At 43.7% G+C, this 72,089-nt stretch overlaps 1 protein-coding gene across 1 annotated transcript; it reads left to right on the top strand.

Moving 5' to 3' along the window:
• Positions 1 to 20,326: 20,326 nt before the first annotated feature.
• On the top strand, positions 20,327 to 61,863 carry HAPSTR1 (HUWE1 associated protein modifying stress responses). Its single transcript, XM_073632968.1, has 4 exons — positions 20,327 to 20,837; positions 21,398 to 21,478; positions 43,112 to 43,387; positions 59,375 to 61,863. Exons 1-4 carry the CDS (start codon positions 20,642 to 20,644, stop codon positions 59,614 to 59,616), a joined length of 795 nt encoding a protein of 264 aa, XP_073489069.1. The 5' UTR covers positions 20,327 to 20,641; the 3' UTR covers positions 59,617 to 61,863.
• Positions 61,864 to 72,089: the final 10,226 nt, after the last annotated feature.

The raw sequence follows: 72,089 nt of genomic DNA, 5'->3' as shown, positions 1-72,089 counted from the left end.
GGGCCAGCCCCATCCACAGCCTTCCGGGGCTGTGTCAAAGACCCAGTCATCTAAAACACATAGTAATAAAGGACCGGGCCAAGTGAACAAAATATGAATGTGAATATGGAGGTAATAAACGTCTGCCCCCGGAGAAAGAGCCAACCTTAAACGGATGTATTTATGGCAGTAGGGGTGTGTAATGGCTCGCTTAAAGAACTCTGTGAACAGATGAAGGGAGTTAAAGCAGACCTGCTACTGGTCAGGCAAGATCTACAGAAAACTGCAGAGAGAACAACAGCCCTGGAAGAAAGAGTCAGTGGGCTAGAAGACAATATGTCCCCACTAATTAAAGAAATAAAATGGATGAAGGAACAGATTTCCAAGCAAGCCTCCAAATTGGATGAGATGGAGAATAGGAGTCGAAGAGATAATGTAAGGCTGGTGGGACTACCTGAAAAAAGCGAGGGCACCAACCCGATCGAGTTCCTAGAAAAATGGCTGGGGGAGCTATTTGGGAAAGAATCATTCTCAGCCTCATTCGCTATTGTAAGAGCTCACAGGATCCCCTTTAGGGCACCGCCGGAGAGGGCACATCCTAGACCCCTACTTCTGAGGTTTCTTAATTATAAGGATAAAGTGACTTTTCTCCGGAAAGTAAGGGAGGCAGGGGATGTTTTCTTTAAGGGCGTAAAAATATCATTCTACTCTGACTTTTCACCAGATCGGCAGAGGCGCAGAGCGGCGTTTATCCAGGCAAAGCGCAATTTGCAAAAATTTAAGCTGTCATATGCTCTTCTCTATCCGGCAAGGCTGCGGGTCACAGCTCTGGGGGGAACTCTGTTTTTTGACTCTCCAGCTGGGATTGAGAAGTGGCTTTAAGATAATAGAGAAAAAATTTTAAGCTACACGTAGAGAGATAGGGGAGGTGTAATAGGCCTGTGATACAACTGGGTGTTATAATAGGGTATTGGGAGGTATATGGGTTTTATATCTGTTTTCCCTTTTTTTTTTTTGGTTTGTGTTCTTTAATATTTCATTTTCACCTGCCCCCCGCTAGAGTTCTTTGTTTATTGGGGGACGGGGGGGATGGGTGCACACAGATGTTTGTATGAGGGGAGGTGAATGGGAAGAGAATATTGGTGTAAAAGGGTGGTGTTAGTAGATGAGTTAACGGTCATGGTAAACCCCTGGGGGGTTCACCTAGATAGGTGGGAGGGGTTGGGGAAGAGGGGTGGGAGGGGGGTGGGGAAGGGTAGGGGTGGGAGGGGAGGTAGGGTGGGCAAACTACTGTTTGTGAGTATATACACTACTGGAAACTACCCTGGATGGTTCCAGGTTTTCGCTTATAGATTTTTGGCTTTTAAACTTGCACATGTAAGCACACTCTGTGGTAAATTCCTACTCAAGGCTGGGTTGTCATGGCTAAGTTGAGCACATGGTTTAGAGATTATATTGTTTATGCAGGTAAAAGAGGCACAGAATTCACTAGGGAAAAATTAATTTTGAGTGGAGGGGTGCAAAAATTTTATTTTGTAAAGAAATTAGTTTCACATAGTAGCACTAGTCGGGCAATGTATGTTTATCAGTATCCTGATGCAAGCTAAAACTCTGAAAATAGGATCCTGGAATGTCAGGGATCTGGGGGCACCACTCAAAAAGCTGGCAGTGTTCTCTACGTTGGAGAGGAGCGGGGTAGATCTGGTCTGTCTGCAGGAAACCCACTTAACTAAGGATACCATTCAGCATCTACAGATGAAAAAATTTCAACATCAATTTCATGCGATCCACTCCTCTTTTAGCAGGGGGGTGAGCATCTTGGTGAAAGCTGGGGTGAAATTTTCCTGCAGACAGTCCAGTATAGATGAGTTGGGTAGATATATTTTCCTATTCTGCTCCATTGATTGTGTCATGTATGTGGCGGCAAATATATATATTCCTCCACCCTTCAATCTGGATGTTTTGCTCAAATTGAACAAATTTTTGTTAGATAAAAAAGAGGTGCCGATTATAGCAGTAGGGGACTTTAATGAGATCCTAGATAGAAGACTGGATAGATTCCCGCTACGAAACTGCTCAGAGGATACAGAGAAGAGTTGTTTAAGCCTATTTCTGGAGGAAGTGGGGCTAGTGGATTTATGGAGGGTGCGGAACCCGGGTGTGTTACAATATACCTGTCGCTCAACGTCATGCTCTACGCTCTCAAGGATAGATCTAGTCCTGGGAAATGATAGAGCTCTCCAGATACTAGAAAAAATCCTGTATTGGCCAAGAGGCATCTCAGACCACTCCCCTGTGGTGGTCACACTAAATCTAGGAGAGTCTAGATCTCGGAAGGGCTGGAGTATAAGCCCACACTGGTTCGAAGTAATTAAAAAATCAGATGGGATTCTCCCTATCCTGAGGGAGTTTGTCGAGATCAACCAGGGAACGGTAACCTCCCCTGTGCTATGGGATGCACTTAAGGCCTTCCTTAGGGGGGTCCTAATACAACAGATGGCTAAATTCAACAAAGAGGCTAGGAGTGAGGAAGAGAACTCTCTAAGGGAAGCTCTTGAGGCTGAAAATAACTTTATTAGAAATCCAACTCCGGAGAAGGAAATAGCACGGCAAGAGAAACAACAAGCGTATAAAGTAGTTATCACACAGAAGGCAGAGACAGTAAGCCTACGCTTACTTCAGAGACAGGAATCTATGGTGGAGGGCGAGAGAGTGGGAAGGATACTGGCGATGCTAGTGAAATCAAATACAGCTCCATCCACGGTCCTCGCCATTAGATCTCAGAGGGGAGATATACTATCAAGTACCCCAAAAATAGTACAAGCCTTTAGGGACTATTATAAAAAACTGTATACCTCTCAGAAAAAGGGAAAAGAGGCCAAGATGGAGGACTTCCTAGGGGGGTTGTCGATCCCCGCCATATCACAAGAAGAAAGGGACATATTAGAAACTCCAATAACAATTGCAGAATTACATCAAGCGGTAGCGTGCTTGGCAAGCCTTAAGTCACCTGGTCCTGATGGTCTTCCAATTGAGACCTATAAATACTATGGTGAAGTATTAATCCCTGAACTGTTAAAGGCCTTGGGGGGGTGCTCAAGGAGGGCCAGCTGCCTGCATCAATGCTTGAGGCAACAATTATAGTGATACAGAAAGATGGGAAAGATCCCCTAGATGTGGCTGCTTATAGACCAATTTCTCTCTTATGCACTGACGCAAAAATCCTGGCCAAAGTTCTGGGCGGTAAGATTGAATAGAGTTATTCATAAACTGATTCATGAGGACCAGGCGGGATTTATAGCTAATAGAGCTACAAGCTTGAATATCAGAAGGGCGTTCTTGAACTTACAGTCTCCAACGGAGAACGTGGGCTCGAGAGCCTTAATGACCCTTGATGTATCTAAGGCTTTTGACAGCGTGGAATGGGGCTATATGTGGCATGTGCTGGAGAAATACGGATTCGGCCCTTCTTTCATCGGGTGGATTAAAATGCTTTACACCTGTCCTAAGGCAAGATTGAAAATTAACAATGAGCTCTCGGATTGGTTTGAGTTGGAGAGGGGGACGAGGCAGGGGTGTCCACTCTCTCCTTTGCTTTTTGCGCTGGCGATGGAACCCCTGGCCATCTCCATAAGGGAGAGCCAAGAGATAACCGGCTTCCAGAGAAAGTCGGGCGAGGAAAGAATTGCGCTGTATGCGGATGACATCCTGCTTTTTCTGGGGAATTCAAGAAACTCACTGTCGGGGGCGATGAGAATAGTGGAGGATTTTGGTAGTTTCTCCGGCCTGGAGATAAACTGGGAGAAGTCCGAGTTTTTACCGATAGACCCCATAAGTGAGCCAATAACACGTGAAATGCCCCAGCTGGTAATGGTGGAAGCATTGAAGTACTTGGGAATCGTTTTGACGAAGGACCCCACCCTATATATTAGCAAAAACCTTGCTCCACTATTCATAAAATTTAAACAAAAAATAGGAATTTGGAGACGCCTGCCCTTGTCAGCTGCAGGAAGATGTAGCTTAATAAAAATGATCTGGATGCCACAACTGTTGTACGTCCTGCACAACTCTCCAGTGTGGATCTGCAAGAGGTGGTTTAAAAGAATTGAGAGCCTCTTTAGGGAACTGATATGGAAAGGGAAGCAAGCCAGGATTCGACTCCGAGTACTACAGCTTCCCATCCGGGATGGGGGCTTTGCCCTCCCACACCCTGAGCGTTACTTTCTTTCAACACAACTGCAGCAGCTAATGGGATGCGGGACCCCGGAGGGGGGCACCCCAAATGGTAGGCTGATATTGTTAAGTGCCCCACACAATACAATAATTGAAGCTTTAGAGGCGGATATGTTCCATCATGAATTTCCAACAATTAAATTGATAATTAAACTCTGGAAAACAGTTAAGAAACTGATGAGGTATGAAGGCCTAACAGTTTATACACCTATCTGGAACAATCGCAACCTGCAGGAAGTCCTTAAAATTGGTACATTTAGAGAGTGGGAGAATCTTGGTATTAGAAGGCTAAGTCAACTTTACACAGGCACTACGCTAAAGAAATTTCCGGAGTTGGTAAGGGAATTTAAGTTACCACAGAGTTCCCTTTTTCTGTATCTTCAGCTAGAACATGCCCTTAGAGCTCAATTCAAGGATCACATTTTGGGATGGGAAGAGATGCCTCTATTTCAAAGTGTAATCCAGGTAGCCCCCACTAGAGGGCTAATTTCAAGAATTTATGATCAATTAAGTAAACCAGATAACAGCGGGGGGCTACTCCAGGGCGTAAGAGCTAAATGGGAAGAGGATATAGGAGTAGTGACCCAGGAACAATGGGTGAGAATTTTGGAGTTGGGGTCACTGGTCTTGGTCTCCCCTCCACAAAAGTTTTCACACTTGATGCTGCTAAATAGAGCCTATTATACACCTAAACGCCTTTTTAGGTTTGGGAGAAGGCCCAATGACAGCTGCACTAGATGCCGAGGGGACGGGAGATCTCATTCATATGCTGTGGAGATGCCCCAAGCTGTTCAGGTACTGGGAGGGGGTGACTAGGAGCTTGGGAAATATCTTTGGCACTACAGTGGTGAAGGAGGCTATAGTAAGTATTTTGGAGCATAGAAGGGTGAAGGGAGAGAGGCTGAGTATTACACTAGCCATCACGCGAGGCCTGTTTCAAGCCAGGAAATTGTTAGCACTAAGATGGCAATCAAAGGATCCCCCAACTGTGAAAGATTGGATCTCTACACTCAGCCAGTGAAACCCTAGGTAGGGAAAGATTGGAGTACATTAAGAGAGGCAATCTTCAGGAATTTGATAGTATGTGGAAGCCGTGGGTGGAGAAGGTGGGTTGCTCTTAATGGTGTGTTTAATGCGTAGCAGAGCAAGCGATAGTTTCAATACAGGTATATGGGTAATAGGAACCCTCGACGGTAACGAGTGTTTTAGAGAGGTGGTCTTGTCAAGTATATTTCTAGCAAGTAGAAGATTAGCTGGGTACATATTAAAGTAGGGGGGAGGGTGGGAGGGGTGGAATCAGGAACACTTAATTTTCTGTACAACATTGGTTATGTCAGTAGATGATGGGCACGGGGAGCCCATTAGTTTGCTTTTTCATGTCCTTCCTTTTCTTTTTTTTTTTCCCTCTTTCTTTTTTTTGGTTTTCCAAATATGCCCAGTAAAAAATAAGAACCAACTGATACTGGGCCTTAGTCCACTTACAGTTGGGTATATGGGTTCAGGGAAACTAGGGTATGTTGGTAAAGTAATGTAATAAAGTTTCATGCTGTGATTTTATAAAAGGAAATGAGGAAATGCATATACCACAATGATGTGAATTTGAGAAGGCGACAGTTAATGAACATCAAGCTGATTTAGCCCTCTAACATTGTTCGCTGATGTGGAAAGAAAAAAAAAAAAAAACTTACTAACCGACATATCTGTATGGATGTCACACCACTTCCTCAAACTCAACTTGTCCAAAACCGAGCTTATAATATTTCCTCCCCCACGTGCCTCTTCCCCTGACTTGTCTGTTAAGAGCAACACAACCATCCACCCGTCCCCACATGTCAGGGTGCTAGGTGTTATCCTGGATTCTGAACTCTCCTTTTGGCCCCACATCCAATCACTTTCCAAAGCTTGCCGCCTCAACCTCCGCAACATCTCTAATCTACGTCCCTTTCAAACCAATGAAACCACAAAACTCCTGATTCACTCCCTGGTTATCTCTCGTCTCAACTACTGCAACTCCCTTCTCATTGACTTACCTTTAAATAGACTATCCCCCCTTCAGTCCATCGTGAATGCTGCTGCCAGACTCATCCACCTTACAGACCGCTCAGTGTCTACTACCCCTCTCTGCCAATCCCTCTATTGGCTGCCACTCGCCCAATGAATTACATTCAAAATACTAACAATAAGTTACAAAGCCATCCACAACTCTGCCCCTAGCTACATCACTAGCCTAGTCTCAAAATACCAACCTAATCGCCCTCTCCGTTCCTCCCAAGACCTCCTGCTCTCTAGCTCCCTCATCACCTCCTCCCATATCCGCCTCCAAGACTTCTCCGAGCCTTGCCCATCCTCTGGAATTCCCTACCCCAATCTGTCAGACTGTCTCCAAATTTATCCACTTTTAGGCGATCCCTGAAAACTTTCCTCTTCAGAGAAGGCTATCCTACCTCCATCTAACAATTGCACTATTTTCTCCATTAGCTCATCCCCCACAGCTATTACCCTTTTGTATAACTTGACTCTCCCTCCTAGATTGTAAGCTCTAACGAGCAGGGCCCTCTGATTCCTCCTGTATTGAATTGTATTGTACTTGTACTGTCTGCCCTAATGTTGTAAAGCGCTACGTAAACTGTTGGCGCTATATAAATCCTGTATAATAACAATAATGTTTGGAAAGAGGTCTGACGCTGAATGTCAAAGGTGTGGGGACAGGAGGGGTGACTTGATACACATGTTCTGGCGATTTCCCAAGTTGCACAGGTATTGGAAAGGTATAACCGATAAAATAAAGTCTGTGTTTGGGGCATAGCTGGGCATGGAGGCCAGGACTTGTCTCATGGGCCTGATGGAGAAGAATGGCATGCTAAGAGATACATAGACTGCAGTAATTAGATGCTTGTTCCAAGGAAAGAAACTAATTGCACGGAAGTGGCAGGCAAAAGATCCCCCGACGGTAGTAGAATGGATGAAAGAGGTAAAAGATGTGATTGGGAAGGAGAAATGTATCTATGGGAAGAGGGGTAATATTAAGAAATTTGAGAAAATATGGAAGTTATGGCTGGAATTGGAGCACCCCAGCTAAAGAATTTTGGATATGAAGGCAGGAGGGAGTGAAAGAAGGAAGAAAGGCTGGTGTGTGTAGGGTGGTAGTGAGGTGAGAATGGATGGAAAGGATGGGGAGGGGGGAGGGAGGGGGTGGGGTGAAGGGATAAAAAGGAAAAGTGGTTGTTCTTATCTACAGTGGGGCAAAAAAGTATTTAGTCAGCCACCAATTGTGCAAGTTCTCCCACTTAAAAAGATGAGAGAGGCCTGTAATTGTCATCATAGGTATACCTCAACTATGAGAGACAAAATGTGGAAACAGATCCAGACAATCACATTGTCTGATTTTTTTAAAGAATTTATTTGCAAATTATGGTGGAAAATAAGTATTTGGTTACCTACAAACAAGCAAGATTTCTGGCACCCACAGACCTGTATCTTCTTCTTTAAGAGGCTCCTCTGTCCTCCACTCATTACCTGTATTAATGGCACCTGTTTGAACTTGTTATCAGTATAAAAGACACCTGCCCACAACCTCAAACAGTCACACTCTAAACTCCACTATGGTGAAGACCAAAGAGCTGTCGAAGGACACCAGAAACAAAATTGTAGACCTGCACCAGACTGGGAAGACTGAATCTGGAATAGGCAAGCAACTTGGTGTGAAGAAATCAACTGTGGGAGCAATAATTAGAAAATGGAAGACATACAAGACCACTGATAATCTCCCTCCATCTGGGGCTCCACGCATTTTTGATCACAAGAACGGTGAGCAAAAATCACAGAACCACACAGGGGGACCTAGTGAATGACCTGCAGAGAGCTGGGACCAACGTAACAAAGGTTACTATCAGTAACACACTAAGCCGCCAGGGACTCAGATACTGCAGTGCCAAAAGTGTCCCCCTGCTTAAGCCAGTACATGTCCGAGCCCATCTGAGGTTTGCTAGAGAGCATTTGGATGATCCAGAAGAGGATTGGGAGAATGTCATATGGTCAAATGAAACCAAAGTAGAACTGTTTGGTAGAAACACAACTCATCGTGTTTGGAGGAGAGAGAATGCTGAGTTGCAACCAAAGAACACCATACCTACTGTGAAGCATGGGGGTGGCAACATCATGCTTTGGGGCTGTTTCTCTGCAAAGGGAACAGGACGACTGATCCGTGTACATGAAAGAATGAATGGGGCCATGTATTGTGAGATTTTGAGTGCAAACCTCCTCCCATCAGCAAGGGCATTGAAGATGAAACGTGGCTGGGTCTTTCAGCATGACAATGATCCCAAACACACTGCCCGGGCAACGAAGGAGTGGCTTCGTAAGAAGCATTTCAAGGTCCTGGAGTGGCCTAGATAGTCTCCAGATCTCAACCCCATAGAAAACCTTTGGAGGGAGTTGAAAGTCCGTGTTGCCCAGCGACAGCCCCAAAACATCACTGCTCTAGAGGAGATCTGCATGGAGGAATGGGCCAACATACCAGCAACAGTGTGTGACAACCTTGTGAAGACTTATGCCCCTTACACACGGTCGGACTTTGTTCGGACATTCCGACAACAAAATCCTAGGATTTTTTCCGACGGAGGTTGGCTCAAACTTGTTTTGCGTACACACGGTCACACAAAGTTGTCGGAATTTCCGATCGCCAACAACGCGGTGACGTCAAGCACGTACGACGAGACTAGAAAAGGCCAGTTCAGAACCAAGCGCGGCACACTTTGGGCTCCTTTTGCTAATCTCGTGTTAGTAAAAGTTGGTGAGAGACGATTCGCGCTTTTTCAGACTCGTGGCTTTCAGATCGTTTTCTGCGGTTCAATTTGTGCTTGTGGGTTTGTATCTGCTCTTCAGTGCGTGCAAGCAAGCTCCGCGTGACTTTAAGTAGTCATTGTGTTCTTGTTCGTTCGTTACTGTTTTTCAGGTCGCTCTTCACAGGCCTTGCTGTTCTTCAGTGCGTTCTGTTACTTTGTTCTGACCAGCCGACCGTTTTCTAGCCATGTTTCGTATACGTACCCCTCGTAGAGTTCGTGCTGTGCGGGGGCTTGGTGTTGGGGTCCTGACCTTGACACAAGTCCAGTCCATGAACAGGGTGGGGAGGAGTTCATGGACCAAGAATTGGTTGCTTCAGCGTGACCAGTTCTCTCATATGCCTTTGCTCCGTGAGATCCGTGAGAATAATCCTGACGATTTCAGGAACTTTTTCAGGATGACAGACCCCGTATTTCACCGTCTGCTGGCTTCGCTGATCCCCTATATCAGCAGGCAGGATACCTGCACGAGGCAAGCCATCACTCGGAGCAGAGGCTCGTCACTACCCTGCGGTATTTGGCGACAGGGAGAAGCCTGCAGGACCTCAAGTTCTCGACAGGCATCTCCCCCCAGGCTCTGGGGATCATTATCCCAGAGACCTGTTCTGCCATCATCCAGGTCCTGCAGAAGGAGTATATGAAGGTAAGATTTTTATCCTTTAATATCACATTCTATTGCATTGAATGATTGATAATATATTGTATTTCTTTCCTCATTCCCTAATTACCATGATTGTAATATGCTGTGAATGTCCCCTTTGTCCTCATGCAAGCAGGATTTTTATGTAATTATTTTTTTAGTCCTTCATACAGATTGGCCTTCAATAACCTCCCCAGCATGCTCTCTTGCCCTATATTCACCTCATGTAGTCACTTAACAATGTATTTTGTCAGCTCCATAGTAGTGCTTTACCCCAAACACCCCCTAAAATGTTTTTAAATGTGATTTGTGCTTTAAATTCAGGCAGAGTGCAAGAGCCTTTTTTTTGTGGTGTCCCCAAATCATTTTTAGTAACCCTCCCTCCCCCCAACTGCTAAGTCAGCTGATCCCAATTATCTATCTATCCTCAATCATCTATCTGCTGACTTTGCCAAACCCATACACACTATACCCATCTCTTTTGTGCTCAGATGTATGGATGAATTCCCCAAAGCATGTAGAGCAAGGGCCTGCCTGAATTCTTTCAAATGGTACTGTTTAAACTTTTTATATCCTATTATTATCTTGACAGGTAATAGAAGAATGTCCAAATGTCCTCAAATGTGTACAGTGTGTATTTATATCTTTGTATTATGACACTTTTTACCTGTCCAGTGCACTGCCAATAGTGTAACTAAGGAGGGGCTGTTCCAAGTAATACCCATTATTTAGGCATTCATCTCTCAATGAAGTGGAGAGGGTTACCTGTCCAAGATTTCCCTACCCCCATAATGTTAGAAATGGCCCATGAGAGGGGGAGGGGGGAGGGGTAATATGATAGGTGTACCTTATACTTTGGTGTTGTTAAATTCACCTTAATAAATGCTATCTGAAGGTTGGCCAAGAATGTTTGTGTCTAATCTGCTTGCCATGTTTATGTGCAAAAATATTAATTTATTTTTGTTTTCCTCAACAGTTTCCTTCCACGCCACAGGAATGGCAGACTGTGGCCTCCCACTTTGCCGAGCAGGGACTTTCCTAACTGCGGAGGGGCAATTGATGGGAAACACGTCCACATCGTCCCACCACCTAACTCGGGGTCATACTATTTCAACTATAAGGGGTTCAATAGTATTGTGATGTTGGCGGTGGTGTCGGCTAATTACGACTTCTTGTATGTGGACGTGGGGAAGAATGGCCGGATGTCCGATGGTGGAGTCATCGCCCAGACGGAGTTCTACAGGCGTCTCCAGAATGGCAGCTTGGACTTGCCACCTCCAGAGGACAATGTGGAAGGACTCCCATTCGTGTTTGTTGCTGATGAAGCCTTTGCGCTGGGGGACCATCTTATGCGGCCATTCCCTATGAGGACCCTCACCCCGGAACAGAGGGTTTTTAATTACCGGCTGGCCAGAGCCAGAAGAGTGGTGGAGAACACATTTGGAATCCTGGCCAGCCGGTTCCGCCTATTTCTGACACCCATCCATATGGCGGAGTATAAACTTAATCATATAATCCTGGCGTGCTGTATTCTCCATAACTTTTTATGCAAACATTCCGCCAACTATGCTGGCTCAGTTGGGCCTGAGGCCGGAATGATCCATGAAACAACACTGACGGCGCTTGAAAGTGGCCGTCCTGGCTTGCCCTCCCTGAGTGCACGTGATGTCCGGTTACGATACCTGGAGTTCTTTGCGGGTAGGGGGGCCATCAATATGCCAGCAAATTTGTGAAGCCTTTATTAAAATAAAAAAGCAAAAAAAGACAATCTTTGTGGACATTTACTGCTTGTGTTTGTTTTAGCTGACCGTGACAGAAATGTGTTGAGTCCAGAAAATGGCGTGATTGTGTAACCTTATACAAAGCACTGTTGGGTGTTATTTACTAAAGGCACTGAAACTGCACTTGTAGTGCAGAGGATTTGCCCTTAGGAAATAACCCCCATTTTCGCAGAAAACAGCAATGACATCACCAACAAAGTGTTTTAGCGTTGACACAATAATCCACACATTCTTGCTTAACAATCTCTTTAATACCTGCACAATCACATGTGCATTTAGAAAAGTTTTTTCAAACAAAACAACATGTTTGTGGTATAACAATGTTTGGGGTAGCATTATCAAACAGATAAATGTCCATTTAAGCTAAAACAGACATGTGTAAAACCAACAAGAAAGCCACAAATCTTGAACTTACAAAGTTCACATTTGGTAGAACTTGAAGGCAATATCAGACATAAGTATTTAGGAACTGTGTTTGATATTGCGTTCAGATGGGGTGAAGTCACCCCAGGAAAAGCCAAATTTGGAAGATGCACACAAATTTCCCAATGTCAACATGTGGTAGCTGCCATCATGGGGGATCAAGGGACGTGTTTTGGGGGAGCAACCCCTTCCTCTCAGCTATTTTATTATTGAGGAAGGGGTTGCACCCCCAAAACGCTTCCATTGATCTCCTGTGATGGCAGATAGCACATGTTGGCACACTGTGTGCATCCCCCAAATTAAGCTTTTTGACAAATCTTTCAAACATTTTGAACATTGGAGCACACAAAAAAACAAAGGGATTGGGAGGGGTTTTAAACTCGCCCCAAAACACCAATGATGTTTTTATTTTTTTTTAATAACATAATTGATGTTTTTATTGAGGTTTTCCAATTCTAAATTACACCCCATGATCTCCCCGATCAGGATCTGGGCACTTTCTGATGTGAATGGATCTGGATCCACAACATCACGATCACCTAAAAAGAGAGAAACCCAAAAAAAAGGTTTTAAAAATATGTCGGCATCCATCTCTTACCTGAGCCTGTGGTCGCAGACACTCACCTGTTGTGGTGACTAGTTCCACCACGTCTTCTTCCTCCTGCTCTTCTTGGGTTGGTGGGATTTCACCTTCTTCCAGAGGTGGGGGGTCTGTGTTCTCCTCAGATGAGGGGTGTCCTCCAAGTCTTTTCTCCCCTATGTAAAACAAAAAGGGTATACTTAGCACACAGATATTTGATGGCAGAACTATAAATAGGAAACATTGCTTGGAAGTGGGGTACAATTGTCTATTTTGGCAGAGTTCCAACATGTAGCATTTTCATTGTCCTTTGTCAAGCTTCAATACTTTACCTGTTTGGTACAAGCTTCACAGATGTAGCCCCCCCTATAGTATACACTGGAGCACCTGTGAGGCCCCCTAATAAAAAGGGTGTTCTTGTGTCCCACACTAGTGCTCCAGTGTCCAGATGTGAAAACAGCTGCTGAGTGTCCTCTCCTTACACAGAATCTAGTTTGCATTTCATTCTAGTAACAAAGCTATCTACCCAACCAAAATAGTTTCTGACAAGTAGGGCGTAAAAATTGTGGCCAAATGCATATGGCCTAAACAATGGTGTTTTATAGGCCGAAAGAAAAATTTTTGATACGAACAAATAATGTACCCATGAACATGAAATTTGCCATGTAAAAATGTAGACTTGTAAGAAAAGTACATGGAGCAGCACAAACGTAAGAAACATAGAGAATAGGAACACGGGACAACTACTTACTTTTTTGCAGCACTCTCCGGATCTTTCTGTACTGCTCATGTTCTCGTAATTTCAGGTCCGACCACCATTTCCTGAGCTGATCTTTCGATCGTCGTACCCCGAAATGCCGGTGCAGACTCTTGACCACTTTCGCCATGATCTTGGCCTTTCTGACATTGGGGTTGGGGTAAGGTCCATACTTCTCCTCATAGTCGGCCCTCTTCAGGATGTCCACCATCTCCAACATCTCCCCAAAGGACATATTTGATGCCTTAAATCTTCTTCTGGATCGGGACGTTTCAGGCTCCGGGCTTTCCTCCTCCTCCTAGTTGCTATAATTAGCACGCACCTGCTGTGTCTCCGCCATGTGCTCTTCCCCCACTGCGCCGAAAAAAAAGGGGTGGGTAATAGAATAGAAAGAACGTCAGGGGCGGGCGGAGTTACACGCATGCGCAGTGTGTATAAAGCGTAACACGCGTGCGTATTACGTACGATCTGTGAGCGGAGGAAGGAGCATCGAAAGCGCCGATCGTGATAACGAAGGTAAGATCTAAACTTGGGCCTATACTGCTTCGAAATTGAAGCCTATATTGTAACAAGATTATGAGAGTTTGGCCTGACCTTAGGGTTTGTCTTGTGTTGTGTCTTGCAAAGAAAATGGATGGCATCAACGACCACAATTTCCTCCCCCTGTTCATAGACAAATACAGGGAGCTGCCCTGTCTGTGGCAGGTGAGACATCCCCATTATAACAATAAACAAAAGAGGCAGGCAGCGCTGGAGAAACTGCTGGAGTTGGTGAAGCCGGTGGTCCCCACAGCAACCATTCCTTATTTAAAAACCAAAATTGGTGGCCTGAGGAGCACTTATCTTAGGGAGCGCAAGAAGGTCACGGATTCCCAGAGATCTGGAGCTGCAGCAGATGACATTTATGTCCCCAGGCTGTGGTACTATGAGAGACTGCGATTTCTGTCAGACCACACTGAAGTCAGGGAATCCCTCTCCACTCTTCCTTCCACTCTTCCTTCCACCCCAGCTGAGGCTTCCGATGTCCAACCCGGGCCTTCCAGCCAGGAAGAAGTGGAGGAGCCCAGCTGGAGTAAGGTATAGCATTCTTCTCCAGATTTCTGGTCAATAAATAAATGATGTTTATTAGATGATATTATTGATCACTAATTGCTGATTGAAAAAAGTGTTTTACATATCAATAGACAGTAGTGGGCAAAAATAATTGGGACAAGAATGAAAAATCCTGGGCTCAGAAGGATAGTCTGTTATATTTGGTAACAGTCAATTTGCAACAGTCAGGAGGTGAAAATTGTGTGTGATTGATGAATAAAAAAATAAAACTATGTCCCTTTTTCATACACAGGAAGACCTCAGCCAGGAGGAGGTTGTGGAATGTGGCATTCAGGAGGAGGCGGGGATTAATGGCAGCCAGGAGGAGGCGGGGCTAAGTGTCAGCCAAGGGAAGCCTGGGACCAGTCGCAGCCTGACTGAATCGCAGGTTCCTCCCCTCCGCCTTCCATATAAGAGATCGAGGAAGACGACTCCCATGCAGGATTCAGCGCTCAGGCTCATTCAGGAGGCTTCTGCGTCCCTTCGAGCCTTACCCACTCCTGAAGAGGCCTTTGCCTGCATGGCTGCCACCAAACTGCAGGGCATGCAGGAGGGTCAACGCAAGCTGTGTGAGGACCTGCTTCATAAAGTCCTAAGTAAGGGGGTGAGTGGGGAACTAACACCCAAGACCGACGTGATTGAGTTGGACCATCCTCCTCCTCCTCCTGCTGCCACAACTCCACCACCAGAGCCACCACGTGGAAGGAAGTGTGGAAGGAAGACCAGAGAGTGATGACCCTGGGTTCAGTCTGGTCTGACAAAAGCTGCAGTCTCTTGTATGACCACAGCCTGGGGACACAGATGTCATCTGCTGCTTTCCGGATCTCTGGGACTTCTGGACCAGACTGCACTCCCTTAGATAAGGACTCCTCAGGCCACCAATTTTGCTTGAAAATAGTTGATGTGTGCGGTGGGGGTCCAAGGCTTCACCCATTTCTGCAGTTTCTCCAGCGTTGCCTCTCTCTTTGTTTAGTTGTGAGCCCTTAATAAATGTTTTTTTTTGGAAATTTATACTCTCCTATGTGTGTTTTCATCCAAAAAGGACAGTTTGTTGTCGACGATTCAGGTACATTTCTACCATAAAATGTGAAATTAACAAGGGACAACAACACCAAACAATCTCCTACAGATTAAATAGAACAACATATCAATGGTGTTGTGGTAACTTGACACAAAAAACACACACAAAAATTTTCAGGAGTACAAATAAAAATCCCAAAAACAAAAAATAAGCCTTGAAAAAAATACAAACCAAAAACAAAAAAATGGGCCTTAAAAACCAAAAAAAAACAAAAAACAAAATAATGTTGTCAGATGTGACAAATCAAAATATATTGAGGGAATCCCGATAAATAGTAAAGAAATAAGTTTGTGAGAAGTGTGTGTGAATATAAGCAGCAAAACTACTTAATTCTTGTCACATTATAAAGAAGAAGAGAGTGCGCTGTATTAAACCATTTTTAACATTGCAGCGTGACAAAAGTGCTGTATCCATTGCGAACGCTAAGTTTACCAGACCGAGCTGTTCCGAGTCGGAATTTCTTCTGAGCATGCGTGGCACTTTGTGCGTCGGAACAGGCCACACACGGTCGGAATTGACGCGATCGGACTTTGTTGTCGGAAAATGTTATATCCTGCTCTCAAACTTTGTGTGTCGGAAAATCGATGGAAAATGTCCGATGGAGCCCACAAACGGTCGGAATTTCTGACAACACGCTCCGATCGGACATTTTCAATCGGAAAATCCGACCGTGTACGGGGCATTACAGAAAACGTTTGACCTCTGTCATTGCCAACAAAGGCTATATAACAAAGTATTGAGATGAACTCTCTCTCATCTTTTTAAGTGGGAGAATTTGCACAATTGGTGGCTGACTAAATACTTTTTTGCCCCACTCTATTTGTGTTTTTGCCGTTTTTATAAATCTTGTAAACATCATTGTTTTGTGGACAAATATAATTTCCAAATAAAAAGTATTTGAATCAAAAAAGGTCTATAGCAGATGCGGAATTATATGTAAGGCCACTGACACCATTTGAGAAACAGATTATTCAAACTCGCTGGGAAGAGGACCTCCAGATCTTTTTTACAAGATCGCAAATTAACAGGATTATTCTATTAGCTCAAAAAACCTCCATAGCTAGCCGCTTTCAAGAACAGGGTTATAAGCTATACTGATAGGTGGTATAGGGTTCCTGCCTTAATGAACAAATTCTACCCGCAAAGTTATGCTGGCGATGTAATAAAGAGACTGGGACATTACTACACATTTTTTTGGCAGTGCCCTTTAATTACAGCATTCTGGAAGGATGTGAGGGAGATGATTAAAAAATTGACATTTGTTGACCTTGGTTTGGATCCTTTGGGCTATCTCTTGCATTTAAATGAACAACCCCTTCACCACTATAGAAAGACGTTGTTAGCGCAAATGCTGAATGCTGCCTGGGCTTATATTCCAGACATGTGGAAGTCCACGACTACATCTTCTCTGAAACACTGGTTTTCTAGGATAGACGAAATTAGGACAATGGAATTTTTAGCGTCTCTCTATAGTAGAGAGGGGGAGTGTAGGGATACCTGGCAGCCATGGACGACCTTTTCGGGCACCCCTCAATATGTTGATTGCATTTCCGTATAGGTTGGGAGGGTGAATTCATAAGGATGAGCTGGGCCCTGATGGGGGAACTCTGGGAGGGGGAGTGGGGCGAGGGGGGGAGGCAGCAAAGGTTCTGAGTTTGAGTTAGTTATATTTAATCCTTCTTTTTCCTCTTCCTTTTTTTTTCTCTCTCTTTTTCTCAGTTTTTTAGTAGATTTTGTCTCTGGAGCCCCATTGATGGGGTCAGGAGAAAGGTTTCCCATTTTAATGTAGTTAAGTTAAGGTATAAGCATATAGGTTAACAATTGCAGTAATCGATGCATATCGACATATAATTTGGAGGTTATTATTTGATTCAAAGTGAATTTGCATTAAGGTGGCGTATTAATTTATATTCTGTATTAATCTCCTATCTCTAGTTTATATCTTTAGTTTATAAATTTAATAAGTGTCAATGTTGGCCTATTAGATGTATATGCTTAGCGAAGTTGGTTTTGTAATAGGTTTATTTCTTTGTTTGTCTTCTTTTTCTACATGATTGTTTATATTTGGAAAAATCTTTGAATAAAGAGTTATATGTAAAAAAGCCAGCCATAAATAGATAGAATCTCTGCCATTTCAGCAGGGACCGGCCCAGATTCAATCTGTCTATGGGCAGGCTGGGTGTACTAAAGTCGATCCATTGATTGACTTTAATACAAATGGCCTGTAAGATTTTCTGCATGTGATCACTGCTGGCAGATCTAGCTACTAGCAGTTATCATTGTGTTCTGCTGGCAGGGAAGGCTGCCCGCCATCAGAACACAATAGCGCAGCGGGGGGGGGGGGGGGGGTTCCCCCATCAACACTGACTTTTTTGATCGGGGATTTGAGCGATTTTCTTTCCTGCAACCCGTAGTTGCAGGAAAGAAAATCGCATCATCTATGGCTTCCCTTATTGCAGGGAATTACCATTTAGATTATATTGGTAAACAAGGTCACTTTAGTTTAGCATTGGTAAGATACAATACATAGCTCCCAACTGTCCCTTATTTAAAGAGACTGTCTCTCTTGAAATCAATTTCCTCTGTCCCTTTTTCTTCAGTTATCCCTCTTATTATTCGATGTATAGTTCTTTATAAGAATTGTGCCATTTTAAGGATAAATTCACCTTTAGTAACAAGTTATGCCCATATTTGGGGGGTAACATAACATCTTACTAACTGAGCAATCCCTTCATAACCCCCCCCCCCCCCCTCCCCGTTCTGACAGCGGGCTGTGGATCTTCTCCCCGCACGCACTGTCATAATGTAAAAGAAAACCCCAGCTGTATGGATTATACGAATCTTTATATCAATGGGAGAACTACAACTACCGCCCGCCATTGCAGATAATGACTTGTAGTTCTCGATTAATTACATGGGCGCTGATGAGCACTCTGGATAGTTCATTAATGCTTACTGTCATTCAGTAACTGCCTGCCTGTGCGAGCAGACAGCTACACTGACAATCAGCAGGAGCCTAGGTCTGCACCCATGATCTGCTGATCGTGGGTGCATTGCTTTATAGACTCCTAATAAAAAATAATAAATGCACATTTTTTACCTGCAAAAAGATGTGCATTTATTATTATTATTAATATTTTTTAAATAAAAGTGAACTTAGCCTTTAGGCTGGGTGCACAGGGCGGCTCACAGCAGGAGTCCAGTGCATCCCCATTCACTGTTTCAAGTCTGATTTCAGTCTGAATTTGTGGCTGAATTCTGACCTGAAAATGAACAGGACTCCTGTGCAATTCTCACTGGAGCCACGTGAACCGGCTTCTTAGAGAGACTGTCACAATCTTCTGAAATGCGAATTGGATGCGATGAAAGCAGCATCCAATTCACAATAACCGCATCCAATTTGCAATAGTAAGAACCTAGCCTTAAAGTGGATGTAAACCCCATTCATGAAATTTGAGCTAGGCAAATATCTGCAGTGTTTTTTTATCTCTCTTCAGGCCGGGTTCACACTATTGCGAATTACCCACATCCAATTTGCAATAGCAGGATATTGTTACTGGCTCTCTATGGAGCCGGTTCACATATCTCCGATGCGGCTCTGGTGCGAATTTGCACAGGAGCCCGGTGCGTCTTTTGGTCCGTTTCAGGTCCAAATGCAGCCCAAAATTTGGGCTGAAATCAGACCTGAAACAGTAAACAGAACACACAGGACCCCTGCTATGAACCGCATCGGCATTAGTTGTGAACCAAGTCTCAAAGCACTAAGTCCTGTGGCTTTCTCCTGCTCCGTTCTTCTGTTATCAGCATTATAACTTCTGACAAGTTCTCTGTCAACTGTGATAAAGCCAGCCTGAAATTTTGTGTCAGGGAGGGTGTTATAAGTAGATTAGCAGAGAGCTGGTCTTTTCACAGCACAGCTCGGAAAGTATGTGCCTATGTGGATTGGGGGTCTGTGCATTTCTTCCAATCAGCTGTCTCCAAGTGAAAGAAAAGAATCCACACCCACAGGAAGAGAAAATTCTAACAGGACTTGCACATACTAAACAATATATAAAGGTGAAGACAGCAGATATACATGTAAAACGTATGTAGGAGGATTTGTTTCATCTCTGTACATCATCTGATGCTGTTCACTTCACTGGGTATAGGAGAGGGTTTACATCCAGTAAACTTTTTTTTGTGGATAGAGTAAAGAAAGAATAGAACACCTGTCAGGATTATTGTTGTCTGTGTCCCAATATGGCCATTCACCCTCTCTAATTGTCCTGTTTATCGTTATCATTGAAAGTGAAAGCCAAAGAAAATCCAACATTTTGGGTTGTCCCCAGAACAATAATAAATGGGAAATAATCCAATGGAGACTCTACTTCTAGTGACCCTGGTAACAACCAGGGGTTCCTTCACTTTGGAGGGATTTTCTCTTACTTCCTGTTTTAGCTATGTGACAGGAAGTGAAATCTCCCCAAAGAGACACATATGGAAGATAAAAAAAAAAAAAAAAAAAACTGACAGGGGTTATAATCCTCCCTTATTCTATCCACAATGAAAAAGGTTTGCCTTTAATTCTACAGTAACCGATACTGTTAAAAATATTTGTTTTCACAATTTCATCCTCATACTCAGCATAATAATATGCTACTTACTACTCAAAACAGAACCCATATAAAAAATATTATTAATAATCGCCATGTCTTGTACGAATATCTTTGAATATCACTATTGTCAGGAATAATCCCAGTCCCTAACAACACCATACTGGCTCAGTCATCTGCGCACGCGTGTAACATTTGTTCTCCGCGCCTGCCAACCAAACTTGAGCTAAACCCCACAACGCGTGACGTTCTTGAGGTACAGCTCCTTCCGCCAATAGTAATCGAGAACAAAAGTTCGCAGGGTCGTTTGGACGAATCGTAGGAATCCTAGGCGGCGGTGGGCGGTTCCCTCGGAAGCTGTGTGAGGAACAAGACGGTAGTAGGCGGTGCCGGGCAGCTAGCAAGTTGTGCCAAGCTAGCAATACGCGTCAGGGCAGTGGCGTCAAAGATGCAGTTTGTTTAGCTCAGGATGGAGGAGCCATGGGGGTGAAGTAGGTGTCCGGGGTGCACAGAAGGCGGCCTTTTCCCTCAGGCCGGAGCATCGATACGCCGAGCGCAGCTACGGAACTAGGATTTAATCAGGCAGGAGGGGAAGCCTCCAAGAGGACGGGCGGAGGGAGGAAAGAGCCCGAGTGGAGGAGAATGGAGGAGAAAAAAGAAGAGGGTGAGGCCGAGATTCAGGAGCACGGACCCGAACATTGGTTCACTAAATGGGAGCGCCAGTGTCTGGCTGAGGCCGAACAGGAGGAGCCCATAGAGGAGGAGGCCGAGCAGAGTCAGCAGAAGCTCTGGCATCTCTTCCAGAACTCCGCCACGGCCGTGGCTCAGCTTTACAAAGGTCAGAACCGGGTGGGGTGCGGGGAGGAGGCTGGGGAACACCGGGGCCAAAAAAAACAAAATGGCGGAAGACCGTACCGAAGTAGCTGCATTTAGCCCCGCCCTCTGACCCTCGATTTGTATAGGCCGAGTGATGTAACCCATAGCAACCTGTGAGGAGTGTCATTGGCCTTCTTGTGTGTTTTGCGCTCAACCTATGTGTGTGTGCTCGGGGCGTGTTTAGCGCTCCCTATCAGCCCCGGGGGTGTCATTGGCCGCATCGCCCACCAGGGACGCCCTTCTGTCATGACAGCTGTGTTTACTCCCGGCTCCCGATGATGCCCCTAGACGGCCGGAAGGAGCCAGCGACAGTCTGATCCGCGGCGGAAGGACGGGGGATTAGGGCTGTTCAGCCGAAAACAAAATGGCGCTGCAGCCTTTTATTGTGACTAATTGGCAGCCGGTTATTTACGGGATTGGAACGTTGGGTCTGGTCAAAATGGCGAATATGGCCGATGGTGCCGGCAGAGGAGTCCGGACTTCTGTTTGTATTCACACCAGTGCCTTGTGTCTTCTTTACAGATCGCGTCTGTCAGCAACAAGGAATGTCACTGTGGGCTCCTTTCCAGAACGCTGCTACAGCTGTCACCAATCTGTACAAAGGTAGGAAGAGGCCGGAGCAGACTCGGCGCTGGCTGTGTGCACATCGTGTTCTGTCTAATGCGCTTCTTAACCAGCTGCCATTTGTCAGGATTTCATATAGTGTGTGTGAGATTTTCTCATCTCTAGTCTGTGGGGCTGACTTCTAAAATACAACTACTAAACGTTATCTGAAAGCTAGAACATGGAAATGCACATCCTTGTAATAATCCCCCCCCCCTTTTTTTTTTTCTTTCTGTGTGATAGAACTTGAGGCGTGCATGTCTTCATCTTTTGCTGTGTATCAGTGTTGGTGATCGCCTGCAGCCTCTTCACATCTACACAGGGGTGGGTTTATGGAAGGTGAGGACAGCGGACAATGCCTTTTTTAGTTGTATGTCAGCACAGTCACTTGTAGTCTCAGGGTGTTACAGGGTGATAGTGTAGGAAAACAAGTGAGAGGCAGGGACAGAGCGTTGTCATCTTGAAGTTGTGTACCTTTTTTTTTTTTTTTTTTTTTTTTTTTTTTTTTTTTTTTTTTTTTAAATTTAATAATCATGTTATACTTGCATGCTCTGTGCAGTAGTTTTGCACAGAGCAGCACTGATACTCCTGTTTTGGAGTCCCATGCTGGTGCTCCTGTCTCCTCAACCTGCTACACCGAGTGCCCTTCTAGATCACCACTTCCTATGGGCACACCCCCGCAGGCTCACTTCTGAGCCGCTCTGTGGCAATTGCCACAGACAGCGGGGCCCAGCCCACCCCCCCACCCCCCCCCCCACCCCGCTCTCTCGACATAGGATTTGATTGAGAGGAGCGGGAGCCAGTAGCTCTGTTATCAATCTGCCCTGTGCGGAGGGACAGAACTGGGAGAGCCGATGCTCTCGTGCACATTGCTGAGTCAAAATCTGGCTGAGGTAAGTATAAAGGGGAGGGGTCCTCTGCAACAGAAGGGTTTTTCTACCTCAATGCATAGACTGTTTTAAAGTAAAAAAAATCTACCTTTAAAACCACTTTAACCGCTTCAGCCCCGGAAGATTTTACCCCCTTCCTGACCAGAGCACTTTTTGCGATTCGGCACTGCGTCGCTTTAACTGACAATTGCACAGTCGTGCGACGTGGCTCTTAAACAAAATTGACGTCCTTTTTTTCCCACAAATAGAGCTTTCTTTTGGTGGTATTTGATCACCTCTGCAATTTTTATTTTTTCCGCTATAAACAAAATAAGAGGGACAATTTTGAAAAAAACGCATTATTTTTTACATTTTGCTATAATATCCCCCAAAAATATATAAAGAGTTTTTTTTTTTTTTTCCCCTCAGTTTAGGCCGATCGTATTCTTCTACATATTTTTGGTAAAAAAAAATCGCAATAAGCATTTATTGATTGGTTTACGCAAAAGTTATAACGTTTACAAAATAGGGGATAGTTTTATGGCATTTTTATTATTATTTTTATTTTTTTTTTTTTTTACTAGTAATGGCGGCGATCAGCGATTTTTAATTGTGACTGCGACATTATGGCGGATATGTCGGACATTTTTGACACATTTTTGGGACCATTGTCATTTATACAGCGATCAGTGCGATTAAAAATGCACGGATTACTGTGTAAATGACAATGGCAGAGAAGGGGTTAACCACTAGGGGGTGGGGAGGAGTTAAGTCAGTACTAGGGATGTGTTCTAACTGTAGGGGGATGGGCTAGCAGTGACACGTCACTGATGTCTGCTCCCTGTTATCGGGAGCAGAGATACTGACACTTGTCACTAGGCAGAACGGGGAGGTGCTGTTTATATCAGCATCTCCCCATTCGTCCTCTCCGTGAGGCGATCGCGTGTATCCCCGCGGCGATCGAGTCCGCGGGACCCGACTCACGGAGCTCCTGGCGCACGCAACGGCACGGCGGGAAATTCAAATGGACGTGCCTGTACGTCCATTTGCCCAGCAGTGCCATTCTGCCGACGCACATCGGCGTGCGCCAGTCGGGAAGGGGTTAAAGCCTAACTCCGGCATAACAGCTCCTCTTTAATTGGTGATAAGAAGAAAAAAAAATCTAAATGCTATTGCAGGGACCTTGACAGGGGAACTTTAAATAGCAGAAAAATACTACCACTTTAAACTGTTTAGGCATTTTATTTTTCTTATTTGGCAGACTAAACATGCAAAGTCCGCTTTGCCCTCCAAAATCTCTCCTACTCCTAGCAATCTTGTACTGTTTATAGGATGTGCCATGCAGTGTATGTCACTGTTCATTCTTGGCTTGATAAGAAAAGTTGGGTTCTGGATGATGCAGCTCCTGCAGGGTAATTCAGTGGCCTGCCCTGAGGAAGATGCTGGTATACTAGTGGTACTGGAGCCTGAACCTGTCACCTTTGCTTTACTTTGGTCAGCATTTCAGCACAGATCGGTATATTCTGATGACACAGGAGTCCCTGCTGTCAGAATACAGTAGTGCAGTCGGGATGGTTCACTTATCCATCTTGAATATGTGGATGGGGGAATCTGTTCAAAAAAAAAAAAAAAAAAAAACCTGATCAGCTGGCTGGGTGATCAAAATACTGACTTATCTACGGCCTGCTTTAGACTGCACATTTTGTTCAGTATTCTTGTGTTTTTAAAAAGTCACTGTTTTCGTAATGACGTAGTAATGCCCCTTTTGCAATGCGTTTTTTTTTTTTTTTTTTTTTTCTTTTCTTTCCTGTGTGCAAACTTCTGTAAAATGTACAGAACGTTACACAGCTCAGTGTACATACTTGCCATCCCCTTGCTCTGGAATGAATTCAATTGTTGCTGATAGTTGGGGGTCATGTCCTTCCTGGGCAGCCAATAAAAATAGCCAAAGATACCAAACCTGGGAGAAGACCAGTGAAAAAACTGGCATCTGGGAGGGGACTTGTGGCTGTTTCATTGCTACAGGGAAGATGACTTTAGTTCTGCTTTGGTGTAAAGCTATAACATGCTTCGTACTGTAGTAAATGGAAGAGAAGCAGGTGGCATTAAATGGATTTAGTGGATAGATGTTTGATAGCAGAAACGTCCCGCTGTCAGACCAGTAGGGTTTTTTTTTTTTTTTTTTTTTCTTTTTTTAAAGCTTATTCCTGATCTAAAAACTGGTATTCCAAGAGGTAAATTATTTGATGCTGTTGTGCTTCTCGCATTGCATTGTAAACTGGCTCCCAAGGAAATTGCTTAGAAGATGAATTAGCAACTCGAAATAAATCAACTAGAATATATGCCCAGTGCAGGTGTTTTTGTACACGTTACTCTGCCTGATTCATCTCTAATCAGAAAGTGCCATATAAAAAATATATTTATAGGTTGCTTTAATTTGATTCAAGTCTATCTTTCTGTATAAACAAAGAATATACATTTTTTATTTTTTTAACATTCTTAAAGTTGCCACCAATTCCTTTTGAGTGTTTTTTGTTTTATGTTTTTAGTCTTGATTTAAATTCGATCTTAAATGTTCAAATTTAACAAGGTATACAACAGTGGATTGACTTTCAGCATATACAGTATATAATATATATGTTAAGCAATAGGTGCTTTAGTGCATATCTAAAAGTAAATCTTGTCTACGTGTTTTTTTTATTTTTTATTTTTTTTCCTCTGTGGGTTGACTGGATGGACTTGTGTCTTTTTTCAAACAGACTAACTATATAGTTGCACACTCGCTATGAACCATGCGTTTGTACTTGTCTTTGCATTCCAATAAATGCCAATGTAATGGTTTAACTTTACTGAAGTCCTATTTTCAGCAGCATGGCCTGGCACTGTGTTTATATCCTGCTTTGCTGTGGATGAGCTGCTCTTGGGCTTATGGACTATATGATGGCAGGAAACAGACCCGGTAGTTGGAAACCAAGACTTGTTCAGTAAAGTTTACCTATGATATTGGAAGGGTTGTGTTTTTTGTTTTTTTGTTTTTTACAAATATCTAAAGTGCAGTGTGCATTTTGTATTCAGCTGCAAGTCTTTTTGGGTATATCTCTACCAGCTTTGCACATCTAGAGTGACATTTTTGCCCATTCTTTGCAAAAAAAACCTCAAGCTCTGTTAAATTGGATGGGAAGCCTGTGAACAGCAATGTTTTTTAAGTCTTGCCACAGATTCTCAATTGGATTTAGGTCTGGACTTTGACACTGCCATTCTAACACATGAATATGCTTTGCTCTAAATCATTCCACTGTAGCTCTGGCTGTATGTTTAGGGTTGTTCTGCTGGATGATGAACCTCTGCACCAGTCTCGTCTTTTGCAGACTCGAACAGGTTTTCTTCTAAGATTGCCCTGTATTTGGCTCCATCCATCTTGCTATCAATTCTGACCAGCTTTCCTGTCCCTGCTCACAAAAAACATCCCCAAAACATGATGCTGCCACCCCCATGTTTCACGGTTGGGATGGTGTGTTCAGGGTGATGTACACACCGTTTTGCTTTTATGCCAAAAAGTCCAATTTTGGTCTCATCTGACCAGAGAACCACCTTCTTCCTCATGTTTGCTGTGTCCCCCACATTGCTTCACGCAAACTGCAAATGGGACTTCTTATGGTTTTCTTTCAACAATGGCTCTCTTGACACGCTTTCATAAAGGCCAGATTTGTGAAGTGCATGACTAATAGTTGTGCTGTGGACAGGATTCTCCCACTTGAGCTGTGGATCTCTGCAGCCCCTCCAGAGTTGCCATGGGCCTCTTTGCTGCTTCTTTGATTAATGCTCTCCTTGTGCCTGGCAGTTTAGGTGGATAGCAATGTCTTGGTTGGTTTGCAGTTGTGCCATACTCTCCATTTTCAGATGATGGATTGAACAGTGCTCTGTGAGATGTTCAAAGCTTGGGATTTTTTTTTTTTTTTTTTTTTTTTTTTTTTCATATATAAATTTTTTTTTTTATATATATATCATTTCTATCCCCCTCACCTTCCAGGACAGCTACTTGAGAGAGAGATGATTGGCGCCGCCCTCTACAGGAAACACAAATCAGAAACCATTTAAAAGGCCCCTCCCTTTCCTCTGACCCTCAGTTGTTTTGTGTTTCCAGGAGCACCAACACTTTTTTTGTTTTCTTAAGGTCTGGTAACTGTGCTTGGTGGACCCCCCTTCTCTGGTTTCACCCAGGACTAGTTGTGGCCAAGTCCTGGGTGATAGTCTGTACTTTACCAGAAGGGTTCCCTATTTCTAAGGGTTACTTGCCTACCTGTGATGTGAGTAGTGGCAGCTCCCTTCCATTTTTTTTTCCCCAGATCTGCTGTGTGGAACTGTGTTCTAGTGCTTCATTGTGGTGTACCAAGATGCAGCAGCAGATTCAGTGAAATCTGCAGCCAGGGCTTCTGCTCTCATTCAGCTAGGTGAGCTATCTGGCTTAAATCTTGGGAAGGTGATCTTGCATCCAAGAATAAGCTCTGTGGCATTCCCTTCGAAGGCAAGCTCTTGTTCGGTTCCTCCTTAGAGGAGGTCCTAGCTCGTTCCTCTAAAAAGAGTAAACAATTCCCTTCTTCCCAAAGGCATAAACCCCAGATTAAGAGGCCTTTTCGTGGCTTCCAAAACAGGACTAATTTTAAAGGCAACAGACAAAAAAGAAATGGTCTTTTAACAAAGACAAGCAAAAAGCGGGGACTCTCTTTGCTCCTTCAGCCCCTTCCAAGTGACGCCAGGGTAGGGGGAAGATTGTGCCATTTCATCAAAGAATGGGCAGAGATTTCCAGCAATTCCCTTATTCTTCAAACATTGGAAAGGGGTTACAGGTTGGAATTCAAAAGTCTTCCTCAGAGGTTTTTTCTTACCCACCTGCCGAGAGACGGCAAGCCATGATAAATCTGATTTCTGTTTTCCGGGACAGGAGAAAACTCCCTGTTTCCCAGTTCAGAAGTTCCGGGGATTTTATTCTCACATCTTTCTGGTCAAGAAAGCTTCCGGCGGCTTTCGTATGGTCATAAATTTAAGCGTTCTGAACGAATTCATAGTTTACAGATGTTTCCGAATGGAGAACATTTATTCGGTGAAGAATCTGTTGTTGCCAAGGGTCTCCATGGTGACCCTGGATCTTCAGGATGATTATCTTCATGTACCAAACTGCCAGAGTCACCGAAGGTTCCTCCAGGTTTGCAGTTCTCATAGGAAACGAGCCATCTCACTGGCAGTTCAATGCCCTTCCTTTTTGGTCTCTCAGCAGCACCGAGAATTTTTACAAAAATCATGGCCGAAGTCATGTTTTTTTTTCGGATTCAAAGTGTATCAATCGTCCCATATCTAGATGATTTTTTGCTCGGGACAGAGTCCCTTGTTCAAGATCTGCAATTGGTTTTGCGGACCCCTCAGAGATTGGGATGGAGGGTCAACCAGCAGAAGTCTTGCCTGGTACCCTCCCAGTGCATACCTTTATTTTGGGTTATCTAATAGATACTTATCCAAAAGATTTTTCTTCCCGAGGAGAAGATTTTGAAAATTCTTCTCTCCGTGCAGGCCTTCGTTGCTCCCTCAGACCTCTCTTCGGCAGATCATGCAGTTGCTGGGTCTGATGACTGCGGCTATTCCAGGGGTTCCTTGGGCCCAATTGCACTCCAGACTCCTCCAGGCTTTTCTTTTACTCCATTGGGATTGCAGGAACGATTCTCTGGATCAGCTGGTAAAACTACCAGAAGGGAAGTCGCTGCCTGGTGAGAGCAGCGAGAACACCTACAGGGAGGAAGGATTGGGCACAACATTCCCTGGTAAAAATTAGCACAGACTCCAGTCTGTGGGGTTGGGGTGCTCACTGACAGGAGTGGCAGGCCCAGGGAGCCTGGTTGCAAGAGGAGGCAGGCCGCTCCTCAAATTTCGGAGAACTTCTAGCTGTGGGGAAAGCACTTGTGTCTCTGGAAGAGAGGGTTTATTCAAAAGACCTACAGTGGGGATGTAAAGTATTTAGACCCCCCTAAATTTTTCACTCTTTGTTATATTGCAGCCATTTGCTAAAATCATTTTAAGTTCATTTTTTTTCCTCATTATTGTACACACAGCACCCCATATTGACAGAAAAACACAGAATTGTTGACATTTTTTCAGATTTATTAAAAAAGAAAAACTGAAATATCACATGGTCCTAAGTATTCAGACCCTTTGCTCAGTATTTAGTACAAGCACCCTTTTGATCTAATACAGCCATGAGTCTTTTTGGGAAAGATGCAACAAGTTTTTCACACCTGGATTTGGGGATCCTCTCCAGTTCTGTCGGGTTGGATGGTAAATGTTGGTGGACAGCCATTTTTAGGTCTCTCCAGAGATGCTCAATTGGGTTTAAGTCAGGGCTCTGGCTGGGCCATTCAAGAACAGTCACGGAGTTGTTGTGAAGCCACTCCTTTGTTATTTTAGCTGTGCGCTTAAGGTCATTGTCTTTTTGGAAGGTAAACCTTCGGCCCAGTTTGAGGTCCTGAGAAGGTTTTCATCCAGGATATCCCTGTACTTGGCCGCATTAGTCTTTCCCTCAATTGCAACCAGTCGTCCTGTCCCTGCAGCTGAAAAACACCCCCCCAGCATGATGCTGCCACCACCATGCTTCACTGTTGGGATTGTATTGGACATGTGATGAGCAGTGCCTGGTTTTCTCCACACATACTGCTTAGAATTAAGGCCAAAAAGTTCTATCTTGGTCTCATCAGACCAGAGAATCTTATTTCTCACCATCTTGGAGTCCTTCAGGTGTTTTTTTTTTTAGCAAACTCCATGCGGGCTTTCATGTGTCTTGCACTGAGGAGAGGCTTCCGTCGGGCCACTCTGCCATAAAGCCCTGACTGGTGGAGGGCTGCAGTGATAATTGACATTCTACAACTTTCTCCCATCTCCCGACTGCATCTCTGGAGCTCAGCCACAGTGATCTTTGGGTTCTTCTTTATCTCTCTCACCAAGGCTCTTCTCCCCCTTTCCCCTCTTCTCCAGTTTGGCTGGACGGGCCAGCTCTAGGAAGGGTTCTGGTCGTCCCAAATGTCTTCCATTTAAGGATTATGGAGGCCACTGTGCTCTTAGGAACCTTAAGTGCAGCAGAATTTTTTTTTTTTTTGTAACCTTGGTCAGATCTATGCCTTGTCACAATTCTGTCTCTGAGCTCTTCGGGCAGTTCCTTTTGACCTCATGATTCTCATTTGCTCTGACATGCACTGTGAGCTGTAAGGTCTTATATAGACAGGTGTGTGTGTGGCTTTCCTAATCAAGTCCAATCCGTATAATCAAACACAGCTGGACTCAAATGAAGGTGTAGGACCATCTCAAGGATGATCAGAAGAAATGGACAGCACCTGAGTTAAATATGAGTGTCACAGCAAAGGGTCTGAATACTTAGGACCATGTGATATTTCAGTTTTTTTTCTTTTTTAATCTGCAAAAATGTCAACAATTCTGTGTTTTTCTGTCAATATGGGGTGCTGTGTGTACATTGAGGAAAAAAATGAACATAAATGATTTTAGCAAATGGCTGCAATATAACAAATAGTGAAAAATGTAAGGGGGTCTGAATACTTTCCATCCCCACTGTATTAATTTTTTCAGACAATGCCACAACGGTGGTGTACCTGAACAAGCAAGGGGGCACTTGCTCAGAGTTGCCTCATTAACACAGCAGATTCTGTCCTGGGCGGAGATCAATGTCACTTCAGTAAGGGCAGTCCACATCAAGGGGTCAGAAAATGTGCTGGCGGACTATTTGAGCAGGGTGAGCATCAGTTCCAGCGATTTGGGAGTTACATCAAGGCACGTTCCAGGAGGTGGTGCTAAGATGGGGTCTTCCCACAGTGGATCTTTTTGCCTCCAGTCTCAAAAGAAAACTACCGGTGGTGTTCTCTCTGGAGAGAGAGAGAGAGAGACACACAGAGTCTTTGGGGACAGATGCTTACACCTTTCCTCCTTTTCCCCTCTTACCCCTAGTAGTTCGGAAAATTATTCAGGGCCGGGCAGAAGTGGTTCTGATTGCCCCCTGGTGGCCCAGGAGGAGTTGCTTCTCTCTAAAGACCCTATCTGTATCCTCCCTGGCCCCTACCAATTCGGAAGGATCTGCTCCATCAGGGACCGGTGTTGCATCCAAACCCTCAAACCTTCCATTTGACAGACTGGAGGCTGAGTGGCACGTCCTACAGTTAAGGGGTTGTTCAGAGAAAGTTATCCAAACTATCCTGGACAGCCGTAAGTTGGTCACGAGAAGAATCTATGGGAAGGTTTGGAAATCTTTTTTTTTTTTTTTTTTTTTATTTCCTGGCAAAGGAAAACTGGTTTAGATTCTTTTTCCATTCCCTGTATGTTGGATTTTTTACAGGGGGGAGTGGAGAAGGGCCTCTCTCAGCACCCTTAGGGTTCAAATTGCTGCCCTATCTTTGTTTATAGAGAGAAGACTAGCGGAGGATCCTTTGGTTATAAGGTTCCTTTCAGCCAGATCTAGACATGCTCCCAGGCTCATCAAACATGTTCCTCCCTGGGATCTGTCGTTAGTATTAAATGCACTAACAAGGGCTCCTTTTGAGCCTTTGCATGGGGTTTCCCTGAGAATTATTTATTTGAAGTTATCCTTCCTATTAGCTATTACGTCAGGGAGAAGGATTTCTGATCTAGAGTCTCTTTCCTGTAAATATAGAAAATGGGGTGAGTTGGCGCTACCCTATATGGTGCTAAATGGTTGGTCAGGAGGCAGTACAAAAAGTATACTGTACTCCTGATAATAGATGCAACGCTAAATATAATTAAGTGCCAGGATGACATGCTCACATCCCATATAAAGTTAAATAATATATATATAACAGGTATAGCTCATGAAAGTGGAGTTCCACCCAAAAGTGGAACTTCCACTCATCGGATTCCTCCCCCCCTCCGGGTGTCACAGTTGGCACCTTTCAGGGGGAGGGGGGTGCAGATACCTGTATATTACAGGTATCTGTACCCACTTCCGGCGTAGATAGCCGCAGAATCTGCGGTTATTTACGCCACAACCTGTCCCCCCCTGTCTGCTGGGAAACACAAGGGTCCCAGAGACAACAGGGACCAGCCGTATTGCGCTGCGCGACTCGTGCATGCGCAGTAGAGAACCGGGAAGTGAAGCCGCACTGAGAGACGGTTCGGCCTCGGGTGCCGACATTGCAGGCACCCTGGACAGGTAAGTGTCCATGTTTTAAAAGTCAGCAGCTGCAGTATTTGTAGCTGCTGACTTTAAAAAAAAAAAAAAAAAACATTTCGGTGGAGCTTTAAGCTAAAATTGGACAAAAAATGAGCAAGCAATCACAAATTACTAAAAAGTGTCCATGATGATTTAGAACTCCATTGATATGTGCAGTCTAGTGTTCTTAGAAAATGAAAACACAGTAATGAGTGCGAATGGTGGTTGCAATTCATGGAGGAATCCTCATGCATTCGGATCAACATATATGTGATAGAAGTGGGTACTCTTACCGGAGGAGGTGGACACAATCACCGTACGGTGGAGTGTCATGCGAGCTTTGGGGATCAAACCATCCCAGGGGTACTGTGCTGAAAGACGCTGCTGGGGGGTTCCATCCAGGGCAACCGTGACTGTAGAATAATGTATGGATCCGCAGCAGGTGGAAGAATGTTTCTCAAAAAGTAATAAGCTGCTGGAAAAACGACTTCTGTCCCATATAGGTTCAATTCGTGAAAGGAAAAGAAAATCTCCACATAGGGCATGAATCCAATATAAAAAGTAGGGGTTGCTAAAGCTTTCGATGTCTTGTTACCACGCGACTTTTTATTACCATTCTGTGATCACGTTTTATCCAGTGCTTGTAAAGTATTTTCTGGCACTTTTTTTAAATCTACTTTTTATATTGGATTCATGTCCTATGTGGAGATTTTCTTTTCCTTTCACGAATTGAACCTATATGGGACAGAAGTCGTTTTTCCAGCAGCTTATTACTTTTTGAGAAACATTCTTCCAACTGCTGCGGATCCATACATTATTCTACAATCACGGTTGCCCTGGATGGAACCCCCCAGCAGCTTCTTCCAGCACAGTACCCCTTGGATGGTTTGATTCCCAAAGCTCGCATGACACTCCACCGTACGGTGATTGTGTCCACCTCCTCCGGTAAGAGTACCCACTTCTATCACTTATATGTTGATCCGAATGCATGAGGATTCCTCCACGAATTGCAACCACCATTTGCACTCATTACTGTGTTTTCATTTTCTAAGAACACTAGACTGCACACATCAATGGAGTTCTAAATCATGGACACTTTTTAGTAATTTGTGATTGCTTGCTCATTTTTTTGTCCAATTTTAGCTTAATGAGCTATACCGGATATAGAGATAGATATCGATAGATATAGATAGATATTATATGGGATGTGAGCACGTCATCCTGGCACTTATTATATTTAGCGCTGCATCTATCTATTACCTATATACCTTTTTGCACGGTGCACCACACTGATGCTGTCAGCTATTTTCACTTTTTTGTAATAGCGCAATTATTTATGAGTTTTATTTGTTATACTGTACTCCTAACACCAGATCAGCAGTAAGCGTGCTCCCTCTCGGGGATAAGGTATGTGAATATTAAACAGCTATCAGTGCTCGGAAGGCGTATGTACATCTAAAGGGCAAGTGCGTATTGAAGGATATAATATAAGCTAAATCCAATTATCTGTGATCAAGTATTAAAATAAAAATAAAAAAAGTAATAAAAACTACATAGCAAATAGGGCTATATAGCATATATATGCAAGGGTGTCCAGGAAAGTCCACACCCTATCATACAAATATTGGGCCTGTGTGCATAACCCACTAATATAGTGCAATAAGTCCACTTTCAAACATAAAATATATTAAGTGTCCAATTAGCCCAAAACATTGATCGATGTGAAAAATAAATAGATCGTCCCAAAATGTTCAGTGTTCCATAAATTGACTTCTGTGCTCGACGGGTATTGTGACTGTAGTGATTCCCCCAATGGGTCCCCACTCACCAGACATAGATACCCCTGCAGGGGTAATAGGCACAGAGTGGGTGGCTTTGTATGGCTTTCCTCCTTAGTAGTTGTGTCGGCCAGTCTGTTCCTCCATCAAACTAGTATCTCTGTTCGATCAGAATCCAAGTATGACTATTCAGTGCTTCCCGGGGCGTTCTCCATCACCAAACGGCAGAGTCCTCACAGAAAAAACAAGGGGCAAACAAAGCTGACAGCGGCAAGCCATGTGCTCACACGTGTAGACCAAAAAGGGCTGTAAAGACCCCTTCCTGAGAATTTTAGAGGACAGGGTAGTGATTTAGACCTGATCCTTTCTATTTACCCAAAGTTACTTTCATAGGTCCCAGGAGATGGTCCTTCCTAGTTTCTGCCCCTCCCAAGAATGCAGAAGGTTTAGACGTAAAGAGATGTCTTCTGCTTTATCTAGAGAAGTCCAGTTGTTTTAGGAGTTCCTCCCAACTGTTGGTTTTGTTCAGTGGCCCCAAGAAAGGGTCCAAAGCGTCTAAAAGTTCTATTGCTAGGTGGATTAGGGGTGCTGTCTGTGAGGCATACAAAGCGTCAGGTCGCACCCCTCCTAGAATTGGGGCCCATTCGACGAGATCCATGGCCACATCATGGGCAGAAAGAGTGGGGGCTTCCTGGGAAGAAATCTCTAAAGCTGCCGTCTGGTCCTCCTCTCATGCATTTGTCAAACATAATAGAGTTCAAATGCTTTCCAGCCAGGACCTCTCCTTTGTTAGGAAAGTGCTTCAGGCTGTCATCCTCCCTAAGTTTTGGAATCTTGCTTATTCTCTCAAGTAGCTGTCCTGGAAGGTGAGGGGGGTGAAAACCCCCGTTAGACTTAACGGTATTTCCAGGAACCTTCCAGGACAGCGTCTATATTCCCACCCTATTCTATTTTTTCACTGGTCGACCATGTTTAACTGATGGGGTGTTTTTTTTTTTTTCCTCTGCTGAGTGCACCTTTGGTGGAGGTTACTTGATCTTCTAAACAACTGAGGGTCAGAGGAAAGGGAGGGGCCTTTTAAATTGTTTCTGATTTGTGTTTCCTGTAGAGGGCGGAGCCAGTCATCTCTCAAGTAGCTGTCCTGGAAGGTTCCTGGAAATACCGTTACCGGTAAGTTTTTTTTTTATATATATATATATATATATATATATATATATATATATATATATATATATATATATATATATATATATATATATATATATATATATATATATATATATATATTATCCTAAGCTTTGAACATCTCACAGAGCGCTGTTCAATCCATCATCTGAAAATGGAGAGTATGGCACAACTGCAAACCAACCAAGACATGGCTGTCCACCTAAACTGCCAGGCAAGGAGAGCATTAATCGAAGAAGCAGCAAAGAGGCCCTTGGCAACTCTGGAGGGGCTGCAGAGATCCACAGCTCAAGTGGGAGAATCCTGTCCACAGCACAACTATTAGTCATGTACTCCACAAATCTGGCCTTTATGAAAGCGTGTCAAGAGAGCCATTGTTGAAAGAAAACCATAAGAAGTCCCATTTGCAGTTTGCGTGAAGCCATGTGGGGGGACACAGCAAACATGAGGAAGAAGGTTCTCTGGTCAGATGAGACCAAAATTGGACTTTTTGGCCTAAAAGCAAAACGGTGTGTGGCAGAAAACTAACACAGCACATCACCCTGAACACACCATCCCCACCGTGAAACATGGGGGTGGCAGCATCATGTTTTGGGGATGCTTTTTGTGAGCAGGGACAGGGAAGCTGGAAAAATTGATAGGAAGATGGATGGAGCCAAATACAGGGCAATCTTAGAAGAAAACCTGTTAGTCTGCAAAAGACTTGAGACTGGTGCAGAGGTTCACCATCCAGGACAACGACCCTAAACATTCTGCCAGAGCTACAATGGAATGGTTTAGATCAAAGCATAATCCTGTATTAGAATGGCCCAGTCAAAGTCCAGACCTAAATCCAATTGAGAATCTGTGGCTAGACTTGAAAATTGCTATTTACAGACACTCTCCATCCAATCTGACAGAGCTTGAGCGATTTTTGCAAAGAAGAATGGGCAAAATTGTCACTCTGTGAAAAGCTGGTAAAAACCTCCCCAGAAAGACTTACAGCTGTAATTGCAGCGAAAGGTGGTTCTACAAAGTATTGACTCAGGGGGCTCAATACAAATGCACGCCACACTTTTCAGATAAATGGGTTTTAACATTTGTTTTAAAAAAAAAAAAAAAAAAAAAAACCTTTTTTTCCTTAGACTTCCCAATTATGTGCCACTTTGTGTTGGTCTATCACATAAAATCCCAATAAAATACATTTACGTTTTTTTGTTGTAACATGACAAAATGACAGTGTGCAGCGACGGACCTGTCATCTTCCTGCTCAGCGGGGATCCACAGAGCGATCCCCGCTGAGCAATCGGATGTTCACGGGGCGCATCATTGCTGATCTGCCCCATGTGAAAGAGCCCTTAAACTTCTCAACAACTTTATCCCTGACCTGTCTGGTCTGTTCCTTGGCCTTCATTTTGCGGTTTGTTCACTAAGGTTTTCTAACAAACCTCTGAGGACTTCACAGAGCAGCTGTATTTTATGCTGAGATTAAATTACACACAGATGGGCACTATTTACTAATTAGGTGACTTCTGAAGACAATTGGTTCCACTAGATTTTAGTTAGGGGTATCAGAGTAAAGAGGCTGAATACTAATGCACACCACACTTTTTACATATTTTATTTGTAGAAAAATTTGAAAACAATTTATCATTTTCTTTCCACTTCACAATTTATGTGCCACTTTGTGTCCGTCTATCACATAAAATACATTTATGTTTTTGGTTGTGACATAACAAAATGTAGAAAATTTCAAGGGGTTAAATATTTTTTCATGGCACTGTATATTGTGAGAGACGTGGTTACCCTTCCACAAGACCTTGGTACTCCTAATTCTATACAGAATGAAAATCAGACTTTGCCTTTGATTTTGGATTCAACAGAATATTTTAATCAGTGAACCAAGTGAAGATGTCATGGACAAAAATTGAGACCCATAACCAAATATTTAGTTGCACAACTTTAGAGGCATTCAGTGCAGACAGGCGATATCTATAGCGCTCAATGAGGCTTCTTGCATAGTTCTAGTTGGTAAGGTTGAGTAACCCAGACACCAGTCCATCCAGTTCAACTTGAGATTGTGTTTTGCAGAGAAGCACATCTAAAAGTTGTGTGTGTGTGTGTGTGTTTTTTTTTTTTTTTTTTCCTCCTTATCCAAACTCTCCACTAAGGCCACCAACTGTGGAAGGGGGTTCCTCATCCTGAGAGTCACTAAAGATTTGTATATTGCAGTCTCTTAAAGTGGAGTTCCACCCAAAAATGGAACTTCCGCTTTTTGGATACCCCCCCTCCGGTGTCACATTTGGCACCTTTCAGGGGGGAAGAGGGAGCAGATACCTGTCTAATACAGGTATTTGCTACCACTTCCTGGCATAGATCACCGCGGCGCTTGCGGTGACCTACGCCACTTCCGGCGCCCAAACTGTCCTCCACCGCTGTATTCTGTGAGACACAGAACACAGCAGGGACCACAGAGGAAGTGCAGCGCAACTCGCGCATGTGCAGTAGTTAACCAGGAAGTGAAGCCGCACGGCTTCACTTCCTTATTCCCTTACCGAGGATGGCGGCGGCAGCAGCCGAGAGCCGACGGACGGATTGGCTGCCGACATCGCGGGCTCCCTGGACAAGTAAGTTTCCATATATTAAGTCAGCAGCTGCGGTATTTGTAGCTGCTGGCTTTTAAATTTTTTTTTTTTTTTTTTTTTTTCAGCGGACCTCCGCTTTAAGCGTGTCTTCTCCAGGGAGAATAAGTTTTAATGTTTTTGAAGTTGTTCCTCATAACTGAAGTCCTCCAGCCCCCTTGCAGACTGCTAATGCAACCATTTTTCTATTCAGGTACATGTCATGTCATCAATCCCAAAAGATCTTCGTGTGTAAATTACCCATCTGGCAACTGGAGACAGTGCAGAGAAGGGCAACCAAACTATATAAGTAACTGAAATTAATAAAAAAATAATAAATTAAGGGGGATATGATCAACAGGTACAAATACATAAGTGGTCCATATAGTGAACTTGGTGTTGAGATATTCACTTTAAGGTCATCAGAGGACAAGGGGGCACTCTTTAAGGCTAGAGGAAAAAAGATTTCCTCTCCAAATTTGGAAAGGTTTCTTCACAGTAAAGAAGCGAAACCCTTTTTCTTTTTTTTTTTTTTTTTTTTGTTGATTCATACTTGCCTCAATAGATGGAGGATCAGACCGATGCTACAGCTGTCCCCCGTCTGCACTGAGAACCGAGCCACTGAACACTGCCGATGGGTCAGTTCTCCTCCCCGAGCAGAGAGATGCTGCCTGTCAGTCAGCATCTCTTCTGCTCTGATCCTCCATGCTCATTGGAGCGATGAGCTGTGGAGGGGCGGGGAGTGGCGTCTCATCGGCTTTCTGAGACTGTCATCAGTCAAGGCAGCTGGCAGATCCAGACTTGGAAAGTCGGGATCATGCGCTGCCTTGACTGATGGCAGTGACGTCAGTGGAGAGCTGACTTCAAACCGCAGAGAAACCCAGCCTAAAAAGCTCAGGCTGGACTTTAACTTTAGAAACAATTTATTTTTTTCTTCTGTGAACATAGCTGATTTGAGTTGTCTAAAAGCTCCAGTTTTGTCATCTGCCCAGAGTTTTTCTTTCAACAGTGGAGTCCTTCTTCCTTTCTGGAGTCCACTACTGTTCAAAAAAATGTTACGATCAGACACTGATGTACTTTTTATCTTTTTGAAAATCTTTTTATTGAATATAAGACATACAACAAATAACAACATCAAACCTGCCACAGCATTGGGACTAGACCCACGCAGGAGTCAGTGCCAGCCGGCCTTTGGGCTGCAGCCAGCCTTAATATCATACAGCTGTAGCATGTCCGAAAGAAAAGAACAACAAACAAACCTAGTGTGGTATTGGCTCATGCTCATTTAAAGTATTTCAGGATCAGATTTATTAGTTGAGACCCAAGGGACAATATTAGATATCAAATAAACCCATCTCAGAGATTACATTACCAAAAAATCAACCAATGTATCAGTATCACTTTCTCCTGTAGAGTGGTATTTATATACCTGTTCAATCAGTCTGCGGTTGCCGTGGAGGCCTCAGCTAGCCATTTGGCCCACACTCTATCATATTTTTTGGGGCATCCTCTGTTTTGATGGTTTCTTTATAGAGCGGTAGTACTTTATTGACATGTGTTTTCCATAACAATATGGATGGCGGGGCACGTTTTTTCCAGCAGAGAGTGATCATTTTCCTTGCATAAAAGAGCAGGAGCCCTATGAGGGTTCTCTCTGCTATCCTGGGGGCTAATTCTTCCACTAAACCTAGAAGGCAGATCTGCGGGGTTGGGGCTATATCTGTTCTCACCACTTCTTGTATTACAGATAGTACTTCTGACCAGTAGTTTTTAATTGCTGGACAGGACCAGAAAATGTGTATAAAATCACCTGGAACCCCAGTACATCTCCAACACTCCGAGGACAGGGAGGTCCTCATCTTATGCAATCTATATGGGGTGAGATATGCCCGATTTAGTATTGTATGAGACGGTCTCGAAGTGAGACCAGGATTTTGAAGGGGAAATCCCACATGTCCTCCCAATCCTCGGAGTCTAGTGTCGGGATATCCTGTGTCCATTGCTGCCGGAGCTTTGACAGATCTGGAGAGGAAACTCTGAGGAGATGTGCATAAAGGACCGAGGTCGGTTTCCTGGTGCATTCATATCTTGTGACCCTCTCCAGTTCGGATTGCACTATTTGTGTGTCATTGGGTATTTGGGCTTTAAACGTATGAGACAGTTGCATATAGCAAAATAGATGCGAGGGAGGCACATTGTATTGGGATACCAGGTGATTGAAGGGGTGTATGGCGGTGCCGGTGGCGAGGTCAGATATCAGTTTAATACAGCATTTTGCCCATATTTTAGGGTCTGGTAATGAGTAGAGATGGGGTAGGGTAGGGTTGTTCCATAGGGGGGTGTGCGGGGAGATTGCATTTCGTAGGAACTTCTCAAGTTCCAGTCCTGCCCTCCAGGCCCTTATGCCGCGTACACACGGTCGGACTTTTCGTCTACAAAAGTCCGACAGCCTGTCCGACAGACTTCCGGCGGACTTTCGGCGGACTTGCAGCAGACTTTCTAACGAACGGACTTGCCTACACACGACCACACAAAAGTCCGACGGATTCGTACGTGATGATGTACACCGGACTAAAATAAGGAAGTTCATAGCCAGTAGCCAATAGCTGCCCTAGCATGGGTTTTTGTCCGTCGGACTAGCACACAGACGAGCGGATTTCGGGGTCCGTCGTAGTTACGACGTAAAGATTTGAAGCATGTTTCAAATCTAAAGTCCGTCGGATTTGAGGCTGAAAAAGTCTGCTGAAAGTCCGGAGAAGCCCACACACGATCGGATTACCAGCCAGCTTTAGTCCGTCGGCGTCCGTTGGACTTTTGTAGACGAAAAGTCCGACCGTGTGTACGCGGCATTAGAGTCGTGCGCATGGAGGTGGTCAAATCATATGGAGCCTTGGGACCTCGAAGGGGTAAATGTGTAAGGGCTTCGATGTACTTTTATCTTTTGAGTTGAGCTGGTATCTTTTAGAAGTTTTGACTCTGTCTACCATTCGCATTCTCCTTCTGTTCAGTCTTGGGTCAAATTTCTTCTTGCAGCCACGTCCAGGGAGGTTGACCGCATGCCCACCGTCCTTAAAATGTATATAAACCCAAGATCGAAAATTGATCATGTTGCAGCTTATTGATTCTTTGTTGTGATGGTTACATTTAATTTTCTTGTTTTTACACTTTTTTTTTTTTTTTATCTTGTTAATCTGGTAATTTTGCCACTAGCACACTTCCTGTGTTCCAGGGTGCAAACTGTGGTGAGCGGCACTGTGATTCTAGGACAGCGAGTGTTAGGACTACATAACATCTTCCTCTTTTCCATAACATGAGGGTGGGGGCTTGTAGTCAACGGTAACAGTGATAACAGTTCAGAGGCAGAGAGTACCAGGAGTGAAGCGCTTACAGGTGTTCTGGCTGGATGATCTACAGTATTTTAAAAAAATGAGTACACCGTCACATTTTGTAAATATTTTATTACGTCTCTTCATGTGACAACACTGAAGAAATGACACTTTGCTACAATGTAAAGTAGTGAGTGTACAGCTTGTATAACAGTGTAAATTTGCTGTCCCCCAAAATAATTCGACATAGCCATTAATGTCTAAACCGCTGGCAACAAAAGTACACCCCTAAGTGAAAATGTCCAAATTGGGCCCAAAGTGTCAATATTTTGTGTGGTCATCATTATTTTCCAGCACTGCCTTAACCCTCTTGGGCATGGAGTTCACCAGAGCTTCACAGGTTGCCACTGGAGTCCTCTTCCACTCCTCCATGACAAGATCACGGAGCTAATGCATGTTGGAGACCTTGCACTCCTCCACCTTCCGTTTGAGGATGCCCCACAGATGCTCAATAGGGTTTAGGTCTGGAAACAGGCTTGGCCAGTCCATCACCTTTACTCTCAGCTTCTTTAGCAAGGCAGTGGTCCTCTTGGAGGTGTGTTTGGGGTCATTATCATATTGGAATACTGCCCTGCGGCCCAGTCTCTGAAGGGAGGGGATCATGCTCTGCTTCAGTATGTCACAGTACATGTTGGCATTCATGGTTCCCTCCAATGAATTGTAGCTCTCCAGTGCCTGCAGCACTCATCCAGCCCCAGACCATGACACTCCCACCACCAATGCTTGACTGTAGGCAAGACACACTTGTCTTTGTACTCCTCACGTGGTTCCCGCAACACACGCTTGACACCAGTAATCCATATCCTTAGTCTGCTTGTCTTCAGCAAACTACGGGCTTTCTTGTGCATCATCTTTAGAAAAGGCTTTCTTCTGGGACAACAGCCATGCAGACCAATGTGATGCGGCATATGATCTGAGCAATGACAAGCTGAATCCTCTGCAGCAATGCTGGCAGCACTCATACGTCTATTTCCCAAAGACAACCTCTGGATATGACGATGAGCACGTACACTCAACTTCTTTGGTCGACCATGGCGAGGCCTGGTTTGCATGGAACCTGTTAAACCACTGGTCTTTGCCACCGTGCTGCAGCTCAGTTTTAGAGTCTTGGCAGTCTTCTTATAGCCTAGGCCATGTTTATGTAGATCAACAGGTTTGTTTTTTTTTTTTTTTTTTTTGTTGTGTTTTTTTTTTTTTTTTCAGATCATCAGAGTTCTTTGCCATGAGGTGCCACGTTGAACTTCCAGTGACCAGTGTGTGAGAGTGATAACACCAAATTTAGCACACCTGCTCCCCATTCCCATTTGAGACCTTGTAACACTGAGTCACATGACACTGGGAAAGGAAGATGGGTTAATTGGGCCTAATTTAGACATTTTCACTTAGGGGGGTGTACTCACTTTTGTTGCCAGCAGTTTAGACATTAATGGGTGTGAATTATTTTGAGGGGACAGCAAATTTACACTGTTATACAAGCTGTACGCTCACTACTTTACATTGTAGCAAAGTGTAATTTCTTCAGTGTTGTCACATGAAGATATAAAATATTTACAAAAACGTTAGGGGTGTACTCGCTCTTGTAAAATATATTGTATGTAAATTTTTTTTAATTTTTTTTTAATTATTTTTTTTTTTTTTTTTTGCACTTGTCAAACAGATAAAACACCTAATGGCTTATTTAACAGGCTACTTTGAGATGGTCCTGTAGCCTTACATTCCCTTTAGTTTGCAGGGACTTCCTGTTTTGGCTATTATAACCTTTAACATGTTGGTCTATAATTTTCTTTCTGCTCTCCTTGGACAAATTTTTCGTTTGCTTTATCTGGTCCATGTTCAGTGTGGTGTACACACTTAAGTATAACTAAAGGCAAAACCTTCTTCTTTTTTTTTTTTTTTTTTTTTTGATGGTTTGGAACACCTATTAGGTATTTATTGCTGTCCATGTCCCTGTTATAGAGAACCATCCTCTCTATTTGTCCTGTTTACCGTTCTCAGTGAAAGTAAAAAAAAAATCCCAAATTTTGGGTTGTCCCCAGAAAAGTAAGAGGTGAAATCTTCAAATATGGAGTTCTAGTACCCTAGGGGTCCCTAAGAGATTCCCTTAATTTGTAGGGATTTCCTCATTTCCTGTTTTGAAGGAAAATCTGCCCAATTGCCCACAAATGGCAAATCTCACAGGGGTTATAACCTTCCCTTACACTACCAAAAATGGAGAGTGGGGGGGGGGGGTAGCCTATAGTTTGACTTTAAATAAGCTGACTGATTGCAACATATATACAAATGATTTGTGATGCAAATGACAGAAAACCATTAATGTTGAACTGGCATTATGATCCAATTATTTATAATCTTTTCTAGAGGTACCAACAAATCTGGTTCAGGTCATTTGAAAATCTATTTGCAGAATAAGAAATGTATTTTACACTCTTTGCTTTACTCTGACATACTGAAAGGCCTGCAAGTATATATCAGCAAACTGCTTTTCACTTTTCAGGAGGAATGAAGCCTTGTTTCAATGAGCTGTAAGAGTATAATCTACAGTATATACATTTTATATTGTATGGCATGTGCTACTAATTGACCTTGCATTTACCTTTACAGAAAGTGTGGATGCCCATCAGCGGACTTTGGACTTAGGAATTCAGACTGGATGCCAGCGACGCAATAAAGAAGTTTTAGCCTGGGTTAAGAAACGACGACGAACTATTCGTCGAGAGGATTTGATCAGCTTTTTGTGTGGCAAAATTCCACCTCCACGTAACTCTCGTGCACCACCGAGACTGACTGTTGTTTCTCCTAACCGAGCTACACCATCTGAAACTGGCTCATCTGTAGAGACTGATTTGCAGCCCTTCCGAGAAGCAATAGCGCTCCATGGTAAGTGTTAGTTTGAACTGAATATCATTGAAGCACTAGCACTGCTGTTGTGATTTGTATAGTTTCTGCACAACAAAGAACAAATGCCAGATTTAACGTGATGCTAAACTCTGGTTTAGAAAAAAATATTCATTCTTTTTCATACATCACGGGACACAGTCGAGCTAATATTCATTACCTGTTGGTTATACTTCATCATTAGGTGAATGGACACTGGTAGACCACAGGTCTTCAGACAGGAAGTGATCCCCTATATAATCCCTCCCATACAGGAAGCACTTCAGGTGTTTTTTTTTTTTTTTTTTTTTTTTTTACACCAGTGTCTGCAAGGTGGATGGCACTGTTTTTTGTTTGAGCTCTCTGAGCTCCAGGTCTCTAGTCCCACAAACAGTTCCAAAAATGAATAAAGGGATTGACCGATCGGATCCATTTGACACAGGCTTTTATGCTTAGATAAATGGTATCCGAGCCTCGCAAAGAAGTCTCAAGATCTTTTGAGGTTTTGCCTGTAACGTGGCCTCCGGGCGCTGGACCCTGCAGAGTGAAAATCCTGGACACTACAGGCCTTTCCTGCAGGGTGCTGTACAGGTCCAAGGGAGTGGACCCTAAACAAGAAAGGGTACCTAGTCCTTGAAGGTCCAAGTGACAGGAACCCACCGTGAAGGGTGAAGATTGGGCCCTTAGCTTCTAAATGGCCCTGCGCTTGAACGGGTAAGTGAAACCCCTTTATTTTATTATTGTGAGGTGTCCCAGTGATTGTAAAAATCGGTCAAGCTAGCTAAAGGCTGGACACCTGTGTGCGGTGACCATACGGGGGAGTTCTGGGCTAGCTGTGGGTGTTTACCAAGTGTACATTTTTTGCTTGTCTGGCTGTTTTTCTACTTGTATGATGGCGCACCAGGGTGCACCATTTTGCCTTGGTTCGCCATGGTGCACGTGCGTTCGCAAGAGTGCTGCTGGGCTCAGCAGTTTGGCGGCCATGGTGCACGCAGCTTCGCCCGCACATGCACCGTAGCCTTTATCTGGGAACACGAAGATTTGCGTCATACGTGAATACAGTCACGCCCATTTGCCGTGTCTGCGCACATGCGTGCACACAGGCATAGAGCGTTGCGGCGCACACCCAGCTTATTTAAGCTGCACAGTCCAAGCATGTGGTTCTTCGAGAAGGCAGCTGTGGGGCACAGAGCAGGCTCTGAACAAACACTTGCAGTGCTTCATTTTTCCTTGCCCGGGTCACGTGAGTCACCAGGTGTTGGTTGGCAGGCTAAAGGTGCTTAGCAGGATTGTTGCATAGGGGCTTGGTGAGCCCTATTAAAGGGTCTCCCTTCTGAGTTGTTTTTATTACACCCAAGTACTCTTTGTTTGCAGGCATTGAATGTCTTCCAAAAAGAGGAGCGGGACTAACACCACAGGGAAGGGCAAACCTACATCATCAGTCGTTCCTGATGCGCCTAGTCGTAACCCTGGTGTTGTATCCCCTGAAAGACCAGAGGCTCCCAGGCAATCTGAGCCGCTGCGACTATCTGGTATTGTGCCTACAGTCAGCGCTGCTGCTTCATCCTTTTTTACGAAGGATGAACTATCCTCAGCCCTAGCCGGGTTAGAGCACAGGATTTCTGGCATGATTGCCTCCATCCCGCAGGGTGGCAGGAAGCGTGACAGATCCCCCTCCCTGAAGTCTCCTCGTCTGGAGCAGGAATAGGTTGAGGAAGAGCTTAAAGCTCAAGATTCAGTGGAGTGCCTGGCAGATGAGTCTGGTTCTGAGCAATCTGGACAAGATATCCACTGTCTGCCTCTGTCACAGAGGTTTTTGAGCCTGACTGACCGAAATGGTTTGTTCTGCCTTTAAGTTGCCTCTTGCAGAGGCGACTGAGCCCCCCTGGTCCTCTTTGGGATCTCTGAGACCTTTTCACGTCGCACAGACTTTCCCGCTACACCCCTTGTTGGAACAGGTGGTGTATGCTGATTGGGAACATCCTGACAGGACTTTTTTGCCTCCTAAAATGGTTTTCCCTTTTATATCCCATGTATGAAAAGTTTGTTAAAAAAAATGGAGCACATCAGCCATAGATGCAGCAGTCTCTTCCTTAAACAAGAACTTAAGGCCCCTTTCACATGTGTGGATCCCGGGAGGATCCGTTTTTGGACATCCGCTTGCTCAGCGGGTATCGCTCCCTTTGATCCCCGCTGAGCCGGAGGATGATTAGTCAGTCTCTGCACACTGCATAAATGGACCGGTCAGATCTCCGCTTTCCTCTATGGGGGGGATCGGATGAAAATGGACCGTCTGTCTGTTTTCATCCGATGACGGATAGAAAAATAGGGTTTTCCTCCGTCGTCAGAAACGAAGCATAGTGGAGACTGATGTCATCGGATGTTCATCCGCTATCCCATAGGGATACATGTATGTCCGTTTTTCATCCGAAAACGGATGGATGAAAAACGCCTGTGTGAAAGGGGCCTAACTTGTCCAGTAGATAATGCACAGGTCTTGAAAGACCCTGTTGTTGTGTTTTTTTTTATTTTTTTTTTCATTTATATATGATTACACCAGTTATACAACCTACTATACCCCTTCATTCAGCCCAAAAAACAAAACCACAAATTACATTACATCGTTCCATAATTACCCCTCCTATCCCTGCATCAATAATTTACATATTATAAACTTACAACCCAGGAAAAAAAAAAAAAAAAAAAACATTTTTCTCTCCCTTCTTTTTCTAACCTTTCCCTTCCCTCTTCTTTTTTCCCTCCCCTTCCCCTGTGAATAGTGGAAAAGAGGAAGACCCTTCCTCTTCCCCTCTAAATACGTAGTGCTTGGGAAATAAAATATTAATTGCTCCTATATATCCTTCCCCTTCTCTCTTTTACTGTGCCCATTCAAACTTGCCTCCGCAATAATCTTTGTGCCCCTGTGAGTAAGAAAGGGAAGATACTCTCCTCTTCCCCCCCCTTAACTTGTGGTGCTTAAGAAGGAACCCCCCCCCCCCCCCCCCTTACTTGTGTTTCCCACCCATCTACCCAGTGCTTAGGTACGAGCGTAAGGGAAAGAGGAAAACCACCACCTCAAACCCCCCCCCCAAATAACCTATATTATTTTAGCCCCCACCCTCTTTACACATAATTAGCATTAGAGAAGTCAAGTCCGTGTCTAACTTTCTTTCCAGGGTCAATCTTCTTCTTCTTTTTTTTTCTTAATGACTATACCATATCTTCCTCCTCTACTCCTTAGTATTTCCCTCTTCTGTTATCTCCTTAGCACATTGTTCCCATTTTGCCCAGGTCCTTTCAAATTTCCCTTTTTGATTCTTAACCACATGCATCCACCTCTCCGCTTCCCTTATTAAATTAACTTCATTTCTCCAATCCATAGCTGTCGGGCCCCGAGCTTGTCTCCAGTACTTCAGGATTAGCCTTTTCGCTGCATTTAATAAATGTGGAGTTATACTTTCTCTGTAAGTTTTGATGGGTCTGGGCTTACCATGAAATAGGTACTGTATAGGCCCGAACTCCAGGGGGTCCGCTATTTCTCAATCCATGGGGCCACTGATTCCCAGAACAACTTAATTACTGGGCATGTCCACCAAAGATGGAGAAAGGTACCCCTCTGTCCACATCCCCTCCAGCACCTATCACTTGTTGTTGGTGAGATTTGCACTAGTTTAGCTGGAATCCTGTACCACCTTGCTAGGAACTTATATGCCATTTCTTGCACCTTTGAGCTTACAGAGGTATTAAACGTTAGTGAAATCGTTCTCTTAATTTGATTATCTGTCCATGCTTGACCCAGTTCCTTCTCCCATTCTTTTACAAAGTATGGGGTTATCTTTTCCTGTTCCCTTAGGATCTCTCAAATGTAGTGAGTGAGTTCATGGGTCTCATTAAAGGCTTTATTTATTAAAAAAAACTCATCATTTGACAATATTTCCATTCTGCCATTCGTGTCGCCCCCAGACATCCCATCTCCTCCCCCGGGGGGAACCAGGGGAATCCCTCCCAGAGGAGTCAGAGGGGACGTCTGGGGTGCGTATCTACCCTTCCTGTTCATCCTATCCCACACTTCCAATGAATTCAGGGTCAGCGAAGAGGCCCATTGTGACAGCCCTCTCAGAGACCCTTGGATCCAGGGTGCTCCCACTAGATTTCTCCCCGCCATTGACATCTCTGCTTGTACCCATGGTTTCCCCTTTAAATCGTGACACCAATTCAGTATCCTAACTAGAGTTACGGCCTTATAATATGATGCTATATCTGGTAGTCCCAGGCCTCCCTCAGCCCTGTTTCTTCTTAGGATGTCGTATGCCAGTCTAGGCCTCCTTTCATTCCACAGAAAGGCCACGAATAGCCTACGCACCTGCCTGAAGAAAATCCCGGACAACCTGATTGGCACTGTGCGCAGCACATAAATTATTCTGGGTAGTATACTCATTTTTATGGCACTGATTCTCCCAAACCAGGTCAGGTATTTACCCTTCCATTTTTTTAGCTCTTCTGTTGTTTCTTTCAACAATGAGCCATAGTTAAGTTCATACAATAATTTGTGGTCTGCGCTAATCTGTACTCCCAGGTATGTCAGCGACCCCTTGTTCCATGCAAATGGATACATCCCTCTCAGCAACCCTTCCATCGCTGCTGGGGAGGATGACCGACTTCTCAAAATTAATCTTGAAATCAGACATCCCACCAAATTCATGTACCTCCACCATCAATGCAGCTATGGATGTCTGAGGGGCGGAGAGAAAAAAAAACAGGTCATCCGCATACGTTGCTACTTTATGTTCCATATGGCCTATGCACGTCCCTGCTATCGCCTTATTCCTGATTTTACGTAAAAATGGCTCCATTACTATCGCAAATATCAAGGGGGATAACGGACACCCTTGCCTGGTGCCATTTCGTATACTAAAACATTCAGATAGTGTCCCGTTGACCTTGATCCTCGCTCTTGGTTTCGCATACAGGGACATAATCCACCCCAGCATTTTTTCCCACAGGCCTATCTTTCTCAATACTTCTCTCATAAAGCCCCAGTTCACTCTGTCAAAGGCGTTTTCAGCATCTATTGACAGTGATCCTTGGGGCTCTATCCGGACCGAACCTCATCCAATGCAGAATATGGAGCGCATGAGTGGTGTTTTCCCTTGTCTCGCGTCCCTCTATGAACCCCGTTTGATCTGGATGCACCAAATCTCCTATATGTTCTTGAAGTCTCGGAGCCAAAATTTTTGCCAATAATTTGGTGTCTGAGTTTAGCAAAGAGATAGGCCTGTAGTTAGAGCATACCTGGGGGTCCTTTCCCTCTTTTGGCAGAACCGTAATATATGCCAATAATGCTTCTGAGGGAAGTGGGCTGGAGGCACTAATTGAATTAAAATAACTACATAGTGGATTTACCAGAGCTGGAAGAAGCTTTTTGTAGTATGAGTTTGTCAGCCCATCTGACCCTGGACTTTTCCCCAGGGGCAGGGTTGCTATCACTTTGCTCAACTCATCTACCGTAATTGGACGTTCAATATCCTCTATAATTGCTCTAGGTAGTGTGGGCATAGCGGCGTCTTCGATATATTCACCTATCTCTTTCCTCCTTTGTGCCTCACTTTCTCCTGTTCTCAATGGTTCTGTTTTAGAAGTATTATACAATGCCTCATAGAATTTACCAAACTCTTTCGCTATGTTTTTCGTATCTATTATTTTCCTGCCTTGAACTAATAGGCTGTGCACATGTCTCGAGTCTTGTTGTTTTGCCAGTAACCGTCCGCACTTATTTCCTTGTTCATATGCTCTATTTGCGAAAAATCTGGTTTTGTTTTTTACTCTATGCTCTAGGCGTTGCGAGAGCTCTGCTCGTAAGCTATCCAAACATCTGCCATCTGCAGGATCAAGATTTTTCTTATGTTTCATCTCTAAAACACTAATCTTCTCTAATAATTCATCTATTTCTCTTTTACCTTCCTTCTTTATATGCGATCCATAAGCGATCAGGTCCCCTCTGATAACAGCCTTATGGGCTTCCCACACCACTTGATCTGACACTTCTTCTGTTTTATTCATTTCAAAGTATTCTTTTATCTTAATACTTAATTTCTCCACTATGTCCTCCTTATCCAACAATGATTCGTTCAGACGCCATATTCGTTCCGCACGATCCATTTGAGTTGGACGGAGGGTCAGGGTTATTGGGGCATGGTCAGACTTAGTTATAGGTTCAATTGTACTTGCGCTGACATTCCCCAGATAATATCCACCAGAAAAAGGTCTAGCCGTGAGTACATATCGTGTGTTTTAGAGTAGTAACTAAAATTCCTAGTCCCTGCATGCAGTGCTCGCCAACTGTCCACAAGATTCTGTGTACGTAGAATTTGTTTAACCCGCTTTGACTCTGAAGGATAATGCGGTTCTACCTGTAGAGGTGTCTATACTCGGGTCCAACACTATATTAAAGTCCCCTCCCACCACTAAACATCCTTCCTTAAATTCTTCCAGTTTTCTGAATTAATTAACCAAAAAATTAACAGACCCTTCATTGGGCGCATATATTGAAGCAAAGGTATATCGTTTCCCATGCAGTACACCTTTCACAAACAGAAACCGACCTTCTGGGTCACTTTGCAGGGCCTCCATTAACCAAGGGCATGACTTCTTGAACGCAATTGTGACCCCTCTTGCCCTTGCAATTGGCGACACTGCATGATACCATTGGTTCATTATATTCTGGGGTAGGCCGGGGATTGAGCTACCCCTGAAATGGGACTCCTGTAGGAAAACAACATCAGCCCCTAAATGTTGCAGCTCCACCCAGAGGCGCCCTCTTATTTGGTGAGCTCAGACCCCTCACGTTATAAGACAAAATTTTTAATATGGCTGTCATTTATTTTATCTTTAGGAAACCCCATACCCCTTGTCCCTGTTCTGTCTTCTCCTCTGCTATTCCCATTCCCCACATTAAACACCCCATTAAACACAGACCCATACATGAAAAAACAGAAGAAAAAAAACTGTTCAAAAAATGTGTCATAAACATAGACCTTACATACTCCTCTTACATACGCAAAACCTCTTTTTAGGGGTATATCTAAAAATTGGAGAGGGAGCCTGCGCACATAGACACCTCCTGCGTGCAGGCTACCTCCCTTCCCTGCCTCCGGCAGGATGCCTCTCCCCTTCAATTGAGGCTGATCTATTGACCTAAAGAAGGTCCCCATTTCCCACCACATCCCCTCATCTGTTCCCCCCTCCTCCTGGGCATAAATCTATGGAACCCCTCCCAGGTGGGAAAAAAGTTCTTTATCAATTATTTAAGTTTTTTTTTTTTTTTGGGGAGGCTACACCCCTATTGACCCTTGCCGGTACTTCTTGCCACTTATCAGCTCGCTGCAGGGGGGGGGCCTAAAAAATTTATTCTCCAGTCTATGAAATCCACCAAAGGAAGGTCCAGTTTCTCCACAAATGATTTTAAGTCATCCTTTGTTCGTAGTGTTGCTGTTTTCCCGTTCCTGGAAGCTGTCAGGCTAAATGGGAACCCCCACTGATATTTAATCTCTGCCTCTCGTAGGGCTTCTAACAGTGGACGGACTGCCCCTCGCTTGAGAAGAGTCCTTCTTGATATGTCTGGGTATAGCGCTATATTTGAACCTTCGAATGTCGAGCCGCCTTTATTATATTCTGTTTCACTGCATATTTGTGAACTTTACAGATTATATCTCTGGGTACATCAACATTGTTGGGACTAATTCTGACGTTGTAATTGACTCCTGCAGTCCTTTTATACGAATGTTTTGTCGTCTGTCCCTAATTTCATATTTGTCCAGCTGGTCTCTAAGAATTTAACACCTCTTCTTACTTTTTAATGGACTCTTGAACATCCGCCACTACATGTACAGTGGTTTCTTGCTCTTTTTCCATTTTCTCTACTCTGTGTCCCAGGCCCCTGATGTCCTCCTTTAGACTTTCCACCGCCTGCAGGCATGACTGTTCAACTGCATTGATTAGTTGCTGACTGTCATTTTTGGTGGGAAGGGCCCTCAACAAATCCCAGATATCCCTCTCTGGGTCTGTACTCTGTCCATTCTGCCCCTGTGACCTCCAGTCACCGTCCTTGGGGCTCACCTGGTCATACAGCACGACCTGTCTATGTGTAGACATACATATTCCCGTGTCCCCTCCTGTTGCTGTTGGGTGGCCCTGTCTGGGACTTTGGTCTATATTGGGAACTGGGTCCTCCCCTCCTCTTCCCAGCATAATCTCTGTATTCTGTGTCGCTTCTAATGTCCACCTGTTAGTCTCCAGATGGGTCGTTATACCCGGGTCCTGAACTGATAGGCTTTGCATGTCACTGTCCAGTGATAGGTGTCCCATACCAGGGTTAAATTGTCCCTTTTTTCCTTAACCCCAACTACTACCCCTCTCCTCCTGGGGCTCCCACCACCACTGGGGGGCTTTGCTCAGGGGTCTTCCTCCCTCTACCTGCTGTAGGTGATCTCTTACTGTGCACTATGACACTTTCCCCTGTCATCTGGGTATTCACCTTCTTTATCCAGGGCTCCCGCTCTGCTTTGTCTGTACCGCCAGTGGCGTTCACTCCGCTCCGCTTCCATGTATTGAGTTTTACTGCTTGTCTCCCCTCTCCTTGCTCAGAGGCACGGGGGGACAGGTAAGCTCTGATACTGTCCATTGAGCTCCTGCCCCTTCCCGCTATTGGCTGCGAGGCTGCTTGTCTGTGGGTTGTCATCATCTGACATGCCGCTGCTGTTATGCCTGTAGCGTCTGCCCGAACCGGCGGTGGAACAGCTGATCGCCTCTCACCTCTCATCCACGATTCAGTTGTCCACTTGTCAGGAGCCTGTCGCTCTGCACGTGTTTGCTTTGGTGCAGGGGGGGCCGGAGCAGAGCAATCGCACACACGTACTACTCCTTAGCTGACGGCCGGATGATTGCCTGTGTGATTAGCCTGGGAACGTGGAGGGGGGGGAGGAGCACTCGCTCACACACGCTCCATCTTTGGCTGGCTACCGAGCACACAGATCCTTGAAAGACCCTGTTGACAAGAAATTGGAATTATTAAAAGCTTCCTTTTCCTTGGCCAGTTCAGCTATTCCGCCAGCTGTTGCAACAATTTGGTATTTGCCAGTTCGTAAAGGATTAGGTCAAACAGCCTGATAGGCCTAACCAGGAGGAGGATCTGCCTGAAAGTAAGTTAGATATTTCTCGAGTGCTGTGTTTTGCTGTTGATGCTTTAAAGTATTCAATACAGCAGGTTTCTAGTCTGTCTCTTGTCTGTACATATGCGTAGACTTTTCTGGCTTAAAAGCTGGTCAGCCAAGCTTCCTTGTAAAAAGTTATTGGCCGGTTTCCTGTTTTCATGGGGGAACGTTTATTCGGTGATCACTTGGACAAATGTATCCAAAAGATTTCCAGAGGGAAGAGTTCTTTTCTTCCTGTGAAAAAAAGCACCAAACGTCCTTCGTTTAAAAACCCAAGGGACTGCTTCCTCAAATGTCTCCAACGTCAGGGTGGTTCCACCGCCAACAAGGTGCTGGCCCTGGGTCCAAAATTCTTCTAAAACCAGCACCAAGCCCTCCTTTTGAGGGGACGCCCCGACTCCATCAGGTGGGGGGGAAGGCTGCTGCACATTGCGGACATTTGGAGAACAGCAATTCGGGACAAGTGGGTCACCTCAATTATATCTTGTGGTTAGGAGCGGTGCCCCCTCAGGTTTCTAAGATACAGCGTTCCCTCGGGTCCTCCAAAAAGAAGCTTATTGCTTCAAGCACTACATCATCTAGTGCATCAAGGAGTGATTGTAGAGGTTCCGGTATCCGAAAGGGGAACAGGGTTTTACTCCAAACCTATTTACGGTTCAGAAACCAAACAGGAGACACAAAGCCCATTTTCGACCCAAGATCCCTGAACAAGTATCTTTTGATACAGTCCTTCCGGATGGAGTCTGCTCAGTAGTAACCTCTCTCCAGAAGGGAGGCTTTTTAGCCTCCATCGATATAAAGGACGTGTACCTATCTTTCAGCCTCATCAGTGGTTCCTATGTTTTGCAGTAGAGGAACGTCATTTTGAGTTTGTGGCTCTACCCTTCGGGCTTGCTACAGCTCCCTGGGTGATCACAAAGGTCCTAGTACCAGTACTGGGTCGCTTAATGGGCCCAAGGGATCCTGGTGCTCTGGTATCTGGGCGACCTCCTGCTCAGAGATCACGAAGTACAGGCTGTAGAACAGAGGATAATACACAGTGAGGTATTTGAAAAGCTAAGGCTGGATCATAAATACCGAAAGGTCAGCCTTGAGACCAACTCAAAGCCTAAGATATTTAGGTCTGATTCTAAACAGTCCAAGCAAGAGTATTCTTGCCACCCGTAAGGATCTGTGCCCTGAAGGATCAGGTGTGTCAGGTAAGGGGCACCAGACAACCCTCAATTCGGCTCTGTATGAGTCTATTAGGGAGGATGGTATCCTCCTTCGAGGCGGTGCCCTATGCCCAGTTCCATTCCAGGCCTTTACAAGACATCTTGTTGGCTTGGAACAGAAGCCCTGGATTATCCAATGAGCTTATCTCCTCAGGCATGCTTAAGCCTAAACTGGTGGTTGCAGTATCAGAACCTGCGAAAGGGAAAATCCCTTCTGGTAACTTGGAGAGTGAGAAGAAATGAACACCGCTCTAGGGCCTCTTCATAGGCAAAAAGTGGATCAATCTCGGTATGGAGGTCACAGGTGCTGGCTTAATGCTGATCGCAATAGGCATGGATAGATTCTGGACAGCCGCACTCAAATAATAGCCGAGTTTATTGAAAGATACACATCAAAATACAGAGGATCACCGCAGACAAAGACGAGCTGACGTTTCACACTGGCGTTAGTGCTTACTCATAGCTAACAACTTGGAGAGTACTGACTACAGATGCCAGTCTCTCAGGCTGGGGAGTGACTTTAGACGGGCTCACAGCTCAGCAGAAATGATCAGGGACAGAGTAGACCCTGCCCATCAACGTCCTAGAATTACGCCCAGTACGTCTGGCCCCTACGGTTCTGGTGGAGCTTCAGGACTGCCCCATCGGGGTTCAGTCCAACCAATGCCACGGCAGTGGCCTATATAAACCACAAAGGCAGTACTAGGAGTCGTTCAGCTCTGAAAGAGGTGAACTACATACTAGCCTGGGCAGAGGGACATGTGCCAATTTTATCGGCGGTCCATTTCCCGGGAGTAGAAAACCTAGAAGGCAGATTATCTCAGCCGCCAGCAGATGTGCCCAGGGGAATGGTCCCTACACCCAGAGGTGTTCCAGGAAATTTGTCAACGTTGGAGATGGCCAGAGGCCGACCTGCTGGCATCCAGGTTCAACAAGCTACAGCAGTTTGTGTCTCGAGCGAGATTCTCTGGCAATTGGAGCAGATGCTCCGATATTTCCATGGAGCCAGTACTCCCTGGTTTATGCTTTCCCTCTGATCCCTCTCCAGTCATTCTGGTGGCACCAGCCTGGCCCAGAAGGCCCTGGTTCCCGGAGATTGTGAGACTGACAATAGATGGGTTGTGGACGCTTCCACGTCGCCCTGATCTACTGTCTCAAGGGCCTATATTCCACCCCAATTTACAGTCTCTAAATTTGACGACATGGCTTGTGAAGCCAGGGTGTTAAGGGACCGTGGCGTCTACTCTAGTGAATGCTAGAAAAGCTGTCACTAGGAAGATTTATCATAAGGTCTGGAAAACTTGTATTGCTTTGTGTGAAACCAGAAAATGGGATCCTCGGAAATATGTAATTGGGAGAATTCTCTCTTTTTTACAGTCAGCTGTGGAAATCAAATTGGCTGAGTACAATCAGAGGTCAGGTTTCGGCCCTATCAGCATTCTTACAAATGCCTTTAGCCTCCCATTCACTGATCTGAACCTTTATGCAAGGAGCAACTAGCTTGCTTCCCCCCCCCATTAGGTCACCTATGTGTTCTTGGGACCTGAACTTGGTGCTGCCTGTGTTATAGAAACTACCATTTGAACCTATTAAGGAAATTCCATTAGACTTGCTGTCACGCAAGCTAAACTTCCTGATGGCTATCACCTCGGCTAGAAGGGTGTCGGAGTTGGCGGCCCTTTCATGCAGGGAACCGCAGTGTTCCATAATTTTTGCCAAAAGTGGTGTCGGCCTTTCATTTAAATCGGGACATTATTTTGCCTTTTTTTTTTTTATTCTCTCGGCCTCCTTCAGTGGAAGAGAGACGACTGCATTCTTTCGACGTTGTCCAGGCAGTCAAGGTTTATTTGTCTAGATCTGCGGAAATCCTAGGATCAGACTTTTTTTTTTGTTTGTTTTACCACAAGCACAAAAGAAGGGGCAGGCAGCTTCTATTGCCAATTGTGTTCATCAATTGATCCGTTCAGGCCTACGGTCTGAAACTTAAAGCTCTTCCCTTTTTAGGGTGAGAGCTCATTCTACCCAGGGTGTAGGAACCTCCTGGGCTTTTCGCCATCAGGTATCTGTGGCTCAGATTTGTAAGGCTGCTACCTGGTCCTCAGTGCATATGTTCACAAACTTTTATCAGGTGGATGTTCGATCAGCCGAGGATTCGGCTTTTGGGCCGCAGCGTACTGCAGGCTGCCATATAAGTTCTGATGGCTATTTGGCAGGGTGTCTCCCTCCCCTCAAGGCTTTTGCTCTGGGACGTCCCAGCAGGTAATGAATATTAAAAGAAACAAAAGTGTAGCGCTATATAAGCCATATAGCGCTACACTTTTTTGTTTCTTGATTTTTTTTTTTTTGCCTTGAGTCTATAGGTGTGTTAGCTGCTTTTTTCATTTTTTCTAAACGTAGCGCTGTACTTAATTTTTTATTTTTGTTAGGTAATGAATATTAGCCTGACTCTGTGTCCCATGATGTATTTAAAGAAAAGGATTTTGCAGGTAAGTATGACGTAAAAATCCTATTATTCAAGTATAAACTCAAAGTACCTTCTGTTGCTCTGTCGCATCCAAATCTTGCAATTTCTTTAAATTTTTTGCTACCTGGCTTTGATTATTCCCCATGGTGTATAGACTTTTTTTTTTTTTTTTTTTAAAAAAAGGATATTGTTTAGTGTGCTTTTTAAGATGAAATGTATTGGTGTGAGTTTTTAACCGATTTCCGGCCGTCAAATGACAGCTGGGCGGCACGGCCCTTGCTCTGGGTGGACGTCCTATGACTGCCTCCCAGAACGACCGCTCTCGTGACCCCGCATCGCGGTGATCGGTGGTGTCAGTCTGACACACCGATCCTGGTCAAGAGCCTCTGACGGAGGCTCCTTACCATGTGATCATCTGTGTCCAATCACGGCTGATCATGATGTAAACAGGAAGAGCCGTTGATCGGCGCTTCCTCACTCGCATCTGACGGATGCGAATAGAGGAGAGCGCAGCCCCCCCTCGGATGCCCACCCAGGATGCCGCCAGGACCACTGGGGATTGACACCACCCTGGACCACCAGATATGCCGCCCTAGACCACCAGGCAGCTGCCAATCAGTGCCCATCCCCAATGCCTGCCAGTGCCATCAGTGATGCCCATCAGGGCCACCTATAAGTAACCATCAGTGACGCCTTGTCAGAGCCCATCAGTGAAGGAGAAAACTTATTTACAACATTTTATAACAAACAAAAGAAACTTTTAGGTCCTCCTTTTTTTTTTTTTTTTTTTTTATTTAGCAAAAAACAAAAAAAGCAGAAGTGATCAAATGCCACCAAAAGAAAGCTCTATTTTTGGGAACAAAATGATAAAATTTCTGTTTGGGTACAGTGTAGCATGAGCGCACAATTGTCATTTAAACAGCGACAGTGCTGAAAGCTGAAAATTGGCTTGGGCAGGAATGGGGTGTAAGTGCCTGGTATTGAGGTGGTTAAAGTGTTTTCTGTTCGTTGGAGTCGCACAACAGCTTAACTGCCATTTAGGCATGGAAGAGCAAGATGCAGTAGTGTTGTTCTTTTTTGTCGTACCTGAAGATACAATTAACAAGGGTGGAGAGGTCTGTCCCTCAAAGCATATCCAACCTTTTGTCTCTGTATGGGACTTCCACATCTTGATTTTGATGTCAGCACCTGGATTCCATTACATTCAACACCTTTTTAGCCATTATGGCCTTTTGCGAGTATGTCTTCTTTTTTTTTTTTTTTTTTTTTTTTAATGCACTACACCTTAGCGCTCCCCCTTTTTTTTTTTTTTTTTTTTGTTTACTTCTGGGCAGTTTCTGTTCATTACAACAATTTAGCGTTGGTGTCAATCTTTTTTTTTTTTTTTTTTTTCTTGGTTAAAGCTGAATTTCAGGAATTCAGCTCCTTTGTAAAAAGTGAAGGCACACTCTGAGTTAGTAATTGTAAAGGTTATAATTAAAAAAAAAAAAATCTTATACTTGCCTGCTCTGTACAGTGGTTTTGCACAGAGCAGCCCGATCTTCTTTTTGGGTTACCCGTTGCCTGTCCTGGCCTACTCCCCCCTTTTTAAGTGCCCCCAATAGCAAGCCTCTTGCTATGGGAACTCTCAAGTAGGCTTGTTTCTGTGAATGGACATTGTCCATTCACACACCGCACAGCAAGGTCTTGCTGTGTGAGCCAGTGAGGGGAGAGAGACTCAGAAGAGCTGCTTCTCTCATGCACATCGCTGGTTCGAGATGGGGCTCAGGTAGGTATAAAACCTGCACCCAGAAGGCATTTTTACCCTAATGTATAGAATGCATTAAAGTAAAAAACCTGCCTTTTAGAACCACTTTTAAGTCCAGGGAGGTGAGTGACCTCTCCTGAGCTTATCTCTATATACATTTATTTATTTTATTTATTTCAGGTACTTATATAGCCCTGTCAATTTACGCAGCGCTTTACATATACATTGTACATTCACATCAGTCCCTACCCTCATGGAGCTTACAATCTAAGGTCCCTAACTCACATTCATACATACTAGGGACAATTTAGACAGGATCCAATTAACCTACCAGCATGTCTTTGGAGTGTGGGAGGAAACCAGAGTACCCGGAGGAAACCCACGCAGACACAGGGAGAACATGCAAACTCCAGGCAGGTAGTGCCGTGGTTGGGATTCGAACCAGCGACCCTTCTTACTGCTAGGCGAGAGTGCTACCCACTACAGCACTACATCTGACAGTTATTGCACTCCTGGCAGACAGTTATTGCTGTATTTGCAGGAGTTCGACACTGATTCTTGCGGTCTAAGCATATTTAACATTGGAGTTGGTGCAGCTGCTATGCCCTACCCCCCCCCCCCTCCTCCTGCCCAATCACAGAAGCCTTTGTATGATGTGAACTCATTCGCACAATACAAAAGCTTCTCTGAATGGGCAGGGGTGGGCATAGCTGCGCTCTCTTGAAAATGTAGACTTTAGAGACTTGGAAAGGATGTAAAATAACTTGGAGTCCTTCTCCCGTGTATGCTCCGGCATAGCCCTAAACCTGTCGGAATGGAGATAAGTTCTGGAGATGTGATGCACCTCCTTGGAATTAACTCCTAGTCTACCTGCGCTTTTTACTTTAGGTAGACCTGTCATGAGAGAATTCTGTAGGCTACCCCTTCTTACATCTTATTTTTGAGAGTCCCTGTCTGTTATGCTAATTGTTCGGCTTCAAAGCTTTGTTCCAGGTCAGTGAATCGTAAAGATGAGGCATGCTCTGACCCTCGTTTTGTATAACATACGTGTTCTGTGTATGTGCCTTTTTAAAAGTATTCGCCAGACAGCCAAGAATCTAGCATTTTCAGGAGGCCTGCAGTGATGGCAACATATCTATCATGACGAGTGTGTCTTAACATGGCGCTGACTAGCTATGTTTCTACGGAGAGCAGTTCAGTCAGTAATGTACTGCATCTCACACTCTGTATCTCTAAGGATGAAAATTGTTGTCAGAGTGAAATGTGTTTTAATGTAAAACATTTGTAGGCAAATGCAAATGTTTACATGTTTGCCTGTCAATTTCAATATTTTAATGTATTTTTCTTTATTTGCAGGACTGAGTGGTGCAATGGCTAGTATTAGTGTCCGCTCGAGTACTCCAGGCTCACCAACTCATGTTAGCGGCAGTTCTACCAGTAGTCGCAGGAGAAATGGACTCCTTGATGTGGATTTGAACACTTTCATATCAGAGGAAATGGCACTCCACTTAGACAGTGGCAACCGCAAACGTACCTCAGCCCAATGCGGCGATGTCATTACAGACTCGCCAACTCACAAACGCAACCGACTTATGTAAATCTGCAGAAGACTCTACCACCATGCTGCTTTGAAGCCACTTTTAATCCTCATCATACTATTTAAAAGGAAACGTGAGGCCCATCTTCCCTTTTCACTGTTAAAGACCCTTGAATTATTAAATAATTGCTGTTAAGCGAGCTCCTGCTATTGTAATTGTGGTTTTCTTTAAACTATACACCCAGCACAGGACGTCTGGTTTGCATAATATTTGGAAAGATTATCATAATGTGAACATCAGTTCATTGAGTGCAAAGTGACCTTACTTGTCTCTAAAAGGGAAAATGTAAATTGTTGTTTTTTTTTTTTGTTTTTTTAAATATAACTTCCCAACTGGTCTGAATATTTTTGCTTCAACAGTATTGCAATTTTGGATTTGCCTAACTCGGCTGTGCAAGTCAATCAGTTCCATTCCTTTTCAGGCACCTAGTTACAATTACACTGCATTTTTTTTTCTGGCATATTATGGTGATCATGTCCAGAGGTGCTATGGTTATGCTAATAATTAACAGTTGATCCGTGCTAGGCACTTTTCACTGGTTTTAATTTTTGTTTTAGTTCTGTCCTTTACCAATATTAAATCTTCTCCCAGATTACTCTTTAATAAGCTTTTAATATTGTCAATTTAAACACATTTATGCTCATTCCTATATGCTGGTTGTATCATTGTGGGGTAAATGTAAACTGTATAAATCACCCTAAAGTTGACACCCCCAATACATTGTTTTAAAAATGTTTTTTTTTAACCTTGCTTTATCGGTGTTCAGAAAGATTGATTTACAGGTTAGTTCTGTCTATAGGCTGCATATTTTCTAATTATGATTGAAAATGCTTTTCTTTCCATCATTGCCTTTTCCCATAGTCAAAAAAAAAAAAAAAAAAATCGGCTTAGGATTGTGTACATTATACTAATTTTTTAAAATCAACCTAAAATGTCTAACTCAATTAGAGCATACTTGCAAATTCAGCTAACTACTGCCTTCCTGTAACATTTGTGGACTCTGGCAGGGAAGCCACCATTGTTATGCCGTGTGGTCACACATCCTCTGTTGTACTTTCCATTTATTCCTAAAGGGGCACATGAGCGCCTTGTTCTGTATAAAGTCTGGCAATAAATGGCAAAGCTTTAAGGTAGCTGAGGCAGAGTAAGGGGAGATCTCTCTCCCAGGGTTCACAAATGTTGAAAGAAGATCCTAAAGCATCTGTTTTGATAAGACCTGTTTGAATGGTACAAATTTTGATCTTGTGCTACAACATTGGCCTTTCGTCTAAATGTCTATCTGAATGTGGTAGGTGTTTTTAAATGCATGTTGTAGCAGCTGCCCTAGAATGCTAAATTTATTTTCAATTAACCCACCCCCCCACCCCCCCTTTTTTTTTCTTTTTTTTTTTTTTTTTTTTTTTTCCTGTCTAAAAATATTTGATAGTTGTAAGTAATTTCCATAGGGGTTTAAATACACTCTGCACTGCAAGTGCACTTGGAAGTACTGTCGCTGTAAATCTGAGGGGAAGCTCTGATGATTTTATCATCCAGTCATGTAGAATCAAAGATGCATTTTTTTTATTCTTAAATTTTTCTTGCATGTCCCCGTCGATCTCCGGCGACTGCACTTCCAAGTGCACTTGTAGTGCAAAGTGGATTTGGCTTTAGTAAATAAACCCCATAGTGTTGTATAGTGAACCTGTACTTTGCCCTCATGAGCAAAGTAACAGGTTTGCTTTACAAAAAGGGCTTTAAACGGGTGTTGGTTTTTCTCCCAACTGGCCCAATCAGCTGACAAGCCACCCCAGAGTATGGTATAAGTTTAAAGTTGCTGAGCTTGGCTGTTCATTCTTCCACTGCTTCTGCTTTACAGTGCTTGGACTTGATGATTGGTCATTCATGCAGAAAGGACTGTATTGTAAGGAGTCGGTCAAGTGCCCCTCCCCATATTTGGAAATACAATTTTTTTTTTTAGGTGGTCTGTTTCTGCTTTTTTTTTTTTTTTTTTTTTTTTTCTGCCCTCAACGTAAAGTGTAAACGAGGCTTTACTTTGTCTTCTATGAGCAAGGCACAGGTTCACTTTAAAATTTCCCTTCATGTATAAGTTAAATTATTCAGATAATATATACCTAATGAAAATGATAAAGCTTTACAGAAATATGTCCATTGCTTACAGCAAAGTAAACACTATTTGCTTTTTGCTGAAAGACTTATGTGGTCCTTTGCATAGTACAAATGATTCTATAAATAAACCAGTAAAAAGGGCTACTTGGAATGATTCTTCTACTTATAATTCGGTTTAGTGTGAACATTTTGTTCTTTGGTGACTTGAGAAATATTCAGCCTTGTTATAGCTTGTTGAATGGAACTTTGATCTCCATACTTTTTATGTGGGAATGTCTTATAAAAAAACCTTATAATCCATCGTAAAATCAATTGGCCTTAACTTACCATTTTCCAACTTAATTTGTCACCAGAGCATCTGTGATAGTGTGTCAAGAGAAATTCATTTTTATGGCAATAAAGGCACTCCTGCGAATGGTGGTGAAATGGCTTGGTGGTCGGGTCTTAAGATGGTTAAACACACACACTGGAGTGCCTTATTTGTGTACTGTGACATTTTCAAAAGCTATTTGCACATGTTCAGTGGTTATAAGAAAAACAAAAAAAAAAAATTGCCTGCATGTCTAATGCTGCTTAAAAAAAATGTTCATGATTTAATTGGTGGCATTCAACAGTCTGTTAGAAGTTAGTCTTTTGCTTTTTAAGTTTATCCTTCTGAGAAACAAAACTTCTTTTATATCTTACTGCTGTATATAACCAGGCGAACAAAATTATAATTTCTCAATAATTGCAGTCTGTGAGCAGATATATAACTGCGACCTTGCTCTACTCTTATAGATTATGTAAGGAATATTGTACTAATTTGGACTTGCAGAACCTAAAGTGGAACAGGCTATATGGGGTTTCTTCTGTTAGACCTTCAACACTATCTAGGTCCCTATGTGGTGAGATTCCCTGCTCACTTCCTATCCCGTAGCAGTGGCCATTGGCAAAGAGGGGACACAACCCTTTTTATTGCGGTCTTTGATTTACTCCCTTCCCAGCAAGATGGGTGAAAATCTCCCTGATGCAGTCATGACAATAAAAACCTAGCAGAGGTTCAGACTGCTCCAGTCTCTCCATATCATAAAAATATGTATAATCTCTGGTGTTCCACTTTAAATTGCTCAGTTATAAATAATCCAGGCAGTTTTGTAAGCAGGGGGCTCTAATGAATAATGTCTTAGTTGGTGAGTTGTAACAGTCCTTTTGACAGTTTTCCATTTATGAAGTGCAGCTGTCAAACCTGGAAAATAACATCTCTCGTGTCTGTGACAATCGTTCCATTTGGTATTGCACATATCTGTTGCTTCAAGATTCTAAAATATGGAAGGTGCTTAATTAATACAAGTCTGCAGTTTTACCAGCCTGCCAAGTGAGACTTGGAACTATAGTTTGTGCGTGTCAAGAAAAAAGGATGTAAAAAACTGAATAATTATGGGAAGTAACATTCTTCTCCTATAACTTTCTTGGGTGAATACCAGTTATTAAAGCTGCCATTTTTATATTGGAAATGAGGTTTGTTTATTACTTTAAATTATTTGATTACCTGGTAAGTTCAAATAACTTCTCTCGTTTTCACCGCAGCTTGTCACAAAAAAGTTACAATAAAACAGAACATTAACAACATTGTGGTTCCTCCTTTTTTTTTTTTTTTTTTTTTTAAAGCTTGTTTGGCTGTACCTCTCCTGTGGATCATAGGAGTGCAGTTCGTTCTGCACACCTGTGACCTGTTTTCAGCCATAAGTGGGCCGAAGCCAGCTGGCGGGTGATTTCACAGAGATGGCATCTGGCTCAAGCAAGCTGCTGAGAGCCTGAGCCAGCTCCTCCTGTGAGAATGGGGGGGGGGGGGGGGTGCAGAGCAGCTCTCTGCTTATGGTCTTTGATTGCTCAGTCGTCAGTCCTAGAGCTGGCAGGGAACAGATGCAGCATCCACCTAGGTAAGTATGATTCTTAAAAGAATTTGGGGAATATTGTGTTTTTTTTGTTTCCCCCCCCCCAAGCCCAACATGATATTTTATGCGCAGTGGGTGAACTGCTTGTGTTTTTTTTTTTTTTTTTGTTTTTTTTTTTTTTTTGTTCTCTTCACTAGAATAAGATTAACAGTTAACCCATGCAGTGTGGGCACAGCCCCCTGCATGGGAAAAAAAAATCTCAGTTCAGCTGTTAAATATAGGCTTTTTACATGGAGTTTTAAAAATGAAAATGTTTTTACCCATGCTAACCTGACAGTCCAGCATTTACAATTGTGGACAAGTTTTAGTGTCCTTCAGTGGGGGAAAAAAAAAAACTTCACAGTTTTTGTACAGGTTTGTTTGTTTTTTTTTTTTTTTTTGTTTTTTTTTTTTCACATCACCTTTTGATTCATTTTTTGTCTTGTACCAGATTTTTAGTATCAAGAGTTTGCACATTGCTTTAACTGTACTGTCTACCTCCCCATTTTCTTTTTTTTTTTTTTTAAAGTTTGTCACCCCCAGCATTTAATATTCCTGATATGTGGCTGCTGTTCTTGTACTTGTATGAAAAAGTTATCTTGTTCTCTTTGTATTGCTTTCTTTATGTGAAATCCCTGGTGTTCCTACCAGTCCTTCTACTTTCCTATTAGAAACTGACCACACTAAGTAGGAGAGTACAGCATGGTCAGTTCTATAGCTTTGCTGGGAACTCAACCTGCTCTCCAATAATCAGCCTTGTCCTAAACCTGCCCCCCCCATAGCCAGTCACTGTGCTGCAGCTTCATACATAATGCTGCACTTAGTGGTCCAAACTATTTAACCACTTAAGGACCACCCCATGCACATATACTGTGGCAGGGCAGCCCTTAAGCGCAAAATCACGTACCTGTACATGATTTCTTCCATCAGCTCTGGAGTGCTCGCCGTGGAGTCACACTCCCACAGTGATTGGCTCCCGCTGTGTCCAATCACCGGGTCCGGCAGCCGCAATTGTTTGCTGGAGAGACAGAACGGTGGCCTAGCTATGTAAACAAAGCAGACTGTCCTGTCGGACAGGAAGAGAGAGATCTGTCCTGCTGATCAGAAACACAGATGTGTCTTCCTTAAGTCAGTTCATCCCCCATGCAGTAAGAAAACACACCCAGGGAGCACCGTTCACCCTTTGATTGCCCCTGATGTTAATCCTTTCCCTGCCAGTGTCATACAGTGGTATGCATTTTTTTAAGCACTGTTTACTGTATTGGTGTCACTGGTTCCCAAAAAGTGTCACATTTGTCTGCCACAATCCTGCTAAATATTGCTGATCGCCACCATTACTTAGTAAAAAAAATAAATAAATCTATATCCCCTAGTTTGTAGACGCTATAACTTTTGCGTAAACCAATCAATCTATGCTTATTGTAATTTTTTTTTTTTTAACAAAATATGAGGAAAGTTAAAAATATTTTTTTCTTTTTCAAATTTTTTTTTTTTTTTTTTTTCTTTATAGCGCAAAAAAATAAAAACAGCAGAGGTGATCAAATACCAAAAGAAAGCTCTATTTGTGGGGAAAAAGAGGACATCTTATTTGGGTACAGCGTCCTATGACATCTCACCCGATCTTCATTACTGGTACCAATGTGTGCCATAACTAATAAGCACCCAGGAAACAGTGTCTGGCAGTCAGTTGTGGCAGAATGCTCAGTTGACCTCCTCCCCCCCCCCCCCCCCCCGTGTCTTTCCTCTTCTAAAATAATTTCTGTTTTTGCTATTGAACATATACTGTTGTAGTACCGGTGCCTCTTATCTTAAACCAATATCAGCAAGGTGGACATACTTATTATATAGTAGATAAGTTCAGTACTAGTTTTGCTGTCAATGTTCCCTGTAATTCTAGGTTTGAAGCAGTAGTAACAACAACAAAAAAAACCCTGCAAGACAGTGCCATATTAGCACGTTATGAAATGTCTTAGAATGAAGCCCTCCACTTAGAGGGCTGACCGGTTCCCCTGGCCTTTCTTCTGGGTTTTTAGGCTCAGGCGCTGTGAGTGGCCAGAGCTGTGATGGTGTCACTCCTGTGCATGCGTGGGGGCCCTTGGTTTCCAGCAAGAAGCTCTGGCACAGTACGCCGGACCCTCAGAGCACATGCCATGTCAGCGGCTACATGAAGGGTGAATATCTCCTAAAGGGTGCACGTTTAGGAGATGTTCTTTTTACCTATAGGTAAACCTATAATAAGGCTTAAACATAACGCAGGGTTTACAACCGCTTTCAGGGCTAACGTGCACTACAGCTTCTAAACATGAGTTTAGGAGCTTTTGGCTTTTCAAATCCCATAAAAGCTTACGTGTCCATGTACACACAGGCTTTTCCAAGAGAAGAGTGTAGAAGCTGTTGCAGTTAGGGGAGTCTTAACCTCCCTCTCCTGAATGCATAAGAATAACGCTCAGGATAGGAAAGTTTTGAATGTCTACTGCAAAACCATGCTGCGTTTTCCTGCAGCTGGCATTCAACCTAGTCTGTCTGTAAATGAGCCCTAACCAAGCTACCTGCCTCTGGATTCTGAATCCTGAACTTGCCCTCTGCACCCACCAGACCCAGCCAGTACCTGCTCAGTGAGTAACAACCTCTTCTCCAAGTTGGTAATATTTCTCTGTGCTCAAAGTTCATTTAGATCCAGAATTAGAACTCCCACAAGGGCAAACTAATCTAATGCAGAAGTATTTACCCTCCAAATGACTTCCAGGAGTACATTCATTGTACATAATATACCTAAGTTAGTAAATGTGGAGCACCAAATAACATGTTATACTTGCCTTCTCTGTGCAATGGTATTGTTCCCAAGCAATGGTATTGCGCAGAGTCGCCTCGAACGTCTCCTGCTGGCCCCCATGGCTCCTCTTCTGTGTCTGCCTCATATTGCAAGAGCTTGCTATGGGGCAGATGTGTAGGCTTGTTCCCAAGCTGGGCCATGTATGTCTATAGAGAGACACAGTGTAGAGCAGCCCTGCCCACAGCGCCCTCTTCACAGGATTTGATTAACAGCAGCAGGAGCCAATAGCTCCCACTGCTGCCTCTGTGCCTGTATGGAGAGAGAGCCGCGCTGTATCAAACGAGGACCCAGAGAAAGTATTTGGGGGAGCTGATAAGGTTTTTTTTACCTAAATATATAGAATGCATTAAAGTGGATGTAAACCCGATTCATGAAATTTGAGCTGGGCACATATATCTGCATTTTTTTTTCTCCCCAAAGCCCTAAGTCCTGTGGCTTTCTCCTGCTCCATTCTTCTGTTATCAGCATTATCATTTCTGACACACGTGACAAAACCAGCCTGAAATTTGTGTCAGGGTGGGTGCTAAAAATAGATTAGCAGACTGCTGGTCATTTCACAGCACAGCTCTGCAAGTCTGTCTGAGGAGAGGTGGCGTGTGCCTTTCTTCCAATCAGCTTCCTCAGTGTATGCCAAGACTTCCCTCCCCCCACTGGAACAGGAAGAGAAAATTCTAACAAGACGTGCACTTTCTAAACCATATATAAGCCCTGGTTCACATTGGTGCGATTTGACCAGTCAAATGGGTGGAAATTGCCAGCAATGGCACCGTTCTAATCGGTGCGACGCTGCATCGTTTTCAAAAAGTCGTTTCTGTACTACTTTTTGGGGTGTGATTTACATTGACATCTGTACAGAAACCTGCATAGATGTCTCTGAAATTGCCGCCGAAATCGGAACTGACATGCCAGAATGAAATGGTGCCAGTTCAGCTGAACTGGCACCATTTCATTCCAGCACTCACTGTGAACCTAGGCAAAAGCTGAAGACAGCAGATATACATGTAAAACTTATGTATGGAGATTTGTTTAATCTCTGTTAACATCAGAGGCTGTTCACTTCACTGGGTATATGTGAGGGTTTACATCCACTTTAACCACTTCAGCCCCGGAGGATTTGGCAGCTCAATGACCAGAGGACTTTTTACAATTTGGCACTGCGCTGCTTTAACTGGTAATTGCGCGGTCATGCAATGTTGTACCCAAACAAACTTTGAGTCCTTTTTTTTTTTTCTGACAAATATAGCTTTCTTTTGATGGTTTTTGATTGCCTCTGTGATTTTTATTTTTTGCGATATAAACGGAAAAGGACCAAAAATTTTGAAAAAAAATATTTTCTACTTTTTGTTATAAAAAATTTTTTATAAACTCAATTTTAGTCAAATATTTAGGCCAAAATGTATTCAGCCACATGTGGTAAAAAAAATGTCAATAAGCGTATACTGGTTTGCCCAAAAGTTATAGGCATCTACAAACTAGGGTACATTTTCTGGAATTTACGCAGCTTTTAGTTTTTGACTGCCTATCTCAGGGATATTCAATTAGCGGACCTCCAGCTGTTGCAAAACTACAAGTCCCATCATGCCTCTGCCTCTGGGTGTGCTGCTAATTGCATATCCCCGGCCTATCTCATTTCTTGAAGTGCTAAAATGGCAGGGCAGTAAGACCACCCCCCCCCCCCCCAGATGACCTTATTTTGAAAAGTAGACATCTGTTGCGCCCACTGAATATATTTTATTTTTTTGTCACAAGTGATTGAAAAATGCCAAAAAAAAAACTACACAAAGTTGTCACTAAATGATATATTGCACAAGCATGGCATGGTTATATGTGGAATTACCCCCCAAAATCTATTATGCTGCTTCTCCTGAGTACAGGGATACCTCATGTGTGAGACTTTTTGGGAGCCTAGCTACGTACAGGACCCCGAAAACCAAGCACCGCCTTCAGGATTTCTAACGGTGTAAATTTTTGATTTCACTCTTCACTACCTATCACAGTTTTGAAGGTCCATAAAATGCCAAGATAGCACCCCCCCCCCCCCCCCAAATTACCCCATTTTGGAAAGTAGACACCCCAAACTATTTGAGAGGCATGTTGAGTCCATGGAATATTTTATATTTTACCACTAGTTGCAGGAACATTTATTTATTTATTTTTTTTTTTGCACAAAGTTGTCACTAAATGATCTATTGCTCAAACATGCCATGGACATGTGTGAAATTACACCCCAAAATACATTTTGCTGCTTCTCCTGACTACGGGGATACCACATGCAAGACTTTTTGGGAGCCTAGCTGTGTACAGGACCCCGAAAACCAAGCACCACCTTCTGGCTTTCTAAGGGCGTAAAATGGTGATTTCACTTCCTCACTACCTATCACCGTTTCGGAGGCCATTAAATGCCCAGTTAGTGCAACAACCCCCCCCCCCAAATTACCCCATTTTGGGAAGTAGACAACCCAAGCTATCTGCTGAGAGGCATGTTGAGTATTTTACAGATCTCACTTTTTGTCACAAAGTTGTGAAAAAAGAAAAAAAAATTTTTTTTCTTTTTTTTTCTTCATTTTCAAAAATAAATAAGATCTGAAAAATACTCACCATGCCTCTTAGCAAATACCTTGGAGTGTCTACTTTCCAAAATGGGGTCCTGTGGGGGGTTTTGTGCTATCTGGACATTTCAGGGCCTCCGTAACTGTGATAGGTAGTGAGGAGTAAAATCACAATTTTACGCCTTTAGAAAGCCTGAAGGTGGTGCTTGGATTTTGGGGTCCTGTACGTGGCTAGGCTCCCAAAAGTTTTCACACAAAAGGTATCCCTGTACACAGGAGAAGCAGCAGAATGTATTTTGGGGTGTAATTTCACATATAACCATGCCATGTTTGAACAATATATCATTTAGTGACAACTTAGTGTTAAAAAAAAAAAAAAAAAAAAAATGTAATTTTCCTGAAACTTGTGACAAAATATCAAATATTGCATAGACATAACATGCCTCTCAGTCAAAAACTTGAAGTGTCTTCTTTCCAAAATGGGGTAATTCGGTGGTGGGGGGGGGGTTGTGCTATCTTGACATTTCAGGGCCTCCAAAACTGTTCTAGGTAGTGAGGAAGTGAAATCACCATTTTACGCCCTTAGAAAGCCTGAAGGCGGTGATTTTTTTTTTTTTTTTTTTTGTACAAAAAACAATGTAATTTTCCTGAAACTTGTGACAAAATATCAAATATTGCATAGACACAACATGCCTCTCAGCAAATAGCTTGGGGTGTCTACTTTCTAAAAAGGGGTCATTTGGGGGGGGAGGGGGGGAATGGTTTGAACTGTCCTGGCATTTTATGCACAACATTTAGAAGCTTATGTCACACATCACCCACTCTTCTAACTACTTGAAGACAAAGCCCTTTCTGACACTTTTTGTTTACATGAAAAAATATTTTTTTTTTTTTGCAAGAAAATTACTTTGAACCCCAAACATTATATATTTTTCTTTAAAGCAAAGGCCCTACAGATTAAAATGGTGGGTGTTGCAATTTTTTTTTTTCACACAGTATTTGCGCAGAAATTTTTCAAATGCAATTTTTTTTTGGAAAAAACAACCTTTTTTAATTCTAATGCACTAAAACACACTATATTGCCCAAATGTTTGATGGAATAAAAAAGATGATCTTACGCCGAGTACATGGATACCAAACACAACGTGCTTTAAAATTGCGCACAAACGTGCAGCGGCGACAAACTACATACATTTTATATATACTTTGCAATTGCTGTTTACATATAACACCAGACGGACGCTTGCGTTCGCGTTTGCGCGCGAGCATGGGGGGACAGGGGTCCTTTTTTTTTTCTAAGTATTTATTTTGCTTTTTTATTATATTTTTTAAACATCATTTTTATTGTTATCTCAGGGAATGTAAATATCCACTATGATAGCAATAGGTAGTGACAGGTACTCTTTTTCAAAAAAAAAAAAAAAAAAAATTTGGGTCTATTAGACCCTAGATCTCTCCTCTGCCCTCAAAGCATCTAACCACACCAAGATCGGTGTGATAAAATGCTTTGCCAATTTCCCAATGGCGCTGTTTATATCCAGCGAAAGTCATGAAATGCTCGTAACTTCCGGTTTCTTAGGCCATAGTGATGATTGGAGCCTTCTGGTCTAGAGGCTAATTAGCTGCTAAGATTGCTTTTATATGAAAGCCGACCGCTGGCTGAAAAGAATGATGCCAAGATGATCATTCTGGTATAACCACTCAAAGTCCAGCAACATACCAGTAAGTTGCTGGTCCTTGTTGGGCATGCATTGTAATGTTCTTTTTTTCATGCAGCCTGTGGGCTGATCGAAAAAAAGATATTGATCGGTGGGTATGCCCACCATTAGCATACCGCCCTTCATCCACCCACGCCTAATGATGGACATACATGCACCATTTTATTTTTAACTGTGGTGGTGAAATCACCTCCTACAGTGCTGGAGTCGCTGATTTACGTAGCTGAATGGCCTAAAAGATACATGCCGAAGTATGGGGGCATCCGCCCCAAAAATTAGCTCCACCGCTGCTGCCCCATGCCTTGGCATATATGCTCTTTTTTTTTTTTAACTGTGGTGGTGAAATCACCACCGAGAGCGCTGGAGTCATGGCTTTATGTATCGTGGGAGCAAACGCTGTTGCTGTCAAGATAAATAAACCCATGCTGCAGCTGAATGGCGTACCTGCTAACCAAATGATGGTTAACAATAAAGCAAACATTACAGTATAACATACCATACCTGCAAGGCAAATACAATAAAACATAGTAAAAATAAAACAGAGAGAGAACAATAGATATAGAACAATAGTGAGCGAACATAAGAGAGAACAATAGAGAGAGAGAAGAAAATCATCTATGGTGTGTTCTTTGGGTAGGGGTACCAGGGAGGACAAAAGGAAAATGCCTCTCATGCAGCCGGCTCACTGCATTTGCGTTGGGAAGTTGGGCAAGAGCACCGTCTGGAAACAGAAGGGCTCTGACGCTCTCTTCCTGGAATTTAAGGATCCAATCCATCCTGAAGCTTTGTATAGCACAAAAGCGTTCAGCAAAGCCAATAGAAATAAACAGACACTTTTTTGTACCAGCGTCTGGCCTTACAGAACGAAATCATTTCGTGAATCCCTCCACTTCACTGCTAACAAATTATTACACTTCAAGCAGGCTCTCTCCCCTCGTCTAAGTCAGGATTCTACAAGCCATTGGGGGAAGCCCCGGCGATTAGATCGCAAGGTGCCACATGCGCCAATTCCACAATCAAAAAGGTGACTAAGTGGCACGCTTGTGTAATAATTGTTCACGTACAAGTGGTACCCCTTTCTGAATAAGGGTGACACCAAGTCCCACACTATCTTACCAGTGCTCCCTATGTAGTCTGGGCAGTTCTCCGGTTCTACGTGACTATCTTTTCCCTCGTAAACCATAAAACTACTTGTATAGCCTGTGGCCCTGTCATGGAGCTTATACATCTTGACCCCGTATCTGGCACGCTTGCTGGGAAGATACTGTTTGATAGACAAGCGGCCAGAAAACGTAATCAGGGGCTCATCAACGCAGACAACTTGATCGGGAGTAAACAAGTCTGCAAAACGTTG

The sequence above is a fragment of the Aquarana catesbeiana genome, linkage group LG06, assembly GCF_042186555.1.
Source record: "Aquarana catesbeiana isolate 2022-GZ linkage group LG06, ASM4218655v1, whole genome shotgun sequence".
Lineage (NCBI taxonomy): Eukaryota > Metazoa > Chordata > Amphibia > Anura > Ranidae > Aquarana > Aquarana catesbeiana.
The sequence above is the reverse complement of the archived record's forward strand: the minus strand, read 5'-3'. Positions and strand labels throughout refer to the sequence as shown.

Excerpts from the sequence above, each read along its gene's own strand:
- HAPSTR1 (XM_073632968.1), top strand. The coding sequence starts at position 20,642 with ATGGAGGAGAAAAAAGAAGAGGGTGAGGCCGAGATTCAGGAGCACGGA. Across the intron at positions 20,838-21,397 it reads CGTGGCTCAGCTTTACAAAG|ATCGCGTCTGTCAGCAACAA; the intron begins GTCAGAACCGGG and ends TCTTCTTTACAG. Across the intron at positions 21,479-43,111 it reads TGTCACCAATCTGTACAAAG|AAAGTGTGGATGCCCATCAG; the intron begins GTAGGAAGAGGC and ends TTACCTTTACAG.